This window comes from Miscanthus floridulus, chromosome 14 (genome assembly GCF_019320115.1).
Source record: "Miscanthus floridulus cultivar M001 chromosome 14, ASM1932011v1, whole genome shotgun sequence".
Lineage (NCBI taxonomy): Eukaryota > Viridiplantae > Streptophyta > Magnoliopsida > Poales > Poaceae > Miscanthus > Miscanthus floridulus.
Window position 1 is genome coordinate 18114127 of NC_089593.1, and position 70697 is coordinate 18184823.

General features: G+C 44.0%; 4 protein-coding genes and 2 long non-coding RNA genes across 27 annotated transcripts in view; 3 read left to right on the forward strand and 3 right to left on the reverse strand.

The window, feature by feature from the left end:
- The window catches only part of LOC136505663 (uncharacterized), a 9300-nt gene extending 3844 nt beyond the window's left edge, over positions 1-5456 (reverse strand). Inside the window, exons 1-2 of the long non-coding RNA XR_010771276.1 lie at positions 5086-5456; positions 4008-4067 (exon numbers count right to left, since the gene is read on the reverse strand). This is a non-coding gene — a long non-coding RNA (uncharacterized lncRNA). The remainder of the gene's footprint in view (positions 1-4007; positions 4068-5085) is intronic.
- A 4955-nt stretch (positions 5457-10411) lies between these two features.
- Positions 10412-26365, forward strand: LOC136504809 (probable DNA primase large subunit). Of its 16 annotated transcripts, none has more exons than XM_066499822.1 (22): positions 10412-10717; positions 11511-11580; positions 11742-11928; positions 12035-12096; positions 12596-12889; positions 12982-13041; positions 13143-13220; positions 13798-13881; positions 14320-14368; positions 14451-14498; positions 14603-14692; positions 14769-14828; positions 14918-14977; positions 15211-15285; positions 15358-15443; positions 19734-19827; positions 21383-21449; positions 21538-21721; positions 22081-22350; positions 23316-25312; positions 25418-25503; positions 26245-26365. In XM_066499822.1, the coding sequence occupies exons 11-17, from the start codon at positions 14672-14674 to the stop codon at positions 21440-21442; spliced, it is 456 nt and encodes a 151-aa protein (XP_066355919.1). In that variant the 5' UTR covers positions 10412-10717; positions 11511-11580; positions 11742-11928; positions 12035-12096; positions 12596-12889; positions 12982-13041; positions 13143-13220; positions 13798-13881; positions 14320-14368; positions 14451-14498; positions 14603-14671; the 3' UTR covers positions 21443-21449; positions 21538-21721; positions 22081-22350; positions 23316-25312; positions 25418-25503; positions 26245-26365. The 16 variants fall into 16 exon arrangements, with proteins under 16 accessions (XP_066355919.1, XP_066355913.1, XP_066355917.1 ...); XM_066499816.1 differs by having other exon boundaries at positions 13166-13220; XM_066499820.1 differs by lacking the exon at positions 13798-13881 and having other exon boundaries at positions 13166-13220; positions 23316-24387; positions 25169-25312.
- A 3544-nt stretch (positions 26366-29909) lies between these two features.
- LOC136502691 (alpha-1,3-mannosyl-glycoprotein 2-beta-N-acetylglucosaminyltransferase-like) lies at positions 29910-35690 on the forward strand. Its single transcript, XM_066497932.1, has 18 exons — positions 29910-30597; positions 30730-30810; positions 30954-31004; positions 31164-31251; positions 31692-31754; positions 32310-32421; positions 32661-32706; positions 32786-32848; positions 33465-33531; positions 33610-33678; positions 33763-33832; positions 33934-33995; positions 34081-34170; positions 34258-34352; positions 34576-34638; positions 34728-34766; positions 34839-35009; positions 35172-35690. The coding sequence occupies exons 2-18, from the start codon at positions 30742-30744 to the stop codon at positions 35280-35282; spliced, it is 1329 nt and encodes a 442-aa protein (XP_066354029.1). The 5' UTR covers positions 29910-30597; positions 30730-30741; the 3' UTR covers positions 35283-35690.
- A 787-nt stretch (positions 35691-36477) lies between these two features.
- On the reverse strand, positions 36478-42717 carry LOC136502690 (transcription factor E2FA-like). Of its 7 annotated transcripts, none has more exons than XM_066497926.1 (14): positions 42383-42717; positions 40983-41175; positions 40838-40894; positions 40647-40732; positions 40477-40565; positions 40349-40403; positions 40153-40205; positions 40026-40076; positions 39887-39935; positions 39682-39747; positions 39518-39594; positions 39191-39410; positions 37054-37123; positions 36478-36945 (listed from the first exon to the last, which is right to left on the reverse strand). In XM_066497926.1, exons 1-14 carry the CDS (start codon positions 42539-42541, stop codon positions 36827-36829), a joined length of 1344 nt encoding a protein of 447 aa, XP_066354023.1. In that variant the 5' UTR covers positions 42542-42717; the 3' UTR covers positions 36478-36826. The 7 variants fall into 7 exon arrangements, with proteins under 7 accessions (XP_066354023.1, XP_066354024.1, XP_066354022.1 ...); XM_066497927.1 differs by having other exon boundaries at positions 36478-36948; positions 41055-41175; positions 42383-42716; XM_066497925.1 differs by having other exon boundaries at positions 36478-36948; positions 42383-42716.
- LOC136502692 (uncharacterized) lies at positions 37148-38829 on the forward strand. The gene is made up of 3 exons (XR_010770664.1): positions 37148-37497; positions 38069-38161; positions 38287-38829. It is a non-coding gene; the product is annotated as an uncharacterized lncRNA (long non-coding RNA).
- A 15012-nt stretch (positions 42718-57729) lies between the features above and the next one.
- LOC136503124 (uncharacterized) lies at positions 57730-58161 on the reverse strand. Its single transcript, XM_066498302.1, has one exon. It carries the CDS (start codon positions 58159-58161, stop codon positions 57730-57732), a length of 432 nt encoding a protein of 143 aa, XP_066354399.1.
- Between the last annotated feature and the right edge of the window lie 12536 nt (positions 58162-70697).

Here is a 70697-nt window from a genome sequence, read left to right on the forward strand (position 1 = left end):
ACCTGCTGGTCTAGAATATCCTCTGGTGGATCTGAATTCTTCACCTGGTCAAGGTGAGTTTGCTCCTGGTAATATTATTCTCTTTTTCTGAAAAACCATGATCTATGATGTTGTTCATTTGAGGAAACGAACCTTAATTATTTCTGTGTAGGAAGGGTAGGTTATAGCACTGTCTGAAGTATCCCACTAGGGTGATTGTGGTGCTTGCTGGTCTTTTGCCACTACAGCAGCAGTGGAAGGGATAAACTTCATACACACAAATCAACTGGTGAAACTGTCTGAACAACAGTTGATCAATTGTTGTGACCTGACCTGCCAGGGCTGTGATGGTGGTTCCCCATATAAAGCATTCAAATACATCATAGCTAATGGAGGACAAGTTCCGTATGCGAGCTACCCTTACCAGGGGTGTCAAAATCAAGTCATCATACCTACAAAGGTATACCCAAAGATCTCACATTATTCTCTGGATACCGTAGTTCCTCATTAACTAACTAATGATCACCGGTTCTTGTTTTTGTGTTACAGGTTTATGACGAGTCACAATTGATAACTTCTGCTGGGCTCGAAATGTTGATGAGAGGGTTCTAAAGATGGTGGTTGCTGCTCAGCCAGTGGTGGTTGCTGTTGGTGATGATGAATTTTTCATGGATTACACAGAGGTAAATTAGCAAATTGTGTTTTATTACTATTATGTGTTGCTTAACATTTAATGCTCTTCTGATACCATTTAATTATAGTCCATACACCATCTCCATGGTGGTTTTGCACACATAGCTCAACTGACGTGGATATATATATATATATATAAATTTCCATATTTGCGTGCCAACGTTAAGGCCTTATTTAAATCCAGGCTGTAAAGTTTGGGGATGTCACATCAGGTGTCATATGGGGCGTCGCATAGGGTGTTTGGATAGTAATAAAAAAACAAATTATAGAATCCGTCAATAAACCACGAGACGAATTTATTAAGCCTAATTAATCCATCATTAACACGTGTTATTGTAGCACCACATTGTCAAATCATGGACTAATTAGGCTTAAAAGATTCGTCTCGCAAATTAGTCGCAAATTGTGCAATTAGTTATTTTTTTTAGTCTATATTTAATACTTCATACATGTGTCCAAACATTCGATGAGATAGGGTATAAACTTTTGGGGAGGAACTAAACAAGGGATAAAATGAAGCAGTTTAATGAGTCGAGTTAAAATATTGCAAACTCGAATCAATAGCCTGTGCAAAACTAAAAACTTATACTACCTTCCTTATATTGTCAAACCTCTACTAGTCCTTCAAGTGTGTTTATCCTCTCGAAAACTAACTATAACCCTACGCTATTATATTATAATGTTAGGGATTTTCAGAACCGGAGGGCTTGTTTGGATGCATCAAAATCTACATCAATCCATGTGTATTGGAGTGGATTGATTTGAAAATTAGTCCATTGTTACCCCAATTCATATATATTGGAGTGGATTTGTGGTACCCAAACAATCCCTGATGGGTCAGTATTGATAAGAGCATCTCCAGCAGTCCCCCAATTCCCATCCCCAATGAGAAAAAACTGTATTTTGAGGGATTTGAGAGCTCCAGCAGATCCCCATTCTAACATCAATCAACAACAACAACAACAACAAAGCCTTTAAGTCCCAAACAAGTTGGGGTAGGCTAGAGTTGAAACCCAGCAGAAATCCCCATTCTAACCTCAATGAGAAAAAAATTTCTCAGTCCCTCAAAATCCATCCTCCAACCCCTCAAAGATGAGGGAAACCTCCCTCCCCCAATACCTAAGACTTTTGGTGCGAGCTCCAACTGCCGGCGCAGGAAAGGGACGACGATGACAAGATGGTGGCCGCGGGCGCCATCGCCGGGGGCGGGGAAGAAGCCTGAACGCAGGCCGCCACGACCGCGTCTGTGCCCGCTCGAGGACACCCGCCTGCTCCAGCTCGAGGATGAATCTTGGCGCCGATCTGCGCGGGCGGCGCTCCAACTCGGAGCTGGCGCACGGCGGGGCCGGCATCAGGGCGGAGCATCGCGCTCGATCCTGGGGCGGAGGACGACGCCGATTGTTGTGCTCGCAAAGCTCATTCACGGCCGGGAAGGAGCACCATGGCCGAGGAGCCGAGGACGGAGGGGATGGAGGAGAGGCATGGTTAGGTCCTAGGGGCGGAGGGGGCCGAGGAGCTCCATGGATGCGGGCGGAGGGGATCTGAAGAGCGCCATGCCTCGCGAGATACGAGATCGACGGGACGGGGAAGAAACACCCTGTGGGAGAGAAGGAAAGATAAAAGAAAATAAAAAATTATAATCTGACAAGTAGGCCCCACGTTTTGGGGGAGATTATTGGGTTTCTGCAGCATCTCTCCCAATAATCAAAAAGTGATATTAGGCTATCCCAGATCACTATACTGGAGAAGTTGTATTAGGGACTGCCGGAGATACTCGCAGCTTTGATTTTATCCCCGTGTTGCCAGTGTTTCCTAAACGGCACCGTCTCCGTCCCAAAATATAAGTAGTTGACTTTTGACACAAGTTTGACCATTTATCTTATTAAAAAAATAATGGATGAGTAAATGCTAAATAGTTGGCGGGGAGTAAATGCTAAGCAAGTGGCAAGGCCTCATGTGGCGTTCAGATGGTGTACACGAATTACTATCGTTTGGTGCATCTTCATATCCGAGATCTATGCTGGCCTAAAGTTTGTATGATAAAACAAAAGCCTTCAAATATTCTTATTTTTACTCTATAATAAAACAAAAAGGATCAACTAATAATTACTTCCCTCCGTTTGTGTTTACTTGTCAGCAACCTTTTACTGTAGCAAATTTGATCATCTGTTTTTCTTCTAAAAAAATCTTAGATACTTCAATGTATATAACACTAATGAAGTATGTTCAATAAAGAATCATATATGTGAAAACTTGATGTATCTAAAAATCTTTTGCAAGAAAAAAACGTATGGTCAAAATTGCTACAGTAAAAATTCGGTCACAAGTAAACGAAAACGGAGGTAGTATCATATATGTGTATGCAGCCCTAGCTCCATAGATTTTTGCCGCTACAAATACCTAATAATACCTAACTCCAAGAAATATATGGAGTATCTAGAAGAGCAGGGCTCTTCCAAGCAGGGCCTATATTATCTGGCCCTATTTAGCACTGACTCGTGCCCTGAGATTCACTTTCATATCAGAATTTTTGTTTGCTAAAATCAAGAACCTTATGACTATATTTGCTTTCTAAAACTGAAAGAAAACAGTTCAACCAAACAACTCAAAGTGCGCACAAAGCTTAGTTCATATTTTTTTTAGCTAGAGATATCCAGCCCAGGTAAATCCTATAGCTGCTCGAGAACACATCTAGTGCTCCAAGCAGACAAGGTGCTCCCGAGTACAACATACGACGTCAAATGTACAATAAAAATTCTAACAAAAATATGGATGGATAGGTCATATAATCATCTATGTGCATGCAAAATTTTGAGCCTAAACAAAAATTTGTGCAATGAGAAACAAAAAAGAGAAATCAGCACATAAATAGTGCGGGTTGTGGATACTAAATGAACAGTGATACCCGCGACTATTCATACCTGATTTCTCTTTTTTGTTACTCCTTCCACAAATGTTTGTTTGAGCTCAAATTTTACATGCATATAGATGATTGCATAATCTATCCATATATATTTTTTCGAAATTTTTCATGCACATTTAATAGGCCTTTTTATGCATGGGAGCATTGGACCACCTAAATGACTTGGAGCACAGGATATATTCTCGAAAATGACTTGGAGCACAGGATATGTTCTCTGCTCGAGAATACCAAACATGGCCAGTGATTAAAAAAAAAGCAATGACATGTTTATATGTCCAAAAATAACTATAATTACTGGGTATATAATATACTACATCCATTTCTTAATATATGACGTTGGTTAGTTCATCGTATATTAAAGCATGGAGGGAGTATTTTCTAGTAAGAATGAAAATGAGAGGGTGGTGCGCACCTTTTTTAACCGGATGTGAATCATTTCTTCCCTAGAGTTTGAAACCTTGAATTATGTTACCTATATAAGAAAATTCGAAATAACAAATGTTAGTCCAATACTTCAGCTAGTAACTAGGAATCCCAAGGTCAAAGGCTCCTATCGCCAAAACGGCTATTGGGACCGAGTTACACGCCATGTAATTAATGTAAACCGCAAAATACTCTTTTTGACCGTGTGAATGCATGAGCTGAGCATGTAATCCGTAATTATTTAACCCACAAACTGCACAATGATGGTGTAGGCATACGCCATCTCCCATACTAGCATCGCGGAATAAGCTAAGGCATCTTGTCCTACAAGAAGGCCAATCTACTCCTTTAGAAGGCTGAAATTTCAGAGGATTGATGCAGGAATAAGTTCAATTTTATAGGATTTTCATAGAAAACATAAAACAAAAAAAAACATTCCAAAAGAGGCCTCAATTTGTCATATCACCGTTGTTTGGCAACACTCAAATAAGTCCTTTTCCAACGGCTAACTTACCCAACTGCTATTTCCTCCTTGCATGGGAAAATGTGAATGTTCAAAATTTTCCTGCAATCCAAACAGCAAACTTCAAGTATTCCTCTGTTTTAGATTCCTGCGGTTTTTCGCTTTATACTACATCCTATTCCTGTGTTTTTTCTATTCCTCTGTTTTCCATTCCTACGTTCCAAACAGGCCCTAAGTAATAAACCTCGCATATGTCACATGACCTCCAAATACGAGGTGGATAAGATATCGAATTGAGATTTCCCTTTTGCTCCATCCTAAAAAATAACCATTCATAACAAAAGGCTAACCGTGAACCTCACCTCTAATACAATACTATATGAACTGTTGTTGTTCTGAGATTCATCCACACACACAGTCATGCCATGCACTATTAAATAAATCTTCAAAAATACTGTAACGTTGGATTCAGCAGCAATGGATTACCTACCCTACTTAATAATAATAAATACGTACTGCAGTAGTGGAATATCGCAGTACAAGGATTATCTAGCTAGTAGAGTTAAATCGTCTGGCCAGATGGATGAGGAAAATACAAGATTACCTTTGTCGGTGGTGCCGGAGACGTCGGAGGCGGGCGGTGACGGTGCGTCGGTGTGGGAAGACATGGCTCTACCAAGGGGCGGGGCATCGACGGCGGAACCACCGCGGAGGAAGGACAGGCGGTGGCTCCGGGGCAGATCTGAGGGGGCTGCACCGCCTGAGCCCAAGCGAGCCACCGGCGCCGCAACATGGCGGGCGGCGCGAGCAAAGCCACGGGAGACCCGCAGGAGGGACGCCATCGACGGGGGTCGGATTGGAGGAGGATGGATTGTTTTCTTTTCTCCCGAGAGAAGAGGATTGTTAACCCTTGTTATATAGGATCCCGGTTAGGGTTTCGGGAGCTGCACAACTCCAGAAGAGTCTGGTTAGGAGTTCACGGCCCATCCGGACATTATTGACTACAGGTAGGATTACACTAGTTTAAAGGGCCTGTCGGCACTGTACAGCACGCACAAACGAACAGGCCCTAAGTTGGGTGACAGCTAGGCCCTAGTGACAGCACAACCACAACGGAGGCCAAGCGAGACCCAAACAAGGAGGCTGTTCGGCTGGCCAACCCACTCATCAAAGCACGGTTTACATGATCAGTGTATTTTTCTCTCACAACGATCAGCCGGAACAATATTTTGATTTATTTTTCAGTCCTGCCGAATAGGCTCAAGATGTCCCAAGGCTGACATGTAATAACAATTTTTGATCCGATCGAAGTCTATCTCCAACAACATTACCCAAAATACAAGATTTATTTCACGCTTGGTAGCGCTATAGCTAAAGGGTTCCGTATCTATTTTTGGTCTTTTTCAACGACAGAACCCAAAAGAGAACCCTTTCTGCAAATGAGTCTTCAGGAGAGAGGATACTCATATTTAGGTTGTGCCTTTGCTGTAACCCAAAATGGGTCTCACATATAGGTGCTCTGATGGAGTCTGATACAGTACCATTCGAGACCTATTTTTGGTATAGATGTCCATATAGGACATCCATTGAAGACAGTCTAACAAAGGATAGTACCTAGGAGGTACTGGAGCTCATCCAGGCAGCTGCGAATCAGCCACCAGCACCCCCCAGTCGACCTCCAGAGAGCAGATGGACAGCGCCACGGCGTCCCTCTCCGTGGTGGCGGTAGCAGCTGCTGCTCCGCACGTCAGGCGGCATGGTGCCAGCGCCGGCGGCGTTATATGCCAACTTGAGTCGGGATCGACCTGTAAGTCGCCGGATCGATCTCCACCCCGCCGGAATCGAGCTGCTCGCCTGTGGTTCTTGGCTCGCCTCGTTGCTCCAATCTCGTCGCTACAGTGCTATCTCTTTCGTAATTCACCCTCCCCACTGGGATAGATTGGGTAGGATGAGAGGCCATCCTATCCCAAACCCAAACCTCCACTGTATCCCAAACCAGTGAACCAAACGTAGATTATGCTACTGTTAGGTTATGATACGCCTATCCCACACCTGTATCCCATGAACCAAACGCCACCGGATCGTTTTCTTTTGGGGCTATTGCGTTTCTACCCTTACTTTGAACCCCAATTATGATTTTACCCTCGTTTTTCGTCATGTTGCATTTTTACCCTCGCTTTGTAAAAACGAACACTCAGTCTACCCCTACTCTGTTAACATCAGCTAACGGGGTTAAATGGGCTTGCCAAGGACAACTTTGCCCTTGCAAAAATACCCTTACTTTTCTGAGTTCATTTTGATTTTACCCCTGTTTTCTTAAAAAAAATGGCAGCATCATTGTACAACTTGTTACATATAATTGCACATAACAGGCAAATATATATGGGGCCCAATATATATATAATATCACATCACAAGTATGTGTAGCAAAAGCGCAGCAACCATCATCCAACATAAACATCCATCATCCAACGTACACAGCCAACAATCCATCATCAACATATAAGTCCAACAAAAGCAGTAGCTAATAGTGAGATATTACATGTTCATTGTCATAATCACACAATTCCTAACAATGCAGCCAACCTCCGTCCTCTTCCTCTTCCTTGTGTTCTAGCCCCTTCTGCTCCTTTAGTTTCATGTGCTTCACTTGCACTTGCACTTCCTCTTCCCCTTCCCCTTCCCCTTCCACTTGCACTTCCACTTGCATTTGCACTTCACATGAATGGAGAAAAATGGTTCAGTAAACAAGTTGACTGAATAATCTAGAGTAAAGGGAAAAAAATCAGCATGACTCACATTGATGCTTGTGAAGATGACTCATTTAGAGAAGATGAGCGGTTCCTCTTTTGACTAGTAGTTGGACCTCCTTGGCAATACTTGGGTATATGGCCGAGTTCTTCACATTCAGAACATGGTTTCCTTTTCTTACTAGTGCTGGTCTCATCAAAAGACTTGATCCTAGAATTTCTTGGTCTTCCTGGTTTCCTTCTCAGTTTAGGCTTCTTGATTTTATAGTCCAAATCAACATGTGGCCAATTATCCTGGGTACACATCATCTACAACCTTCTCAATTCCTTTGCCTACATCTGTACTAATAACCAAGCCTGGAGGAGTACCAATAGCCTTCTTCAAGTTATTCACAAACCAAGTCTAACTTTCCTTAGACTAAGTCTCAATCACACCATAAGCTACTTGAAATATGTTGTTTTGACCATCCACTGCAACAGCTGCTGCTAGCTGACCCCTACCCATTCCAGTCAAGTGTGTGGCATCCATGGCAATGTAAGGCCTACATCCTTGCAAGAACCCATCAATGCATCAGGATTAAACTCAGGATCAGAGCAATCATCACAAGAATCACAAGATGCAGCCAAGTCACTATGCATGTCAACAACTTGAGTTATATACTAAGGATCAGAGCAATCATCACAAGATGCAGCCAAGACATTAATTTGGGCATTAATGTGCACCAATCTCTTGTCTTTATTGAGATCAAACCATTAAAGCAACTGTTCATTAGTTTTAATCTCAATACCCTCGAATGGACGCCATAGAGTTATATACTATTTTGAACCCCACAGGTAATGCTCAGCTATGAAATTAACTAGTTGCAGAACATTGAAGCTATGCATGTCAACAACTTGAGTAGGCAAGATTCTACCCTGTCGCCATGTTTTTGGTCCCCCATCAGGCAAACTGAAAAATGACAGAACCCTAACTATCAGATTCAAATTCATGTGATTTTGCCTACAAATCAGAGCAATTGAAACCAAATTAGTGCAATTGCCTGAAGAACGAGATTAATTCGATCCACAATTGGCCAATACACATTCACAGAGGAGGAAAATTTGTACCTAGACACCAACTCCGTGGCTCTCGACACGCCATCCTCTGGCTCCATGGCCGCCGACCGACTTGCAGCGCCCTTGCCGAGCGCCCCTGCCGTGTTGCGTAGCCAAACCCTAGGCGGCTACCCAGGGAAACCCTAGGCAACGCCCAGGCCGGCCGGGCCAGCCGCGTGTCGCCCAGCCGCCCCTCCACGTCGCACGGCTGCCCCGCCGGCCGCGCCGCCCAGACGCCCCTCCCGGCCACTCCTCCGTCGCCCAGTAGTCGCGTGGCCGCCCGCGCTGCCTGAGCGCGCGAGCCGCGCCGCCCAGCACTCGCCTGGCCGCACTCAGCACTCGCCTGGCCGTGCTGCGAGGGGCCCCTCCACACCGCCCAGCCGCGGCGCCGGCCGCGCTGACCAGCCGCCGGAGCCGCGTCGTTCAGCTGCCGGAGCCGCGCCTGCCGACCGCCCGAGCGCTGCGCCCGCGATAGAAGGCCGAGACCGCATCGGGATGGATATGAGAGTCACGGGTGAGTGGAAGGTTATTTTTGTCCTAGATACTTCTAAGCCTGTCTTTTCCTTTTTTTTATTTTTTTTTACATAAACATCTAACAGAGTTATAAAGAGGGGTAGACTGAGTGTTCGTTTTTACAAAGCGAGGGTAAAAATGCAACATGACAAAAAGCGAGGGTAAAATCATAATTGGGGTTCAAAGTAAAGGTAGAAACGCAATAGCCCCTTTTCTTTTCTCCCGAGAGAAGAGGATGGATCTGGACGGCGGCCACCGGACACGCTGTTACCCTTGTTATATAGGATCCTGGTTCTTCGTCCACGCACTAGTAGAGAAACGACTTTTGATCCACTTCGAAATTTGGCTTTAGTCCCGGTATTTTTCGTGCCCGGGACTAGAGAAACCTTTAGTACCGGTTGATAGCTCTAACCGGGACTAAAGGTCCTGCCCAACGGCTACTGTGGCAGTCTTTTGTTGCAGGGGACCTTTAGTCCCGGTTGGATCTACCAACCGGGACTAAATGTTAACTTTTACTCCCGGCTGGTCCCTCCAACCGGGAGTAAAAGTCTACTCCCGGTTAGGCTCCGTCCGAAATTAGAAATGAACCTTTAGTCCCGGTTGCTGTCTCCAACCAGGACTAAAGGTCTCCAACCGAATACGGGAGCGACATTTTGTTCAACCGGGACTAGTACGTAGAGTAGCTGCTACATTAGCTAGCTAGTACATTAGCTAGCTGTTCACCGTCAGGACATGTCAGTACCTGTCTCTCTACTAGCTAGCTGCTACGTACGTAGGAAATCAATTAGTCCCGGCTGATCCCGGCTGACCATCGAGGACTGCTAGCTAGCTGCTACACTAGTACGTAGGAAATCAATTAGTCCCGGCTGGTATTACGAGCTGGGACTAAAGATATACTTTTAGTCCCGGCTGGTATTACCAGCCGGAACTAAAGGTCTTTTAGTCCCGGGTGTTTATAGGAGCTTCGATGGGCCGGCCCAGTACGCAATATACTGGAATTGCTGGCCAGTCCCACCTATTAGCACCACCTCGCTTGTTCAGAAAAGTGAAAGCTAACTTAAAAGCTCAGCTCTCGAACCATGCAGCACGAACTTGAACAGGATCTGCTCTATGGGATTGTACCGCTGATCCTTGACTAAAGGTCCTTCGTACTATAGTTTATACAAAATGTTGAACATTATAAACATACGTATATTCTAGCAGCGTAGAATGCGTATTCAAAAACCAAAACGAATCATCAATTAAAAAAAGAAAAAAAAAGAAAATAGAAATAGAAACAAAAAAAAGAAAACCTTTAGTTTCGGTAAAAAACCTGGTAGCAGCGTGAAAATAGAAATAGAAACAAAAAAAAGAAAAAAAAACCTTTAATCCCAGTTGGTATTATCAACCGGGACTAAAGGGTTTAGCCCCGGTTGGTATTATCAACCGGGACTAAAGATCCCGGGCGCGAAACCGGGACTAAAGGAGGGGCCCCGAATTCGTGCTCCCGGTTTCAAAACCGGGACTAAAGGGGTTGCGAACCGAGAGTAAAAGTAGTTTCTCTACTGGTGACGACTGCCCCCCGCGGGCAACTTTCTCCCCGCGGCTCCATTAGCAGGCCTACCTACGGCCCAGCCCCAGCGGCATCGAGGCGGGAAAACGAGGTGCTTTTCCCGCCAAGGCGCCCCCAATCTCTTCACTCCCGCCGCCGCCCGCCCGCCCGCCCGCCGGACGTCCGCCCCCGCCACCCCCGCTGCCTGTCCGCCGGAAGCCCGCCGCCTCCACCCCGGCGCAAGGGCCAGACGCCCGCCGCCGCGCGCCACCTCGGCGTCCCGGCGCCTGGGCTGGACGGCCTCCACCCCGACAGAAGCCGCCCCGCCCGAATCTGAAGGAGTGAAGGTAAACTACTTTACCTGTCAAAAAAAAACAGATGCAAATAAAGGCAATGGATGTCTTGGTGGATACACTCGCTATTTTCCATCTCTCCCGCCATGAACTAACTACTATATATGCTCTAGTTTTCATATTGTTCCTGCGTTCGTCCTCTTTTTTTTGGGGAAAAATTGTTTTCAGCCTCAAACTTGCTAGCACCTAGCAGGATCTTTTTTTGTATGCTTTGGGCAAGCCAAAAGATCATTGCATCACATTTTCATCATGGTTTTACAGACTGGCAAAAGAAAAGATGTGTATTTCGTTTTACGTTGCTAGTTAGTAGGATTTACTGATATCTATCTGCAGGGGCAGAGGTATGCCCTTTTCGGTGTCAGCCGACTCCGATGGATTTTAACAAAATCAGTGAAAATATCTGTTTTGCATTATTCATAACACCAATAGGTAGCTCCTTGAGGCTTATATTTTGCACACCCTCTGTCTCAGTTGAGAAGTTACAAATGGCTAAGTAGTCATCATGGTACAATAGGTCAGGTATGGCTCCAATAGGTAGTGTCTGCTGCTTCAAGTGTGATAGGTTTTAGCTAAGTTATCAGTTGATAGGTTGTGGAATCTATAGCTAGCAGGCAGTTTGCAGTGTCGCAGGCAAGCAGGGGAATTAAGTTGGCTCGGCTTTAAGTTTGGCTTGTCTTGTAATGATTTTTAATGGCATAGGATATATTAGCTCAAGTATTAGCTTCTGTTTGACATGGACATCAGGAAAATACATGTGAATCTCATGTAGAAATATATGCCATTGCAGATTACCCACCTGCAGACCTTGTTCGAATCATCCCGTACGAACAAACATCATTGAGTGAAGCATCCAAGAGGTAAGCATCAAGCTGATCGTTAAAATGTAGCTTTGTCGCTATTTACTTTTAGCGACTCCTTTTGTAGCAACAGCAGGGCTCTGTCGCTATAATGATTTAGCGACCGACTGTCGGTCGCTGTACAGGTCTTTTAGCGACTCCAATGCAGTTGGTGTTTTAAGGTTGTAGTGTAGTGGAGGATCCGCTGACCGCGCAGCATCCGACGCCGCATGGAGATCGTGCTCTCCCTCGGACAGGTTGCCGCCGCAGCTGCCGCAGGCGCGGGGGCCCTGCCGACCTACAAGGCGGCGCCGCAGCTCGAGGTGCGGCTGGAGGAGTTCGAGCTCTTCGCCATCGACCGCCTCCGAGGTGCAGCTTCTTTCTGGCGAGAAAAATGCTTCCCAATCCCGTGTGGCTTCCTTTCGTTACTTCCTCAGATCTTGCTAACGCGTTTCGTTGCGCTGGTGATGAGCAGTTCTCAAGGGGATTTCAGATGGACTCTCGCGTGGGAAGAGGCTGGAGGAGATGGAGAAACTGGTGACCGATTCTCGCCTTTGCTGTTCATTGTTTTTGTGGGTGGGGTGGGGGGGGGGGGGGGGGGGGAGGAATTGTAGGAGGGAACTATATTTGGAGCATATTTCTGGTGAAAATTTGGGTTTTGCCAGCAGGAGTAGGCAAAGGTTTCTGTGGTTGCAGTCTTGTGTATGTGTAGGATCGACCTCTTCGTATGAGTTGGATTTCGCTAGAGAATATGAAGAGTGGCTAACTTAGGCCCTTTTGGATGTTACTGTGGTACTACTATCCGAATTTTCAAAAAAAAAATTTGATTATCGACTTATCGTTCATGCTTATGGGCTTAGCTATGGTCTAATTTTTGTAGCTAGAATTGTTGCTTTCTCCTCAGAATCATATTGAAGTAAGAATGTAAGATAACATGGAAGGTTTTGGAACCCTAGTTATGGACTTAGCATCGCACTCTGGCATTGGTCTAAATTTTGTTTTAAATAGAAATGCCTTATTCTGTTCTGCATTTCAGGCAGTGAATTGTGGAAGACACACATGAGGCACCAGGATCCAGCAGAGACTTTGAACAAGGATATAATATCGCACTTTGTGCTCCGCCTAGTCTACTGCAGAACATAAGCTTAATATTCATATGTTTATATTCGCTACATATATTAACTATGGTGGTTCACTTGTGGTTCTTTTGACCAACTCACTGGAAAGCTGTATTTGATACAACACACAGGGAGGAATTGCGAAAGTGGTTTCTCTCCATGGAGACTACACTTTTCGGTATCGCTTTCGGCTTGAGAGTCTTGAATCACAGGTGACTTCCTATCCATTTACCATAGAACTGACAAAGGAAAATAATATGCATTTATGCTTTAACTGTTGCTTGTTGCACATCATCTATTTCAGAGGATGCTTATGACTGAGTTTCAACTGCCATACAAAGCACTGCCACACTCAGAGTTTGAGGTATAGACTTTGGCCTCTAATAGAACTGCTGAGGATTTGGATCTTCATGCTTAACACTGTACAATTGCAGTGTTTGGCTTTTTCCTGTTTGCTTCGCGAAGTGATTTTTGTTTTCATGTTTTAGGCTGTGAAAGACAAGTTGAGCCAAGTTGCATGTTCCATTGGTCAATCCACAAATGGTATGCATCATTTGATATTGCCACTATCTTTCACTCAATTTATTGCAGAATGCTGTTCCAACTGGTTGTTAGTATCAGTTACAGAATAGGTTGCTTCTCTATGATTTGTATTTTTGTGCATCATGTAAGCAGTTATTGTAAGTTATCTTTTATTTTTGCTATGTCGTTTCGCTTAAGTCAGCTGGATAGCTCAAAACTTTGTAATTAAAGCAGGCTGTGTGCAATTGAAGAAGCCGGAAATTCCTCGATTTCTAAAAAACATCTAAGCAGTTAACATACTGAAACAGCAGATTTACCATTGTGACTGAACTTCAGGTTAAAGGAAATGTATTGCAATTTGCAATGTATAGAACAACCATTTGAAACTTTTACTGTGTTAAACCTTGTCATCAACTTTCTTCTGTTGTTTTTGCTTTCATTATCTGCTTTCGTCTTCTTTTACCCAAAGCTAAATTCATTCTCTACCTTTCCATTTTTGGCAGTTGAGCATGTTTTAGCTCTTTAGCCTTTTTCCATTTAAATCTTTTCTTCTGTGCAAAAATTAATTCCAAGTAAATCATATTGTAATCCAATTAAGGTACCTTTCGAAGAAGTTCCTGATCTTGTTGCCAGCCGCCGGGTATTTCTTTCAAAAGGCTATGCTTATGTGGCGATGAGCCAGGTTTGCTGTTAACATGAGAATAAAAATTTCAATTGTTGTCTTGGTTGGTGGCCTTTATGAACATAGATATATAATTCTGTAGTTGGTTTCGCTAGTGGTTACTCAATTCCGCTGCAATATCTCAAAGGCACTTGCTTTAACAAACAGGTACATGGTACACTAGTTTTACTTTGTTCAGTACCTATGGAACATGTTTTTGTAAGCCTTCTTATTTAATTCTCTGTAGGAAATCTCTTGTGGCTTTAGATATAGTACCTATGCTATCTTTTGTTTGGAAATAATCAAAAAATTTATCACATACTTGCAGAAAGATCATACTTTGAAAGTTTCCAGTTCTTTCTTTCTATGACATTTATGAGCAGCAGTTGGCATTAAGCTCTAAACTGAGTGCTCACTGGTCATATTAAGCTAAGATATGTGTAATTGTTTAATGTACAGAAAATGGACAGTAACCATTAAAGAACAAGAAAAAGACAGGTTGACTCCTGTGAGTACCAGAGTACCGCTTCCCCACCTTTCTTTCAGAACCTTTTTTATATCCTCTGTGATGCCTAATTTTATTATGACAGATTGTCGAAGCATTAAGCAATGCGTATTTTGGACCTGATTACTCTCAGGTATGCTGTCTCACCTATGCAGTTATGCTTGACTTTCCTGAGATTGAACTATGTTTTCCTCTAGTGCTGTTGCCAGCTGAATTGGTTGACTTGTTTTCACACAGCCAAAGGATGCTGTTGACATATCTCTAAAGGATATTGACCAACTGGCTAAAAGTTCTTTCCCTCTTTGTATGCGGCATATGCTAGATAAGGTTAGGTACCTTAAATGTTCCTGTAGATATACATACCTTGCAACCAGGTGTCTCAGTGTTTTCATTTATTTTGCAGTTGAGAGAAAACCACCATCTGAAGCATGGGGGTAGAATGCAGTTTGGTCTTTTTCTTAAGGTAATAGTTGAATGAATTAGAGAAAAAGTTTGATATATAGGTACCTAAAGTTATGTTACATTAATTTACTTCTGGAAATTATGATCCAGGGTGCTGGACTAAAGTTGGAAGATGCTCTTGCATTTTGGAAGGCGGAATTTTCTCAAAAGGTACATATATTTTTTGACATGTACTGTGTCATGCAAACATTTAACAGAAGCACGTTACAACATCATTGCCTCTATATATTAGCAGTGCACACTGAGCTAATATGATCAAAGATATGCAAAATTAAGCAGTTCTTTTTTCTCAAGGAAATTAAACAGTAAATTTTCCCTGAGTTGAACACGCAAGTAATCATAATTTCTGTTGCCTCACTTATGTTGTATCTTCTTTGGATAAGATTGGTCCTGAGCGGTTCGACAAGGAATATGCCTATACCATCAGACATAATTATGGAAAAGAAGGAAAACGGACAGTAAGTCTCTCCTCCATGTGTAACTTGAAATTGCACCAGAATTATTACTTACTCTCACACATGCTGCTCCAGGATTACACTCCATATTCATGTCAAAAGATCATTTCTGCAACACCTGGTGTTGGAGATCACCATGGATGCCCATTTCGACATTTCGGGTACAATTTCACCCTTAGTCTTCTATAGACGATTACTATGTGCTTATTATTTAGATAGGTGGATTTAACATACGACGCTCCAGCACCCGCGCCGCTCTGCCGCCGCCGGCCCGTGCTAGCGCCCACACCGCGCCGCTCGCACGTGCTGCCTGTGCGCTGCCCGCGGCGTGCCGACGCGTGCTGCCTGCACGCCGCCTGCGGGCCACCCCGCGTCGTCTCCATCCACCCTGCCGCTAAGGAAGCCGACGTCCCCAAGATTTGCCGCCGGAGGTATATAGGAACGTGGATCCGCAGCCGGAGGAGCCCGCGGCGGAGGCCTAGGTGGAGGATCTAGCGACCATGGAGCCGGAATAGCCTGCAACAGCGTCAACTGACACCAGCTGCTGCCTCCGCTTCTCCGCCTCCTCTGTCGCGCCACCCACTCCCTCGGCGGGGTTCACCTGGGCCGACGCCCTCCGCGTCGCCGGGGACAACGGGCGCGACGACGAGCCTGACCTAGCCATGATGTGAGCTCCTGTTTCATGGACATTGGTCGCGGGCGCTGCTCGCCGGCCGGCCGCGGGGAAGCTCCACACTGGGGAAACTCGTCGCCGCTTGAAAGCTGGCTGCGGGGGAGGAGCTGCATCAAGTAGTCGTCCGCCTGCCTCGCCGCCGACGCTAGTCCCAACCCTGGCAAGGCCGTTGCCAAGCCGATGTCGGCCATGGCCACCAAGCTTCCCACGAAGCCCACGAACGAAGATCAAGACCGCGCTGCTCAAGCCTCCATCCCCGTCATGCTCGACCCACCATCGCTCCGGCCTCACGCGTCATCGCCGTCACCTGAAGCCTCCGCCTCCACATTCCGCTTCGGATCGATGCCCCCTGCTGTGGATCCACCTTCCCCCAACAACATCCACCACTCGGAGCCCGGTTCCATCAACCATTTGGAGCTCGATTCCGACGATGAGGATGTGGATGAGGTCCTGTTGGTGGACTCGCCACCACTGCTTCCTCGTCCTGGTGGATCCTGGGCGCATTCATCGTCGCCGCCTCTCGACGCACCAATGCTGGAACAGTCACCTCCCAACAGTTGCAACTTCGACCACCGGCGCTCCATCCCCAACTTGTCGACGACTGATCTACACAGCTCCGTGGACACTCCTCCGCCGCCGCCGCCACTCAATCAACGTCGGCCACAGCCTGACGACGACCTAGTAATGCCTCCAACCCCGAGTCAGAGCCCAAGACAAGCCTTACCTACGCTGATATCGTGAAGCTTTCTTCGTCGGGCAAAAATCATCACCAGCAGCCGCAGGGCCACAAGCTTAAATCAATTATCATAGATCCTGCTCGTCGTGAAGTTCCTCCCCGTCGTGCAGGTCTTCGAGTTGGCTTCGCTGACAAGCCTTCGTACTCTGCTTCTTCAAGCATCAAGTCATCTAGGAACGCCTGGTGGAGAAAGGTTGAGTATCCACGGGAGGAGCTGCGCCACTCACCAACCCATCCAAGTTGCAAAGATGGGAGACTCGTCTCTCTCCCCGCATTCGGAAGATCATTGAAGGCCGCTGCTTCATTTGCCTTGCATGGGCTGCCGCTTGCCGAGAGCCCATCACCTGCTTCCAGTGCCGCCGCTCGGGCCATCGTGAGCGGGATTGTCGTCAACGTCACCAACATCCCCGTCAATCGGCCATGCCTTGTCATCCACCTCTGCCGCAAGGTCTTCCACGGGAGGAACAATCATCAGGTCACCAGAATAATTGTCGCACCGAGCGTCTGCACCTAAGGAGCGCTGATCCTACAGTTTAGCATTTCTTTACCGAACATGCTAATTATCTTTAGCACAAAATCAAGAAGATGCTTGACACAGGGATACAAAGCTTGCTTAGTGAATTATCCCTGCTGCTCAGTGCACAGCTGCAAAAGTTGCAAGAGTCCAGCGAAAAATGGATGAAGCTCGCGGAGAATCTTGTGCTTCAGATACATGCCATGGCAGAAAAGCTGAAGATACCTTCGGCATTGAATCAAGACTGGTCAGGCGTGAACCAAGCGACAATAACTTAACCGAGCCAGGAACCAAAGAGCTGGGGAGACCAACTTCACAGGACCAAGGAGATTACCCCTAGTGGTTCTCCAGGGAAAGTGGCGACAACATTCAACAAGATCAATTCTTCTTCGTCCAACAAATCAACAATACCGGAGGTTACAATCCAGGATGTCGAAGATGCCCTTCTTCAAATAAGATTGCTGCAGCTAAGGAACCCCCATTACATTCCATCTCATGTTGCTCGCCTACTCATGATGTCGGTGGGGAATCTGACTCACTTCTACTCTCCCCAGTCTCAACAAATGTTGAGCCCTCTTGTCCTGTGGAGATCGACACAAATGTTGAGCCCTCTTGTCCTGTGGAGATTGATGCATCAGCCCCTGTGCTAACATGCCATCATCTCGAGGATACAGAACTGGCAAAGGCGACCTTAGAGGGGGCGACGAGGCTCAGGTTGAGGAGGTGTCGTTTTCGCCCGGGTTGCGTGTACACCAGGCATTCGTGCTGCGGATCTGAACGCCCCCGTCGTGGCTTTGGGGCTGCCGCTGGGGCCGAGCCTTGCATGGACATTGGAGGACAGGAACACACTTCGCCACCTTTGCCAGAGGATGCTGGCCAGTCTGCACGTAAGGTAGCGCTGGCAAACTTCATCCAGTCAATAACCAAGCCTGTCCAACAACCCCTGCTTCCTCCACAACATGGGCTAGTGAAGCCACGGAGGGAAAAGAAGAGGCCGAGCAAGCCGTCCCGGTGCAGTGCGCGTCTAGCAGCCATTGCTTGGCCGCGTGGTGATGCGCAGAGCAAAGCAAGGCGAGTGCTCATGAAGCGGTTGGGCGTCACACAGGAAGAAAGCGAAACTATAGAGATGACCTTGCAGCGCTACCTCAACCTCTTCAAAGGTCTGATGTCCGACCTTATCATCAAGGTGCTGGTGGCACTCAGTGGCCTCGACGGACCAGCCATGTCGAGGCAAATCGTGACATAATTCTTCCTTGCACTGTTTGCGCTGCTCGAGGATTCGTTCACGCCAGGCCATGCCAAGCTGTTATAGAGGGGAGTAAATGATGGCGCAAGGTGAGACTCGGTACATGATTGTGTCGGAGATACCGGAAGCACCATTTTCTGCTTGCAGGAAACCAAGGCTTCATGGGAGGATGTCTAGGCGTTTGGCTGCGGTTCACCATGGGAAGCCGGAGCTGCTTTTTGCTGCTTGTGATCAGCTCGGCAATGAGGACACATGGTGGGCGTCGTTTGGTTTGGTGTGTTACCTCTGTGTGTTAGTCGTCAGGGCTATTGTGTTCTGGTGTTGTGGGTATTTCCTGTGTTCTAATCTGTGCCTCTGTAAGGTTTTTAGGCCTAGTTTCCCTTATAAACTAGGCCAATTCTATTCTTCTTAATTAAAAGGCAGAGCTCCTGCCATTACTTTCAAAAAAAAATATTTAGATAGGTGCTCTGAACTTTCTGTTAGCAGTATCAGTTTGTATTTCAGATCTTCCCTTCTCACTAGATTACTCCTGAACTTTGAGGTGGAAGTAAGATTACATTTGGAAACCAGAAAAACTGAATGGAGCAAGGGGCCTCCAACTTCCAGTTTTTCTGATTAAAAAAAATGACATCCAACAAAAACAAAGCTTAATGTACCATAAAGAAGCCATAGGTAATTATGAACGAGAAGTTAATATTTTGTTTACTCATTAAGTACCCAGGTTGAACCAAATAGTTAATGTACCATAGAGAGGCAGAGGAAGACCGAAGTTGACTTGGGTAGAGGCAATAAAAGGAGACTTGAAAGGATGGAATATACCCAAAGACTTAGCCTTAGATAGGAGTGCTTGGAAAACAGCTATTCACGTGCCTGAACCTTGATTGCTTCTGCTGGGTTTCAACTCTAGCCTACCTCAACTTGTTTGGGACTTAAAAGGCTTTGTCGTTGTCGTTGTCGTTGTATTAAGTACCCAGATTGAACCAAATAGTACAATACTAAACTACCAAGCGGAGCAATGACACATGTTGCCCTAGTTCATGCCAATATGATTTTATCTAGTCTCATCCATACTTTTCTATTGTATAATAATAATTTCTTACTCGATTATGGTCACAGCAGCTTCTGTTAAAAAAAAAACTCGACCTGCAGGGGCACACAGCAGCTTCTGTTGTGATGTCACTTGGCATGTCAGTTTGTGATGTTTCAAGATAAACATGATTCTACCTTGCTTTGCACCTGATGTTTGCTCCATGCATTTGCTTCTGCTTTACTGTATCTGCAGCGAAGAAAATTTGCGGGCAGCACTCAACAAAATGGGCGTTGGTGGGCATGCATTGGAAGAGATAATGGATAAAGTGAAGAACTGGCATTACCAGGTGCTGTACTTCATTGCCATTGGCTTAACCAAGCAATATGATATCCCTGAACTGACTGGTTTATGTGGCATAATTAGAGATATGAAGGCACGCACTCTAAGCGGCCTCCCAAGGTGTCCACGTATGTTCCATTTAGTTGGTGCGTTAGATAGAAATTCCACGACTTAGATGAAGCGCGTCACAACCAGCCTTCCTCCGTGCATTCGACAGTGGATAGATGAAGCAAGTGGACGCATTCAATGAATTAGATGAAAATTTGAATGACCATACATGCAAGGACAATATAAACTGTAGGTGTACTTTGCATGCAAAAAGTTATTACGGTAGGGGGATTTACATCACTGTGCTTTCACGTGTCCTTTACATAAAAAAGTAACTATGACATGAGACATTAATGAATTTACTATCAATAGATACTAGGCAGTAAATTTTCATGCATGCACGAGTGCCTCCCTAAGCTATTCAGAAATTCACTCAGTAAATTTGAAAGCACTGGACATCTTCACCTACGTAGGGTGGGTCGAAAGCAGGTAGACACATTTAATGCCTCCCCTCCATGCTACCATCAGATAAAAACAAGTCGGGCAGGTGGACACATTTAATGTCTCTCCTTACCATCAGATAAAAACAATTCACCGACCATGCAAGAACATTTATATTTACACATGCATCCATGCATCTAAGAGACGGCTTGGGTTGCGTGCACGTTGCTCCCGAGGTGGTCGGTGGTTCGGGTTGGTCGCCATTAATACGGCTACCATACTTGCATCTGCACCTATGCATGCAGAGGCGCTCGTTCCTCCTTCAACTCTTGCCTGTATAAGCATGTGACATCCATTGTAGATGTACGGCCGCATGGGTACTGTTATCCTGTTCATTTTTGGCGTTTCCTCCCCTGCTGCCGCGTCCTTATCCTCTCGGCGAATTTAAAAAAAAATGTCCCTCTCTCGACCCTTCTTCTTGCCCTCCTGATCCTTCTTCTCCTTCCGTCAGACCAGGGAAAAAAAAGTCTCTCCTCACCTTCCCTGCCGTAGCTCATGGTCCGCCCTCCCCTCCCCACGTCGCCCTCCCTCCTGTGCCGCCGCTCACGCTCTGCAGCCCGCTCCCAGATCGACGTAGCGGCGCGGCCAGCCCCGGCGTACCAGCCTGGGCGCGGGCACCCCACGTCTGCGGCGCAGCCGCACGAGCACGCGCCGGCGGTGGCCACCTCCTGCCATGCCGTGGTGCAGGCGAGGCCCACATGTTGCCGCGGACGCGGCACGGCGCAACCACATGGCCAATACCCGGCGTTGGCTGCCTCCCACCTTCGCCTCTCTCCTTCCCTCTCCTCACGCGCGTGGATGCTCGTGCTGATCTACGCCACCTCTTCGACCTGCCCTACGGATGGCCGGCCTCACCCCGACCGCCGTGCTCTAGGGCTGTCTGCCCTCGCGAACGCCGCCAACGCGATAGTCCCTACCACTGTCTTCTTGGTCCGATCTGATATTTTCTTGGTCTATTCAACATACCCATCTTTCGATCTCATCAGACTGTGTACTGTATTTTTTGGTGCCAGGTGCAAGTCAACAGCTCATTTGGTTGTAGCATGTCAGTGAAATTGGCTATATTTGTATAAGCTACAGGTACAAACATATATACATTATTGTATCACACTATCCTAATTATTTACTTATTTTCAGAACGTCATTTGGCTATTACTATTTGTTCTAGGAGAAACGACTCAGCCTGCTGTGATGCCAACACACAAATACAATTTCTCCTGATGTTTAGAATTATGTTCATGCTGATTTTGAGGTTGATCTATTACGGGGATTCTTACACCTTCCGTTAAAAATCCATCTACACAGTAAACGATTAAGTAAAAGCGTCATGTCTGAACACCACAAGGTAGCAGGTACACCACACCCATTTCCACTACATGGTTCAGTAAAGACACTTCTTTGCTTTCTTCCTACAAATTATAATTTTCACTATCCTTTTTCAATTTTCTTCATATGCTTACATAAATGATTAGTGGTATAAGTACCTGTGCTACAATCCACATTGATATGCAATATGTACGGTTTATAGGTTTGCTTAGAAGGTCAAATGTATGAACATTCTAGGTTCATCACACCTCGACTCATATGGTTTACCGCCTTACATATAGTACTTTTTTTGCAATGATCCTCTTCTACCATTGAGTTCTCTGTTGTTCTACTCAATCTGTTTATGCACCCCAAGCTGAAATAGCACTCTTCTTAACTATGCAAGGTGCTTCCATCAATGAGCGACCACCCCAATCGGAAATACACGTGTGACTCTGAGCAGGAGAGCTTCCCTTTAGGCTTCCATCTTCCATCGCGCCGAAAAATTAGGCGTGGCCTTATGTTCATGACTGACTGCGAATCCACATCATTACATGCGGTTCTTCTTCCTAATGATATATAGTACTAAATCAGTTATATGCTCATTGAAAATAACCCACCTGGACATGAATATTTTCAGGACATCTCAACCCGGCGATGTTAATGCTACTCCAAGGTATTCATGCTACATACGCTTTGCCTCACTTGACATTTCTTGCATAATATTCTTCCTAATATATTTACTATCATATAATCAGGTATATCAACTTAACTGTACCCAAATAATAGCATTAGTACCATATATTCTAAGTTTATCAAATGGTTGAAACAGACCATGTATGTTTAGTTGTTTACCATATATAGCATTAATAGCAACAACAAGACTGTACATCCATGTTTTATATCAGTGCACCAATGGTTGAAACTAATTACCAAAGGATCAGTTAAACAGAACAGCTATTAGTCATCTTTGCACACCAGTCATTGAACTTAAAATTCCATAACACTACTATGGCTGAATACATGGACACCAGATTAAGGCCAGTTCCTGGTAATCCTAGGATGAACAAATGCGACCTTAATGAAAGCAATAAAGTTCATAATTCAGCAATGGTTTGCACTTCTCGCTTTTACCATCCAATGGACTTATTTTACCGTGCCCACATTGAGTTACTGAAAATCATAATAATTACAGATGTATCATGGATTTTTTTCCACGGTTACTGCCATACAGACTAAAGCATGACACCTCTTCGTAACCACCATTTTTACTAAACTGCACACATGAATCTTCACGTCATACTTTTAATTTGCTACTTTGCCTGATACTCTCTACGACTCAGCTACTTATATTGGACATTCCTTTCGGCACAATCTATAGCAAAGTTTTAACCTCTTCACAAAAATTATCAATTTTACATATTCATCACATGCCGTATTATACACTTGGCATAAGAGGTTGGAACTTACACCACAGGCAGACCATATTCCATAGACCATGTTTTCTGCAGTTACACTACATATAGTACCATGCATTTATTTTACCAGTGGGACATATAGATAGCTTAGTGCAATTTTTTTCTAAAAAAGATTAACTACATTGACTGCAAATCATTTTTTCCCATATTCCATGGTGGACAGCATCCTACCAGATTAACAAGGAGTTTCCCAACTTTCTCCAGCATCGCAGTTCAACAAAATAGTTCGATTAATTATGGCCTTCATACGAAAAGGTTTGCTAGCACTAAACATCCTGTGGTTCTCCCTGTAGGATTATACCATTATGCGGATTAGAGCAGGTGCCTCCAGCCCATTTGCTTTTGTTCACACATTTCTTAACGCTCCCCAGACCCCGCACAGAGCGGGAACTCTCTGCAGTGGGTAGGCCATTTTTTCCCTGTTTGGTATTGAGTTACTGACTTGCTGCTGGTATTTTCTAGCTTCTTTCATATATTTGCTGACTAGATTTGATAAGGCGTGATCGTCTTTACTTTAGGATACTGGGCTTATATATGTTCATGGTTGCCCACTGACGCATGCCTTCTTATGTTCGTGGCCTCCATTTCAATCAATTTTACTCTTTATTTCCAGTTGATCAAGAAAAAATGGTACTGAAACCAGTTTCATTTTTTGTGGCTCGCTTTCGGTCTCCACACGTTGATATAAATAATTTTGATTTGCTCCCTTTTTCCATACTGGTTGGTTGCTTAAAACCCATGAGTACAACTGTACAAGGATCGCTTTGGCAGGTAGGTAACCTCAAATTTCTAGAGATCAATTAGTGAATACTCGAAAATTTATTGATGTTTGTTTTTTGGCTTCTTCATGTTCTCTTTACAACAATCGTTTAATTTGTTTGCCTTATTTATTCTTTGCAGATTTCTAGGTGATTTCTTTTTTTTATAATTATTTTTAGTTCTAGCGAAGCCCATGTAATATTTTAGTTCACCATTTCCTTTATTCTTACGATCTATTGCCCAAACACTTTGCAATTAGTTATCCTAATCTAATTCTACAGAAACACGATGGGACAATTAGCTCCTAGATGATATCTCAAATTTTCCATTCCTCACTATATAATTGTATTTGATTTTATGTATATGCCATCGTGGACTAATCTTTCTGAGTTTATGCTTTGAGACTGTTCCTGTATAAAATGGAAGTGTTGTGGCCTCCGCTATGAGTGAAGCGTGAAGAAGAATCAGTACATCAGGTTGCAACACATTGTCTCTCTCAAAACTCACTAAAGTTCCAATGTTGTCTATATGTTTAGAACATGTACACTTTTAGGTTACTATTATATTTATATATGTTAATCAACAAATACGATAAATATAGGAGTATATACAAATAACATATGATGTTTGACTTCTCAGTCTCCTGTTTCTGGATCTGTTGGTCATACGTCATGTTTTGGATAATCATTATCTTGTTGCTTCTCTATTGCCCTCGTCTATCCCGACTTCTGGAGTAAGCCTTGGTTGTACTAGGTTGCTCTTAACCATGTAACTTTAAATCCCGGTGTAATTTAGTGTTCGACGTCGTGTAATCTTTCGTGTAATTCCAGATTTACGAAATGTGTTGTAGTTTCACCTAAGGGGAGTGGATCCTAATTCACTTTTTTGTAAACCCTCACGTTAGGAGACGTACTTGTGTTGTAGTTTTTACTCTTTCCACCTATAATGTAATCCTAGCCAATGTTGTACTTTGAATCTAAGTGTGTTAGTTGCTTGAGCCCAACTCCATCAAATGTTTCTTTCCACTAACATGTTATTGATTTGCTGGCCTAGAATAAGCACCATGTAATGACAATCAACCTCTATGTTCGTTTAAAATATTGTAATGAAAGAACCCATGTTATCTTTCCTTCTTATATTTTTTTCATTTAATGTACCAAATAGACCAATCTTTCGTAGCAACGTGATGAGAAAACATATTAGACATATGAGACATATTTTTCAAGATTTTTCCTATACAAAGCACATCACCCGCAGCGAAGCGCGGGCAACAGTGGCTAGTGAAATATACAGCTAGCTTGCACATTAACCTTTGAGACCACACACGGTGTCTCCTGTGATTCTGGAATCAACCATCCAAATCAATATTTCAGTGAAGGCCAGAAAGTTCTGCGAGCCAAAGTGAGTTCAGTAGTTTATTATACACTTGACTTTTTTTCTTATGCTCTGCTGGTTTTATCAACATGAGTTAATGTTCCAATTTAACATGTGTGGCTCAATGCACAGAACCAAACAACGGAGAGCCAATCACAATCAGCAACCTAAACTGTGTCGCAACTGGAGAAACTATCCATTTTCAAAAAACTTACCAGGTCTTGACACCACCCAGTTTTTGCTCTACATTTTCTCTATGTTACCCACAACTTGTTCATGACTTGATGCATTTCTGATGTGCAATGATGAATAGAAGACATGCTGCGCTCCATTTTCTGTTTATGGCATATGTGATTATACCTCTGCTGAATTCTCTTTTGACTGCCAACATCTTGCGAGTTACACTGGTTAGACCGTTCAAGTCCTGGGGTCAAAGAACCCTGTCAGCAGTCCGTGTTCAAAGCCTAGCATTCTTCTTAATGCTATGTTGGGGGCATCTTTTCCCCTTATCTGGTTTCTTTTAATTCCCTTCTCACTTCCAGCAGTTCTATTAGATATTTTCTTTCCCTTATTTTATTGGAACCATGTCACATCCATTCGACAAAATTCAGTTTCTGAATGATTGAAACTGCCCCAGAATAGTGTTTACTCATTTTATGTGTGATATTTTCGTTTTGCCCCATCCAAGGTTGCCCTTTATTACTGAATTTGCGTATATTAAATGCATACAGTCTGAACTTTAAGGGGACTTTTATTAAATGTGTGCGACCTTGTGCCCCTGTCAGTTTTTAACTGATTTGCTGGTTAAACCAGTGTAATTTCTGTACATCCATTTTTTTGTAATCAAACATGTGATTTGGTGTAGCACGGGAGATTCATCACCTTAATTTTCATTCATAAACTTCCAGATTTTGTACACTAGATACTATAAGCCCACTAATAATCTTTTGGTCAAACAGCAGGTAAGCACTGAAGCAAAATTCATCCTTGATGCCAATTATGTTATCGTTACTGGTTGTTGACCATTGGTGCTTACCTGGAATACTGTTGCTCCCTGGTGTTTCCAAATTCCAGCTGCTGGCTTGGCCTAAAAAGAAAACCTCCAGGCTCCAGCTGCTAGCTGCCATGCCCTACAAATGATGGCACCACACTCTACACTGGATGTAGAAGTGTTACCTAGTGCTGCGAACAGCAGCAGGTCAAGGCGTCTGTATGTACATGTAATTCTGGAAAGAACCCAGAGTGAATATTCTGAATTTAATGTAGGATCATCTGTGCTATGCTGTTATGTTATTGTCAAACTCTTTGAGTAGAAGAGAATTCTTTACTTTTGATTCTGCCCATGTATTATTTTTTTAATTGACTACAAAAGTTTTGCTGTAATTTTATTAGAAAAAAGAGAGGTTGGTCTGGTTTTTAAGAGAAAACTGGACGTAAAAATCTTACAATGACGAGATGAAAGACTACTCAACAAACAACTAAAAACAACTCAACACGGGTTAGCAATCAACTAGATATGACATCTAAAAACTCTTCAGAAGACACTTGCATCATCGGCAAAACCACTGTAGATCTACCAAAACAACATAGATGACTGCTATTAGGAGTCCTGGGTCTGCTGGATAGTCCGCCAGCTCATGCGGATCGTCTCTTAGTGCCACATTGAGTCATCAACACTCTACACTACTTTGTCCTTGACCTAATGGACCGTACACTTGTTCACAAGGACCGTCCATGAGAACACTCAAAGACACCCTCCTGTCTTGGCTTGGTGGACCGTCTGCACTCATCGACAGACCACCCGTCTAAGGGCAACTTGAGTTTGTAAACACCTAAGTAATTGACACATGGACCCTAGTCAATGCCTCTACATGACTTCCCTAAGTCCAAATGTAGGTTTTAGTTGGAACCATACCCTAGTAATATGGAACCTTCTCACCCTACACATTGTGAAAAGTCTCACCTAGGAGCACGTATCTATATCGGCCCTTTCTCCTAATGATCCAACTTAGGATGTGATCCAACTTATCTAAGTTAATCATGCACACCTGACTCTAAGGCGTATGCATTTCCAACCCCCTAACATCTATTGCCCTCCATCATATCGCCCTCTCAACCTATGCAGGATTTACTATTGACTACCATAGGGAGAGATGTGAAATGTTCACCTCCTTTTGTGCTTCACGGGGACCTTACAAAATCCAAAATGGATCCTGATGCACACAAGAGAAACTAAATACAAAAGAAAAGAAGAATAAAAAAATCTCCAAGTTCCAACTCAAATCATCCTTTATGGCTTACTTCATAATGTCAACTCCAAATGCACTGTCTTGGTTCCAATTTGGGTGATAGAAGAAGTGGTATGTCATTGAAGATAGGTCAACCCAGTCCAGTTCCACCTATGGTTGTGCCATGCAAGCAGCCCTACAAATTCCCTCGCATCACTAGGATATCACTACCAAGTGGAGTCATCAACTTGACATGGTTTCCCCATGATGCACGGGAACTGTCACAAATGTGGAAGCCCTAGATCTAGATGTGATAGGGACCTCATGACACAAACATATCAAACGAAGAATACTTCGCTAGAAGCGGGAATGGGGATGACTTTGGCCAAAGGAGACTTCGTGGAAGACTTTGTCAGCCTGGGACATGAAGCTTTCGAGCGTCAAGTAAAGTCTTGGGCGTAGTCTCAATTGATTGGAGAGACCATTCTAGAATGAAGTCCCATGTTGGCAACAACATGTGGAGGCTTCATGAAAAAACTAATATGCCCTGTAATATTCTAGAAATTTGTACAAAAACCTTGTAAGGGGGAGGGGTAAAAAGGTAAAAAGTTATTGCCTAATATAAATATCACACCCCTGCACTGTACAGGGCGAGTGATAATGAAATAGAGACGGCATGATACCATTTTCATGCTTAGTTATCTCTTCTATTTTTAATTTGTTGAGTTTTCATAACTCAAAAATCATCAATGTGGCATGCTTTCTCCGTGATGCAGCTGAATAGATCCATCTGAGAACCGTCTTAACGGATGCGAAAGCCCCATATCTAGATGTGATAGAGTTATGATAATGAAATGGAGCCACGATGCCATTTTAAAATCTTCGTTATCATTCCATTTATGTTGAGTTTTCATAACTCAACAGTCATCAGTGTGGCATGCTTTTCCATGATGCAGCTAAACGCATCATAGGACCGTCCTAATATAACATAAAAACATGAAACTCTAGATCTAAATATGGAGTTAATCTAGGTGTTACTGACCTAGAGTTAAGAGTTGCCGCCATCCTGCACAAAAAGTTGCTATGAGCCTTGTAAAGGGGAAAATGACGTCAACCTCGAAAAAGAAGGGGAGGAGGAAAGAAAGAAACTCCTCGTCCCCACCACCCTCACCAGTCACCACTCATAACTGTCAAGCAGACCTGAAACTATAATGCTAGTCTCACCGTTGAGTTTCACGGCGTGGTTACAAGGCATGTTAGCTTTTCTGTTGGTAGCCGTAACAAATCCAAATGAAACTTCATGAAATTCTTTCTCTCTTTATAATTAACCTACCTAGTCATCAAAATCCGATGATGTGTCACAGTATTAAATACAAATAAAACAAATGAAATCTCCACTGAATCTGGCCTAATTTTTGCTCTAGATAGAAATCAAGAGTTGCCATATATAAAACATATAGGCCCCGTTCGTTTCGCTGAAAAAACAAGACAAAACACTGTTTCGGCTGATTTGTTGTGAGAGAAAAACACTGTCCCGGCTGAAAAAAGAAGCTGAAAAGTACAGATTATAAGAGAAGCGAACATGGCCATAAGTATATAACGCATCGTACATAGTACATGAAGCGGAGGTGCTAGCATTCGAAAGTCCGGACGGATGCCCGCACAGCCTACCCCCCTCCGCTGATTTTTCCCGCCCCGCACACGCACCCCGCCCCGTCCCAGTGCCCCGCGTGTCTAGAGGACTCGCCTTACACTCGTAGCCTGCCATATCCGTCTTGATTCAAGGCTGTTTGCCCCACCCTGCCCCGAGTGCGCCTTGACCGCGCCTCGTCTACATGACATTGGCGCGTCGCGCGCCCCATCCACCGCCCCCAACTCGCCGCACCCATTCCCAGGTGACCGTGCCGTGCCACCATAACTCCCCGCACCCATTGACTCTCCGAAAAACATAAAATATGTGCAACATGAAATACTTGAATGCAACATACATATGAAATAGATGAAACATCAGAACACATGCAACATCTAAATAAAAACACTTGCAACTTACAACATGAAAACACTTACTGAAATATTTGGAACATATTGTTGCAACATAGGTGTGAAATATATGCAATATCCAGATCAGAACGCTTGCAACATACGTCTAGAATAGATGAAATATTTTGAATGCACCTCTGAAACACTTGAAACATGCCTCTGAAACAGTTGCAACATGCCTCTTGATTCAGTTGCAACATATGCAACATCTCAATCTACTTTTACAAATCCATATGAAATAATTGCAACATACCTCTAAAACGTCTGAAACACTTGAAACATACGCTTGCAACATGCGCTTTCATTGCAACATCTCCTTGCTGAGACCACACATCGCGGCGGCCATGGCGTCGACAGCGGCCACGACCTTCTGGTGGGGAACGACGACGTTGGCAGCACCTCGACGTGCGCGGGGGACGGGGCACGGTGCGCAGCAGTGAGGGCGCGCAGCGAGCTGGAGTGGGTGCGGCGGGGGATGGAGCACGACACAACGATGGAGGGGCACGGCGCGGGATGGATAGTGGCGCTGGATGGGGGAGCCGCGCAGTGCGAGATGGGGTGTATGGCGGGAAAGACGCAACAGCGAGCACACGACGTAACAAGACACGATAGGATTGAGAGATATTTTTGGGAGAGATGGGAAGACTGAGAGAGGAAGCAGGGATATTTAGCCAGTACGTGCAGGCCTAAGCATTACCCTGCAGTGTACTCCGTACATGTACGTCGTACACCCACCGAGAAAGTAACTGCATAACTCATGGATTAGCAAGAACTCTTTTTTTTTTTTTTTTTTGAAACGATTAGTAAACTATTGGTAGCTCGACCCTTGGCCCGCCGCCTGAACTCGTCTCGCCAGCGGCCGATCTCCTCCATCCGCTCGCCGCGCCGCAACCCGGAGAGGAGACTGCGCTCGGTCGAGCACCACCTGGGGCCCAGCGTCCTCGCGACCAGCTCCGGCACGGCGTCCGCCCTCTGCAGCCCCGGTGTCCCCGCGCCGTCGCCGCTCGCCACCTTGGCCGGCGACGAGCACCACCAGGACAACAGGTATTCCCTCCCCTTGTTCTCCCTTCCTGCTGTGCGAAGCCGTGCGCCCAAACCTTAACGAAATTCGTAGGTAAAAACCGTGCGCCCAAACCGTAACATACTATTCGTAATCGGATCTGAATCTAATTACAGGTGCATACGGCGATGGCTCGGAGCCCCTGCGACCTCCGCCTCCTCCTCCTCGCTGCCGCTGCAGCTTTCATCTACATCCAAGTATGGGAGCCTACCTGCCCTTTCTTTCTGTCTCTTTGTCCACTGTCCAATTGAGGTCTCAGTGGTCCGGTCTCCGGATGCTATGAATTCATTCTATTTCCATCTCTATGAGTGAGCTATACTGACACAGTCTCTCCCTTCAGGTGCGTCTCTTTGCTACCCAGTCCCATTATGCAGACCGTCTTGCAGAAGCAGTAAGTAATATTAATTGCCCCTCTTTTCTTTCTATATCCGTTCTTCACCTATGCATTTCCATTGGAAGCCTCCCATCTTTCCGTTGACTCACTGTAGGACTAGGATCGAAGGCACTCCATAACTCAAAATTGTTTACACCTGTAATTTGCACCATACAGGAAAGATCTGAAAATCAGTGCACCAGTCAATTAAAGTCCTTGATCGATCAAGTCAGTATGCAGCAGGAGAAGATTGTAGCATTGGAAGGTACAAACACCTTAAACTTGCACCTCCATGTGATATTTTTTTGGACGTTATAATTACAACTCAAATCAAGCATATCTATGGGGTTGACCAAGTGTAACGCTTGCAAGATAGGAATTGATTATGATAGTTCCTGGTACTGTCTTGGATATTTACTACTCAATTAATGCTTGCTGCAACTTTTAGTTTGCCCTGCTGTGCTCTGTGACAAAACTTACGGCTTTTGCTGATGATAAATTGTTACAATGCTCATCTTCACCAATCACCTCCTGAATAAGCTTGTATATCTCGACACTGCTTTGATCATGGCAGTACAGATATGCTTTTCCCTGCTTTACGAAAAATCCTTCTATTTCTTTTGAGGTGCTGTCTGCTTTTGTGTATTATCTTGACTGACAGATCTAGTGGGTATTTAACATTATAAAGTTTCGGTGATGCAACAGAGATAAAGGTACGGCAAGATGAAGAACGTTCACATCTGAAGATTTTGATAAAGGATCTTGAAAGTATGAACCATCACCTTCTTCTAGCATTTTATTATTCATTTTGTTGGCTACCCTTGTCCTCCTTAGTTAAATTTCTTTGTCCTCCCACTGTTTCAGTTATGATACACAGAGTAAGACTTTTAGGTTGTAGGATACCACGTCAGAACCTTGTCATACTGGAGCATTATGCACATAGTTGATCCTCCATGTATTGTAAACAACTCATAAACAGTCTGACTGTTTTATATCATATTGAAATTATCATTCCTTTTTCAAGAATTCAACTATCATTTTCCATGACTCTATATGTGAGAATATTTTAACCTTTATATACTATGTGTATAAATCTGAGTAAAATGTGTTTAGAAATAGCATTGCAACAAATGGACCATAGTAAAATTTGCTAAATGTTGTCCAAATGCCAAATTAGACATCTTGTACTTAAACCTTGCAGCTGCCATCTGCTTATGGGGTCGAAAATTGTATTTTGACTTAACTTACACTGTTCTTCCTTTTATCTATATTCTACCCTTGTGTACTTTCTAGCCCTTCATTTAACATTTCTTTTAAATGCAGAAAGGAGTGTGCAGAAGCTACTAGACAATAATGTGGTTCCTGTTGCTGCTGTTGTCATAATGGCTTGCAATCGACCGGACTATTTAGAGAGAACAGTTGAATCTATCCTGAAGTATGGTTCACGTCTGAATCATTCATTTTCAAAAGGAAAAAAAAAATCTATTCTAGTATTCTACTCTTGATTTCCTAAAATGTTTCCTAAATTGGAACTATTACCCACCTAGTGTTAATTATTTGTGGTTCTATACAAGATTTAAGTTGCATTCTTCATTGCTACCTGTTAACCCTGTTTAGCTCAATGTAGCTTGGTGCATAGAGCCCCTTTCTAAATGGCTGATGTATGTGTTGCAGGTATCAGACAACAGTTGCTTCAAAGTTTCCGCTTTTTATATCTCAGGTACTGATATACCAATTTCTTTTCTTGGATCCACTAAATGTGTGGGAAGTCCTTTTTTTTTCATTGGTTCTTGTCACAGGATGGAGCAAATGGAGCTGTGAAAAGGAAAGCTTTGGAATATAAACAAATAACATATATGCAGGTGCAGAAATAAATGTTGTGTTGGTTTTTTAGAGCTCTCTTATGCTTATTTAACTGGTACTGTAGAACACAGTCCACTGTGTTCTTTGTATTTTAAGCATTGGACATTGTCACAAAGAGGTGATGTTCATATTAGGAGTAACAGAATCATTTTCATTTCAGCACTAAAGTCCTTTTTTGTATTCCATTAATGCATTCGATATATTACCCCTTGGGCTGTTCAATACAGTTATGTGTTATTCATAACAGTTTACTTGTGGAATTTTACATAGCCCTGATGGAGAAAACCCTTGCATTATTTTGGTCGCATTAGGGTTAACATATCTGTGAGGACCTCAAATAGGATGGTGGCATTGATTCCAGTATGAAATATAGAATAGAGACCAAAAGACCTCGTTTTACTCTGGTGTCTGTTTTCACTGAGCTAAATGAAGGTCGAAACTAACTTGCCTTGTATTGGAAATCAATGATTCAAATTCACATCTTATAGTGAATTTGGATGGCAGTATCTAGTATGTTTCCCCCCCTTCGTTAGTTGAATTGGTTTCCATGCAAAGTAGTAATTGATTCATTTAGCTAAGACTTTCTTTTGTCCTTATGCTTTCTATATGTCGCAGCATGTGGATCTTGAACCTGTGCGAACTGAAAGGCCGGGAGAATTAACAGCATATTACAAGATTGCTAGTAAGTGCTCCTTAACTGATGTATGTGTTCTTAAGGATTTTATGTGGTTCCTAAATCCTAACACTTGCACTTGTTCAGAACATTATAAGTGGGCCTTGGACAACCTATTCATTAAACATAACTTTGCTCGAGTAATCATTCTAGAAGGTCTGACATCTATGATGATCCTTTTCCATTTATTACTACATATTTTCGTTTTCCAACAGGTTGTCATAATTAATTTATTAATAGATGACATGGAGATTGCCCCGGATTTTTTCGACTATTTTGAGGCTGCAGCTAAATTACTTGATAATGACAAGTATGTTACATTATTGTGCTTTCTAATTGCAAATCTGAGGAACTCGATATATAAATTTCTCTACTCACTTTCCTTTTATTCTAATCATTGTGGCACGGAAGGACGATTATGGCTGTTTCTTCTTGGAACGACAATGGTCAAAAGCAGTTTGTTCACGACCCAAGTTTGTACTATGATACTCTTACTTTCAAATTCCTTTCCCTATTTAGAGGGAATACTATTCACTTTGCTATGCTAGCGTTCTGCAGAAGCTCTTTACCGTTCGGATTTCTTTCCTGGGCTTGGATGGATGTTAACAAAGTCCACTTGGATTGAACTGTCACCAAAGTGGCCTAAAGCATATCCTTACTGCTTCCTAAATAATTTTTATTATTAGCTGTGCTATTTCTCCACTTTTTATCTAGTTTTTCCTTGATGAGATTTTACTTATTGGGATGATTGGGTGAGGCTAAAGGAGGTACATGGAAATCGGCAATTCATACGCCCAGAAATTTGTAGAACATACAATTTTGGCAAGCATGTACGTTGACTATTTTCCTCAATTTTCTTAATTAAAATACTAGCAGTTGCTATAGCAATAGGAATAGCAGTCACCTGTACCACATTTCTTCATGCAATAAAGACCAACAGGTAACAGTCAAAAGTGAATCTGCCACGGCAAGTAGCACATTTCTTTGTGCAATAGAAACCAACGAGCCATTTGTGGCTGTCTCACAATTGTTGGCATTATATTTTCTTTGCAGGGATCAAGCTTGGGACAATTCTTTGAGCAATATTTGGAGCCCATTAGGTTAAATGATGTTAATGTATGCAAAACTTTCCATATTTTTCATTTTGTAATCCTGTTACGAGCTACTTGTGTCTGAAATTTACTTGTTCTTATTTGTGGCTGCAGATTGACTGGAATTCTGAGGATCTGAGCTACCTTGGGGAGGTAAGAACTGATAATTGGATTTCGAAGGCTCTCGTTTACATAAGAAGTGCCTAATCATTGTGATACTGTTAGGATAAGTTTTTAACCAAATTTGGAAAAGAGGTAGCTAGTGCCACTCCTCTCCATGGATCGGATGCTGTGTTGAAAGCCCACAATATGGCTGAGGATGTAAGGATCCAATACAACGATCAGGAAGATTTTGAGCGGATAGCTCGTCAATTTGGAATATTCGAAGAATGGAAGGTTTATTCTTGACCCAAATCTAGATAATTTCCTTAATTATGTGAAGCAACAGTTTTTCATATGTTGTAGATGTAGTTCTTTGCTCTGTTATGAATTGCTGATTGGGATTTGAAAAGCAGCAGAGTGTATCATGCTTCTTTATTTTGTTTTTTTTTAATCCAGGATGGCATCCCAAGAACAGCTTACAAAGGAGTAGTGGTCTTCTGGTACAACAGTAGTCAAAGGCGAATATTTCTTGTCAGCCCAGATTCTCTTCGTCAGCTAGAAGTGTAGTGTATCGAGAAGGTAAATTTCACTATGGAGTTGAGGTGAATCCTTGTTTTAGCAAAGGTTGGAACTCCAGGCAAATATCTGGGAATGCTTAATTGATTTCTGTGAGCATGGAGCAATCGGGATGCATGGTGAAGAAAATTTTGAGAAGTGATTGTGTTGAACTGTTGACCCAAGGTGCTGAGTAGTACAAGCATGGGCTTGGTTTATTGGACATTTGCAAGATATAATACAGCATTATTATATTTTTCCCTGCATCCGGAAATGTTTAGTCAGCAAGGGACTTTTTAGCCTGGAGTGTATTTAGGGTTTACACGATGTAGTGGTATACACTCAAAAGAGAATGTAGCAGACTAGCTGACCTGACACTCGATCCTAACGGTAAAAGAAAGGTGTATTTTTATGACCAAATTTTCTTCTTGGGCATCTAGGAATATCAAGATGGATGGAATCTTGGGCATTCGTATTTTGTACTGTTTTGTGGTGACTAGATGTGCGACAAGATTGGAGTATAAGTATCCAATCCATTCCATTGAGTTATTGGGCTGTCTTGTTCTGAATATGCTGTGCAAACTGGAGTGATTGATTCGGTTTTTGTGCAAGCTATTGTCCTAGTAACCTTTTATGGTTTGTGTATACATATAGTTATATATATGCATCATTCTGGAATTCTTTGATGTTTCTCAAGTTTGTGGTTTGTGGAGGATGGGTGGGAGTTTCTTCCATCTAAATGCATGGGATTGATTTCCCTGGTTAAGACGGATTTGAGACGATCACTTCAAAATTCAATCCCCGTTGGTTAATTTCTATGTTTTTTTAACGCCGAGTGTCCAACCAAGGTTGTAGAGTTATTTCTGCATACGCAGGCAAGATTCTCTCCATAGTCTTCTGATGTTCTTGACTCATTTTATTCTCTTTCTCTACGCTGCTTTGAGGCATTTTTCTAAGGATCTATTAGCCGTCAGTGTGACTATGGTGTGTCCCAACTCCAAAGCTTCAAATAGGGTATTTTACGAGCTTCTGAGTCACCACCATGGTCCTGTATAACCCATTGACGCGGCACCGACATGTGAGTATGTGACATGGTGTGGTGCCATCTACGATTGCTCACACAAGTACTACAAGATATTCGACATTGACCGAAAATAATAATAGAAAATATATTCCTAGTATGTGAGCTTCTAAAAAAAATGATGGATCAGTACCACTACCACACAAATAATAAATAATCATGGCTGCTATTTTACAAATGGATTCGATACACTCCTAGTGCTGTGACCTTAAGATACACAGCATGCAACAACTACCAGGCAATGCAGCCTCAGCCTGCATCTGCAATGTTTGAGCATGAACCTGACAAGGCCTGCCTGAGCCATCCACTCTCGGTTATGATCGACATTTCTGGACGATGGCAGGGTCCACACAATTTGTAAGTTACTATTACTGATCTGGCATCTGTACATCACTCACAGCCATCTACTGCTCCAGGTTGACCGGAGCGGCCGCTGAACTATGAAAGGTATTTCACCGCCGTGATTCGGCAGGTTTCAACTTATACAGGAGGGACCATCCACGACGTCGGCTGGTTTATCCTGCTGCTGGGGAGTGCCCACTTCCAGGAAATCCTCTGCGTTGAATTTTTCAATCCTGTCCCACTCCACATCTTCTGCTTTGTTCGGTTAAGGGGTTTACAGGTTTCACATCAAACTATACTATATGAGAAACTTAGTGCAAGTATGAAAGATAAGGGTGACATAGACTGTTAGAAGGATACGTCCTGTCTCCCACATGTTCGTCATGCTAACTCCTGTGTTGTCCGATAAGAGCCAGTAGTCTGTATCAGCCTGACAATATAGAAAGGGGTTAATGCCTTATAAAGTGCTTGTACTACATTAAAATAACTGCAAAATGAAAGCCATTGAATTCAGAAGTGGCACAAAGATAATTTGCAGACTAGTTTCCAAAATGGATGCATAGCCCGTGAATATGGTGATGCTTGATTAAAAAAAAAACTCAATTTGTAACTCTTTACAGATCAATCGTTGAATCATCACAGCAAGTGATATGGAAGTTGATACTCCCTAAAAACAAGTTGCAGTGAAGTGAAGCAAAGTGGTTGATATGTGCCAAATTGGACGAAGCATAGACCGACTAAAGGTGAAGCGGTGAAGCCAAAGGAGAAATTGAGGACAGGTGCAACGAGCCATGCTATGAAATAGTAAGAAAATGATCTTAGACAAAACGATTCTATTTAATACATCTTTTTGGAGGATTTCTAGCAATAATTTATCTGGAAGACTGCCTTTAATATAGATATGATTTGCTGGATATTTGCACCAATAGTGGGCCAAAAGAAAAGCTTGCCTCAAGAGTGATCTACATGTGGAGTTTAGAGTCTTTGAAGTCATTTCAAAAGACGCATAATTAATATTTCATGCAACATATTCGATACTGCTAAATGCATTCCGTTGAAACATGTTTCCTGATCCATATGACAGTTTTTAAATCTATATGCTGAGCTTGGAAATCCCTGGCTTATGGCGCTTTTTTAAGCAATATACCGTGCTCTGGTTTGGTTGTCCAGGCCATTTTGAAGCTTGCAATTATGCCGAAAATTCCTAGGAATTAATTCGAAAATTCTAATATTTGCATGAGTAATACTGACCACGATTATGGATTTGAACTACATTAATTTTGTAGTGTTCTGCTTGCTGGATAAGTTCATTTTGTAGCTAGCTCTATATGTTCTGCCTGCTATTTATTCATTCTTATTCAGTTGAAATTTTCAGAAGTCAGTCATGATGGCATTCAAGGAAAAGAAATAGGAGCTTCTTAATTAGTGCCCTGCATGAGGATCACATACTGAACTATTTTATTAGAAGGTGTGCAAATCCTACATCCTTTGAGTGCGGATTTGATTTTATTCAAATTTAACCATTAAAAAATTCTGAGTTGCAGCATCCAATTTAACTGCTCGTCTCATATGTTTGCCTTGAATGCCTTGCAGTAGTGGCACTCAAGTGATCAGCAGCATCCATCAGAACATGAGGTCGTCGAGGATAAGATGTCACATGTCTGTCGGACACAGCCAATGTCGTCCTCTGTCCACCCTGTTTGCTCCACCATGGCGATGTCATCCCTTGGAGAGTCCCAGTATGTGTGATTTACTTTTAATCATCCCAGCTCAATCATACTTTTGGCATCTATATATTTGAGTTCTTATGACATTTTTATATAGATATCTTCCTTGTACGGACCACTTTTGGAGTGCTGTCCTTTTGAAGAAATGATGCACTTACTTGTAAAACTGTCTAAACGTTTGACGAGCTATTTAAGGCCCTATTCTGGTATGTTTATGCTAGGTAGGAACTGTATATATGCATCGAAGCTAAAACCCTGAGACCTGAGATGATTTGGTCACTTGCTGCTACTCTCTATACCTAGGAACTGCATTTGCGCTTTTCTTGACTACTAATTAGATTTGAAGAGTCACTGAAGAATATTGGGCTTTCAGATGCTTGTCTAGCCACTCTTTCTTCTGAGGGTATGCAAGGAAAATATTTTGGCTATCTCAGCGGGTTAGAAATGTACCAAGAAGTGCAAGTAGCCCTCATGGATAAGTTTAGGTGTAAATATATCATAATATTAGACACGTGCCACACGTGCATGTCCACTATCATCACAAGTGATATGGAAGTTGATACTCCCTAAAAACAAGTTGCAGTGAAGTGAAGCAAAGTAGTTGATATGTGCCAAATTGGACGAAGCTAGACCAACTAAAGGTGAAGCCAAAAGAGAATTTGAGGACAGGTGCAACGAGGCATGCTATGAAATAGTAAGAAAATGATCTTAGACAAAATGATTCTCTTTAATACATCTTTTTGGATAATTATGCATGCAAGTGAACTTACATCAAGCTCCGAAGGGACAATCTTCATCATCCCTGAAATGTCCTGTGAACTGCTAGGTACATCAGAAGGTAGGATAGGCCCTTCTTGAATATTTGATTGCATCCCTGTGACTTTGTTGCAATTCGCAGCCAAAGGCGTCCTAGGATTCTCTATAGGATCCATGCTTATTGTCTGTGTAGGCCTTGGAGGAGTCTCCATGCCACTCATCTCCTCAAATTGACTACGATTAAACAATAAAACAATGTTAGGCAGGTTGGAGATGTACATTCTGAATTTATGTTTTCAGCATAACAATGCCAGGCGTATATGGATACAAGGAGCACATACCTAACTAGGTACACATCTATCGGACCCATGGTACTTCTTAGGACAATCCTATATCTCCTTTGAGGATAACCATTAACCTGCACAGGAAAGTTGCTTCCATTAGCGACAAGCAACATCCCTCCAGGATCCCCAGTATGAAAAACAAGAATGGTTTTGCAACTCACCTCATCAGGGTCTGGGACTTCCAAAGTTGTACCATGCGGTGCTTTTATAGCAATTAGAGTCTGATTCTGAAAGTTGTAAGGTATTATTAGTTAATATTAATAATCGATTCATATATATACGGAGTAGTAATGATTAATAATCGATTCATATATATACAGAGTAGTAATGATTTTCACAGTCACTAGAGTTAGAAAAGAGAAGTACCTGGAAGCATGGCAAAGATTTGATATCATCTTCCGTGACATAAAGCCACCTGCAGGTAGAGAGATTCATTAATAAGGTCTAAAACCTGCACTGCCTTGACATCTGAGGTTGCTCAGGTCTCAATAAAAAAGGTAGTTACTTTTGGTTATTTTCATCTTCAGTTAGCGCTCTTAATCTGTCTCGCATTTCACTGCAAGAAATATTGGAGAAGCATGCTTAGTGAAAGCATAACAATAATATGAGGTTTTTAACAGCTGGAGACTAACCTTATTTGTTCATCCAAATTGCGCTCTCGCAGTGTGAGAGCGTCGATATCTGCCTGTTGATAAAAAAATATAAAGAACAAATATTCATTCCAAGATAAGAACCATTACTTAAGCATTTGCATTCCCAATTCGACAAATTGTGTCACACAAGAATTCAAAAGAACTTAGTCACATAGCGAGAAATGAATAATGGTACCTGTAAGATGGACATATCATCACTACCTTCTCCGGGTCGAGAGTCATCAACTCCTCTACAAAAGGTCACATGAATTAAGTAATGCCCATTAAAGACCAATTACAGATACAGAGAATGAGAATAATTACTTCCAACGGATGTTGTTCTTAAGCTTCTTTTCTATCAGCCCAATCCCTTCGAGAACATTAGTAATGTCATATATGCGCCTTTTCTGTACCTGCAAACCAAGTTCCATATGCATATGTTTAACCAAAGAAAATCGTGATTGGAACAAGATACCAAAAAAGAAAGCACCAACCTCCAGAGTTTCTGCAGCATTATTCAGATCAACAATGCCACCAGGTGCACCTTTTAGCAAGTTCAGGAACTTCTTTGTCAAGAGCCCTAAAAGGCAATAATACCCCGCAATTAAAAGAAAAGGAAAACTGATCAAGATGCCACAGAAATGTGAAAAGCAAAACAGGAAAACCAATAGCTGATTCTTCTCACCGAGGGAGCTATCATAGCGGCAGCCACCAACAGGGGTAGAAGGATTGCCTGGAGAACCTGGGAAAGAGTATTTGCAATTGAATTGAGTACTTTGGTCCCAAATAGGATGATTTACGGTTTACATTACAGGTGTGGCATCACTCACCAAAACTCAAAGGGGTCTGAGGGCAAGATTTCTGGCCCTTCATAGCCTTAGGCTTGGTGGATGGTTTTAAACCTTTCCCTGAAGGGGGTGTAGGAACTGGGCTGCTGCCAGCATTAGCATATCCAGGGCTCATCATCAAGTCATTTGATTCGCCAGCTTCATTTCCTGGTCTGTTATTATGTTTCCGTTTGAACTGCAATAGGAAGGTTCTTGTTAGGAACAAAGCTAAATAAGGAGTTGCGTGCAGATGTAACGCATAACACTTTCAAAAGGCATTGAGATATAATATTTATGAGCAAAGTGTTAATACTACTAAAAAACATGCAATGTCATCCTGATAGTCTCCACATGCAGACAAGTGTACAACGTCATGGGAAAATTGTTAGTACGGCAAAATTGAAAGTAGATTATGCCAGACTGATTAGACAGTGTTCTAAAGTAGCAAGATAGTGGGTTAAAACTTTGTACCATAGCTGCCAAGGTTAGCCTTGGCAGCGACGTGGGTCGCACTCGCTTCCCTCTTAATGAAACGTGCTCAGACACGTCAGTGAAAAAAAAGGTTACAAGATAGCGATTCGTTATTTTGGTGCAAAAGGAGACTGTTCGACAAAAGTTCATAACCGTTATAGATTTTTCAGCAAGTTCAGATGCTGTGCCTGCATGAGGCTTTACGCTTTAGTAAGGAAACATAGTCCACACTCAATTTTCAGCATTGTGGAGCACTAGTTAGTGTTTTCAAGCTACTGCCAACAAAATTCTATTGCCTGGTGCTTTTAAGAAAATGCATCATACAGGATGCAAAGGCTTAACAAGTGTTTATCAAAATCAGGTAATAGTTTGTTTTGCACCTGGGAATCACCCATAAAAAGAAGAAGCTCAGACAAATCAGCACACACTACTGATTCATCAGCACGAGAATCCGTTCATATGTGGATCGCTCCACTGGTTGTTTATTCTAAATGTGGGTACAGACCAGGTAAAAAGGTCATAGTCCATTCCTTCAATCATCCAATTACCAAATTCCAGCAGATTAGTACATTCTCTTACTACATCCTAGCAACATTCACCTAAACCGCAGCAAACTATCCTTAATCACCACCTAAAGTAACGACAAGTTGCAGATACCACGAATCCGTGCAGAATTCGCAGCAGATCGGACCATATGTACCAAAATTAAGCAACACGTCTTTGCTAACACCAAAACGCAGCCATCCCCATCCACCTCAGCTCGCTCGCCACGCATTGCTACAGTCGATTCAGTCCGCCTGATACGCGCGCACTCCCCCAGCTCCCCTGGCCGCCGACGGGAGGGGCCGGGCCAATATAAACCGGCGCGCTAGAATATCGGACCCAAACAACGGGGAATTTCAGCACAACAACTCCCGCTCCCCGGAACTCACTGGCGTCCTGAGGACGACCGCCTCCACCATCTCCTCGGCGGCGGCGGCGGGCGCGCCGAAGTGGTGGTACTCCCCTGGCAGCGGCGCGAACGGCTGGTGGTGCTGCAGCAGCGCCCGCGCCCTGGCCTCGCTGGCCCCGTCGCCGGCGGCCGCCGCCATGGGGATCCGGGCACGCGCGGGGGCGCGGATCGGAGGGCCGGCGCGCGCGCGCGGGCGGGCGACTGTGATCTGGGGAGGAAGGCGGCGGGCGAGGGTTTGCGCCGGTAGGGGATGAGGTGAGGGGAGGGGAGGGAAGAAAACGAGGGAAACGAAGGGGGTGGGAGAAGCGAGGGAAATTGGAGTTTTCAGTGGGTGTTGCGACTTGCCGAGTTTATGGTGTGGATGGTGTGGACGCCGCTGTAGCTCTACTGGAGCCTGCCTGGAGGAAGAGGGGCAAAACTGTAAAACAAAAATGTTTGAGCAATTCTGTTTCCGTGCATTTGTAATTCAAAACTATTCTAAAATCATGGAATTTTGTATAATTGAATATGTATGTAAACAGTAGCAAACAGGAAACGCGTAGTTTAAGATAGCTTCTAAAAGGCTGCTAATGCTCTCTCTCTCTAGTTTAAAATGTGGTTAGCCAAACATTACAAAAATCAGTTACAAATCACTTCACGCTTGTTGCGTTCGGGTAAAAGAAAGACCATAGTAGATTTATTTATTTGAACTATAATTGTAGCTTTGTAAATTTATGCTTTTGTGCTTAAAATTAAAGGACTTACAGGAGTATGATTTCAGGTAGTAAACAAATGCTTATTCAAGCATTTTTGGCAAGTATTCATGATCCTAAATTCATCTTAGATGGGGACTTTAAGAATTATTCTTGTGGCGAGTTTCAAAAACCACAATTCATTTTTGATTGATCCTAAATTAAATTTGTATAGTTTCAACTAAATTTATAGACAAGATTTGCCTTAAAATGCATATAATTACCTGGTAACGTAGATATGGCCCTGTTCGCTTGAACTTATCAGTCATGGTATTGTGTTTTTCTCTCGCAACAAATCAATCGATAGTACTTTTCAGCGAAGCGAACATGACAATATATTTCTTTATAAACTTAGAAATTTATAGATTAATAGCAAAGCCAAAATAATTTCCTTCTACTAGTAAGCACTACAAGACAACGAGTATCACTGTATACTCCTTGACATAAAACCACGTACGGAGTACTCCGCTAGTATATTTGTAGTAAGCCTGAGAAAAAAAAAATCTGCCGATGCTATACTTGGTTGAAATACGGGTGATGCAACGTGACATGACGTGCTCGTCATTTCATCACAGGGAGGAGAAAAGAAAACCATGGGCGCGCAGCAAAAAGCAGCAAAGCGTGAGCGTGACCGACGGGAAACTGTCCAGCTAGCTGTGTGGGGTCGTCCGACCGAATCCTCCCGGGCCCGGGGTGAAGAAGTGCGCGCGCGCTTTTATTTTCCCGCCGCCCGCCTCGTCGCGTCCCCGGCTCCCACCTCCTCCTCCTCCCACGCTGACAGCTGGACCACGCGCCAGCTCGCGCGCGTACCTCACCCCGGGTTTTGGCGGGGAGCTTCCTGATTGGCTCACGCCAGCGCACCATCGCGGTGAACCGCAACCGCTACGCGGGGGAAGGTACCCGGAGTCAGCGGCGGTAGTATGACATGGTGGTCCCGCGTGTCACTGGTCCGCGCGTCAGTGGTAGTACGTAGCACGTGGATGGAGTGTAGGTTGAAGTGACCTTGGCCGCTCCAGAAGAATAATGTCTCGGGGCAAAATTTCAGCTTGAACGTGCTGGGCTGCTTTCTGGCGCGCGGCACCACGAGCATGGGCCGACAAAATCAGCAGCAGACGGAGCCCATCGGAATGTCACATTATAGGCTCTCAACGGGCCTAGCTACAGCTAGCTTGGAGGCCCATACGCTTGGGGCGGGGGCCTATGAGATTTCCGGCTCGGCCATGTGATCTGAGACGGCCCAATCTGCCGCACTGCCGAAATATGGTCCGACCTAAAAATTTCTGAGCAGGAAACATGGACTTTTACGGAGTTCGCCAAACGATATTTGAACGGGTCCGGAATCCAGTGGTCAGTTCCACAACCACCACGACTTTTCTTTGTTTTTGGAAAAAAATTATTTCCGCAACTTTCATTTTTTGAAAGTTATAAAATTATTACACATAAATCAGCGAACGACGTCCCACAGGCCCCATGACTTTTCTTTGGAAAAAAAATTCCACAACTTCTAAATCTTCTGGAAAATCTTAAGATTTAGTATAACTTTGTACTTTTTAACATGTGATTTAAGATTATACCGTCTTATAATTTGAAACGGATGGAGTAATTTTTAAGAAAAGTTGCGCGGGTAACAATCTAGCGATCAATCCCTCACACTGCGGTTTCGGCGGCCGACACACCCTTCGGCCCCCGCGTCGCTCTCCCCCGAGGGCGACTCGGGCGGCGCCGTCGCCCCCACCTACAGGCCCCTCCCTACATCCTCCCTGTCTCGGCCGCCTCCAGAGCTCGCCGCCGGAGCTCCGGTGGAGGGCAAGGACGGGGGTGGCCGGGTGTCTCCCTCCCTCTCCCTCTCCATCCCTCTCCCTCTCCTGGTGATAACCTGCGCCGTCGTCGCGCTTCTCTTGGTGATGGCTGGCGGCCCAGATCCGGCCTCTTTGTGGGTGGATCTAGTCCCCCGCCGGCTAGATCCAGCTCCGGCGGCGTGGGGGTGGTGCTGGCGCGTTTCAGGCTGGTCCGTTGGGTTCCGGCGCGATTCTTCGAGGGGAACCTCGGCCGGCGGCGCTTCTGGCACCAGGGCGGGCGGACCCCTCCCTCCCCTGCCCGGATCTGTCTCCCTGGCCAAGTTCTGTGGTCGCGTCTCTCCCGGGGGGCTCCTCGGCGTGCTCTTCGGGGGAACTCGACTGGCGGCACACCCGGTCTGGGGTGGACGGAGCCAGCACTCTCCGCCTTGGATCTGCGGAGGAGGTGCTCTCCGGCCTTCACCGACGTTGGGGGCGGCGGCCCGCCGCGGCACCCTTCGGGTATGGTGGGGCTGGGAACGGATGTAGTGATGGCAGTCGGCCTTGGCCTCCTTGGTCGGGGCTAGCGTTCCTCTGCTAGATCCGGCGTGCCGATGGCGGAAGTTCGTAATGGGGCTGCTGGAGGCTCTGCGCGGCGGGTTTTGACGCTGGGACCGCTTGGCAGGGGCTGGGACGGTGGTGGGATGGGCGACTGGGGCTTCTTCTGATCCCGGCCCTCTTCTCCCCGCCACCTGCCTTTCCCTTGCCCGAGCTGGTTCCTCAGGTCAGGCTAGCTCTGTGGAACTCCGGCGGCGGCGGATATGGAAGAAGCATGAGGTCGGGGCGAAAGTTTGGACGGCGACATCTGCGGATGCCGTGCCCTCTTTGGAGGCGTCCTTTACGACCTCTCTTCCTACCGCGTTGGATGTCGCAGGTGAAAACCTTCCCTCGTCGGGCTAGCTTGTCGACGCTCCTGGCGTCGTTTCCTTCTTGAAGGCTTTGCTAGGCGATCTAGATCCCGCTGTGAACCTCTTGTCGTCAGTCATGGCGCTTCTCCTACAGTGACAGTGCTCGGTGTTGGTGCTCGGTGCTACCTACGGTTCTCCAAGTTGTCTTTCTCTAGTTGAGGTGTCTTAGTTGGGTGGGTGTTGTTAGTTTGAGTAGATGCGACCAAGCTACAAAGCGTGAGTTGTGACAGTTGTTCAAAAGTTGCTAGGAGGACGAGTGGTAACACTCGCCTGAGTTGTATGGTTTTTGGACCCAGTTTCCGCTTAAAAAACTGGGTGGGCATTTGCCTTTTTTTTTTCTTTCTTCGTCTAATAGAAATCGCGGCAAAGCTTTTGCCGTCCTTTCGAAAAAAAATCCCTCACACTGCGCTGCAAAAGTGGGCCATGCCGAACTGCCGCCCGCACGGCGCAGAGACGACATTGGCCCCGGGCGAACGACCGCAAATCAAGAATTGGGTTCGTTAAATCTTTCGGCTGCCTTATATTTGATTCGAACTGCAGATGCACTCCTGCAAGTTCCTATGAATAAATTACTGTCCCGACGGATGCATTCAGGAATCAAATGTACGGCTACATTTTCATTTGCATTTTTGTTTCTTTGGGGCTAGTTTCAGTTTTCTTTTGAGTTTTGAAACATCTTACGGGGAATATTAGCTCTCTGTTAGCATACATTACGAGAATGGCAATAAATCATGGGCCTGTAAAAAATAAATAAAAGGATGGCATCTTCGGTTTTCCCAGAGAAGCAACTGTGAGGATCCGTTTTGCCCAAAGGAGACGTAGTTTAATGGCATTGTGCAATGTGCTCCCTATCTGAAAAAGTTGTGGCTCAAACAAGCAAAAGAGATTCAAAGGAGTGTACTGCGACCAGCTGCTGCGGCCTGCAGACCGGCTTTCGGCCAGGAAATGCCACACATGAGCTTTTGATGGCCAGTCTTTCTTTACTTTATGAAAAGCTTTTATGCTCTATCAAAGTCACTAAAGCCTAATCCATCGCCAGGAAGAAAAGAATTATAACAGAATATTCTCCTCTGTGTTTTCCACCGTTTTCCCTTCATCTCCATCCAACTTCAGTGTATATCCAACTGTCTTCCCCATTGTTGATTGATTTCGTGTGGACACATATTCTTGGATAAGTTTTATGTTGCGAGTTGCTAAGTATAATTATAGAAAAAGGAAGCTCATTTTGGTCTCTGTAAGAGTTTTGCACACAACCAATTTTTATTATAGTTCTAGCCTCTTGCAATTTTTAGCTCTCAAAAACGAAAACAAACAAAAGGACGATTGACTAAACTATAAGCCCTTTTCAACGATGACCATCCTATAGATACAGCTACAGTACCACCTAATTTAATTTTTGTAACAAAATACAATGCACGTGTCTCATTAGGAAAAAGGTGACCAGTTTTCAAATCCTAGTATGCATGCATGGGGGAGTGTTAGAGTTAAGGTAAATGATGTCATTGGTTGTTGTTTCGAAACAAAGAAATGGCTAAGAAGGGGATGTCTCTTATATTCTCTTTAATGTAGTTGTGTATATGCTGGCCATTTTCGCAGCAAGATGAAAAGAGGATGGCCAAAGGAGTGGTTCCTCACTTAGTTGAAAAATACAACAATATGAAGTCCTTGCTTTGTGCATTCAAGCAATTGTTTGGCTTAAAGAAAACATTCCATAAGAGTGGATTATTTTGTTATGGGAAGGCAAAGGATTTTCAACATTAATACTCACAAATATTTGGATGTTAAATGGGGAGCTACCCTTTGAATATATCGAAGAAACTATGCATCATAGAAGACTTCCAAATAAAGATAGAAAAGTAGTGGAAGAGAGGTTAAAAAAAACAAAGCAACTCGAAAGGAAAAGATGGTGACCACTGGTGGGTCGTTTAGTCCTCATAAAGTATTAACAATTTAGTGATGTATATATTATAATTCTTGAGGTCCCTCGGGGATCCTAAAGAAATTAAACTACAACAAATCCTGGGTTTTAAGCAATGTGGTGATCATAAAAATAAGTATAGGTTAGTCAAACATGATATCATTTGTACATGAAGGATCATGGAGGATTGGGTATACAAAATCTAAATATTTAAAATATCTACTTACTTATTAAGTATCTTTTTAGTTTATTTAACGAGGATGGAGTCTGGCAACAACTTCTTAAGAAGTACTTCAAAAATAAAACTTTTGGTGAGGTACAATGGAAACATAGAGATTCTCACTTTTGATCTTGCCTTACAAAGGCCAAAGAGCGATTTATGAGATTAGGTCCTTTTATTTTGAACAATGAGCCCCAGAAACATTTTTGGCAAGATGTCTGAATTGGACCTTCACCTTTGGAAGATATGTTTCGGGCCATGTTCGCTTTTTTTATAATCCGTACTTTTCAGCTTGTTTTTTCAGCTGGAACAATGTTTTTCTCTCACAACAAATCAGCCGGAACAGTGTTTCGGTTTGCTTTTTCAGCGAAGCGAACGGGCCCATCTCTTAATATAGTATATATGAAAGCCAAATGTGGCGATTGAGCAGGTTATGAGTACTATACCATTGATACCTTTCCAACGAGCTCTAACAGGACATAAATTGATCAGTGGAATGATTAGCTAGCTAAAGTTGCATTTTTGCAACTAAATATATAAACCACACGATTCTAATGGTCTTTGAATAAAACCAGAATGTTTGTTGTTCAGTCAGCTGAATATATAAGTATCTTTCCACCAAGATCCAAAATGGATCGAAATGTTTCTCCTAGACATAGGACTTAGTGGGTATTGAAACTCCCTCTAAAAAAACGAGATCCAATCTAGGAGGAATTTGGTGGTTTTCATTAAGAAGAGAAATAGACAATCAAATTTGAGGTTTGTTACGGTGCTAGGAAAGAATCCGTGGTTCCTCCCTGTGGATTTTTTTCGTTAATTAAAAGTAATTAGGGGTAATTGGGTCATTCCAGTGTATCCTAAGTTGCTCCGACGTCTTCTTTCTTTCTCCCTCTCTCGGACAAACTGAAAGCCGCATGGATATGGGGAAGGGCTCGCCGTCGCCTGAAAGGCTCACCGGTGCCGGCGCCTGACTGTTCGGGGATCACCACCGGTTATCTAGAGGAGCTCGATCGCCACCGACTGTTCGTACGGGCCACCATCTGGGATCACCTCCGGCCACCTTCACGAGCTATGCATCAACCATCTGCTGGGGCTTGGCAGTCTGCAGGTCATCCGCTTCGGTAGCCTGCTGCCTGCCTCCTCCCATCGCCGATCAGCTGCTACTTCCGATCTATCACCTGCCTGCACTTATTTGGCCTCCACGGTTCATACATTTGCGGCCAAGTGTAACAAATCAACAAATTAACAGATCGATTTTTTCCTGAACTTTGTACTCCTTTGTAACCGAGAAAGCAATTGTGTTACCTATGCCCGTGCTCGTCGGGGCCGGCGCCTGTACCCTCCCCTCCCCTTCCTCTTACTCTACCACGCTCAGCTCCTCTCGCATGCCCGCGTCCCATCACCGCTGCCACCACAGCCACAGCCGCGGCCACGCCCTGACCCAACGGTGCCACCATGCCTCTCTAACTGAGCCCTGGCCGGCCTACGGCCAAGCCGACGAGGTAGCGGCAAGCGGCCAACGGCCAGCGTTTGCGTCCGCGCGTAAGCTCGTAGGTGGTGAGCCAATGCAGTCCGATATGGCCGGCGTGTACCGCCGGGAGGACAGTTTTTTCGATCCATGGCCAGCGAATCCATGCAAAAGTACCATTCTACCCTCCACAATGTAATTAGAGCCGGTTTCGAGCCCACTAGATTTTAGTTTCGACCCACAGCTTAAGTTCCTCTGAGTAGGTTTCTCCTATTTGTCAACCATCAGATTTAGCCAAACCGATGGCTCTCATTATTTCCAAGCATTATAAAATTTAGTCAACAGAGAACTTGTTCCTAGTTGGGTGGTTGAATGCACGACCACACCTCTCACCTAGCCAGTTGAGCTAGGCTCACTTTCTTATTGAAACTCCCTCTAAAGATTATTTTTTTTCATATGGTATTTACTAAAAGGCATAGTTCTCAAAGGATAAGGACGACATCTCTGTCGTTCTCGTACATTTTGTTGGATTTTTTGTCACATGCTATTACTTTCTAATTGATTAGAATTAGAATTTAGAAGATGCATTTCGGTTTATCTCAACTTGGGAATTAAAAGCGAGTTTGACTAAAAAAAGGAGGGTTGCGCGGTTTTATACATCACAAACCAATCTTGTGCATGATCACAATCCAGACATGGCTAATATATAAGCCTGTAGAAAAGAGAGAGGGATATACCCGCAGTCATTTCCTCCACAGGTGGGAATGCACGCTGAGGAGACGTGCATGAGAGTGAGATCCATCTAGCCCCCAACTTTGATGAGAGAAGAAGGAAAGCAAAAGGGCCAAAGCTTGGCGCTCTTTCCTTTCCTCGAAGCCTGGCGAGAGGTGTATAAACTGTAGGCCCTGTCCGAACGCGGGACCTATGAAAATAAACTAATTTTTATAAAATTTTTGCACAATTCCTGCACAACAAGCAAACCGATCCTTATTTATTTTGCACTCAATCTCTTGGTTAACTTGTGAAACTACTACCTCGGTCATAAAGTTTGCCCAAATTTATAAAATAGTTTATGATATTAAGTAGGTACACTATTAAAATATATTTAACAAAGATTTTGATGATATTTATTTGGTATGATAGTAGCTAGCTAGGCGCCATACAGGTGGCCACGCATCCATGCATTGTCCTTGCTAAGCAGTTGACATGGTGCAGCAAACGGGTGTCTAGCCGGACTGGTTAGGTGACTCTAGTATGTAGCACTCTCTTCAGGTTCTTAGTTAGATTTCTCGTGGGAACGAAGGTTAGGATTAAGGTTACAAAATCCCTTCATCTATTCCACGCCAAAGCATAAGTCTAAGAAACGGTCCATGTTCTCAAATGGTCAACGGTGCCGCTCCGTATGGTGAGGCGGGGTTCGGAGATATCTTTCGTGTGCATGAGATTACCTTCTATGTTAAACAGAATGCATGGGACTGGTTTTACTCTCTACGGGTCGAGTTTTTTCTTTTTCCTTTTTGGTAAGCTTGCAGTTGACATGCATGCATGTTAGCTTTGCATACATCCTCGATCGCTACCTTCTATTAATTCTTGAACAGAATGTCCGAGTGCTATCTTACTCCCGTAATCAAGTTTCTTTTTCCAAGTTTGCAGTTGACATGCATGCATGTTAGCTTCGCATACACCCTCGGTCCAAAATGTAATTTTGGTTTTAGAACTACGTTGGTGAAATATACTAGTAATATTTATATATTTAAATAAGTTTACTAGAACATATTTTTATAATCAGTTTAATAATAATTATTCAGTGTTATGATATATTCAGTCAAATTTAAGATTGACTAACTTAAAAGAGATTATAATTGTATTTTCTTTAGATAGCCAGAGGGAGTATGAGCTAACAGACTAGCGTAGGTCCTGTTTAGATGGACCAGCACTAGTGATTAGTTGACTAGTAGTTAGCTAGCTAAAGTTTAGCCTAGTCATGTTTTGATCCTCAACTAATTGTTAGTCCCAAATAGCTGTGTTCTATGGACTAGTGAGTTAAGAACTAATTAGGGCTTGCTAAACTTTAGCCTACCCATTAGTCCTCCTGTTTGAATCCTCAACGACTAAAAAGTATAGCAACTAGTTTTAGCCAAGAAATCCAAAGGCCTTACGAATCACCGATGGCTTAGCTTTCACATGAATATATTATATATGTTTTTCGCAAAAAAAAAAATGTATTTGGTGTGCTTATCTTATCTCTCATACGACAATGAGATTTTGTCGATTGTGTTCCCTGCTTTGGTACTGTTCGTTTCTCTTATAATCCATCTTTTTTAGCTTGTTTTTTCAGCCGGAACCGTGTTTTTCTCCCACAACAAATCAGCCGGAACAGTGTTTTGGTTTGTTTTTTCAGCGAAGCGAAAGGAGCCTTTATCGCCCTTTCTGTATGCATGTCACAGTAACAGATGTCTTTACTCTGGAGCACCTCTTAAGATATCATCGGGTATGTTTAATTAGTTGCATGATGCGGTGATGACATCCACCGACTGATCCTCAGTCTATGGTGCTTTACGACTCTCTGTCAGCGTGCAATAAGACTAAGGGGCTATATTACGCTAAAAATGAAAAGAAAAAGGTACTATGTTATATAGGCTACATTTGAAATGGAGATTATGCCTTCGATCAATCTTAGACGAACGAGAATATAAAAAAACGGAATATTTAAGAAACAAAAAACACGATTCAATGACGTTCTTGACATCTCGCAAAGTTTTTGGACTTTTTTTTAACGTTGTTGATCTTCTACGTGCAAAGACGAGAACGGCATTGAAGTGCTTTAAGTAGCACCGATATTTCAGCTCACTACAAAAATGCACATTGACTCGTGAAAACTTATTTCATTGGAAGTCTTTTTGCTAAGGATAACAGGGAAAAAGGTGACCTATCTTTGCCAAAGAGAGAGCACTCATCGTGGGTTTGTGTACATAAAGGCGGCGACACTTTGGAAAGGTCTGGGACAGGCAATGTTTCAAGGAGTCACCATTATCTCCAAATAGTCCAAATCACAGCCATAAAATAATGTCATTTTATATATGATTTTTTTTTGAAAACGTGGCATAGCCCATATTTCATTAAGCAAAAGAGAGTTACACGACACAACTACGAGAGATCTCTCGTAGCACAGATTACAAATCACCAAGCCATTGATAAGTGCCCTTGAACAAAGCAAATGAACAAAAGAAAGAGAAAGAAAGAAACACTGACTGCCCTCAACACTATAATCCAACCGAACTGAACCTGCAAAAGAAGATACATCAAAGTAATGGTTGCCTACAAATAGGACAAAGCCACGGCCAAAGCATTCACTAGAGAAGACAAATGAGCATCCAGCAATCGGCGGCAAAGCATCCGCCAGCGATGACCAAGCCAAGCAGGGGTCCAGCATGCTCTCTGTAGCAAAGCATCTATTAGAGAGGGGACCAAAGAAACAACGGTGACAAAGCATGCATCCGCCAGGGAATCCAACAACGACCAGACTAACGACAGAGTATCCACTACGAAAGCCAAACGATGGCAACAAGGTCAAACACTGCAGGACAAACCATTGCGAGGAAGGACATGATTGTCAGGATACTGCAGATTGGGCCAAACAAAGGACAAGTGGGCTGGGCTGATCCTGTATCGGCCCACGGCAGCCAGCCACGAGAGGCGTAGCATCATCACACAAAGACAGAAGCTATAGCAATGGAAGGGGTGTCGAACACCAGAGCCACGAAATCGGCGACGGCGAGCTCTGCTGGAGTCGAGGTGAGCGTATGCTCGAGGCTAGCTTAGGCTAGATTTCTATCCTTTATCCTTCTTCCTTCCCACTTGTATTGTATCTAGAACTTTCTAGAAGATTGTATGCTTTCCTATGTGTCCAATTGTTGAATCGATCTAGTGGGTTGCTGACAATGATGCACACAGAGACGCAATGAGAAACTCCACCATGAACCAATGGCACGATAGAACCACAGACAATATTCTTTAATGACGCCTTTAGGAAGGGGAGTGACGCCCAAGGAGTTCACCGTGGACACCATCGCCGCTGACCTTAGGGGTTTCTAAGGTGGGGCTTACACCCAGAATCTAGCGTCATCGACACAGACCGGGGCATTAGGTTCTTCAACGACGCCTCCAAGGAGGTATCACTACTACACTCAGACCTTTCACAGCCACGTCGTAACCCCCATCGCAGCTACATTTCAGCCTCAGAAGTAAGCTATCGGCAGTGATGGTCATAGCCCTCACCGTCGGCATTTGAGACCAACTGCGGTGTACACTACACTGCCATATTGGCTTATGATCCATCTGTGATAAGGTCCTTACTTCCGTCACATTGGAGAATGACCCGTTTGTGTGGGTATACACTAACACCACCGCATTGACAAATGATCCACCTGTGTGGAGGCTATCATCACCATCGTGTGGGCACGTCAACTGCCTGTGTAGTGGTCATGGCACCATCGCCTTGTACTTTGACCCGATTGTCTATGGTGTAGGTTCGCTATCGCTTCAACGTCCGAGACGTCTGTAGAGGTAAACATCACCGTCGCTTCAGCATATGAACCATTAGTACAAAGGTCATGGTCACCGTCGCCTTGCACCATGATCTGCTTTGATGATCGTTTAGTCAGTGTTGGGTTACTAAATGATTCGGCGGTGATACACTTGTATCCCTGCCGTATAATACGTATAGCGATGGTGTTGGACATTTGCACCACTAACGGCGATGGTGATAACAAAACAATAAACAACCCTTAATAGCTTACTGAACACAAAGCATACAGATATAATCATTGCATCTATAAACCATGTTCTTACAATAACAATGGATGCTTACCATAATATCTTTCTCAACTTATGTCCTAACATAAGTGGTACACAGATTGCAAACTAAAGGTACTGATCTCTACAAACTTACATAAACCGTAGCTATGCTCCTCCCATATGACACTCTTGCTTGCTAGGCAAAAATGAATATAATTAGTGCATCCTTCGAATTGGTAGCCAATGCACCATGGAACCCCTCTTCTTTCTCCCTTAGCCAATGCATGAAAATTATTCAAAAGCACTCAGACTCAACCTGCACAAAGCAACATAATTAATGATATTGAACACACCATTCTTTTAGTTACCAAACCCAAATTGGCCTATATATAGAATCAAAACAACTACCTACCTGAACAAACAAAATACAACAAATGCACCTTTACCGCTCTGCTAATGACTGCATGAACAAGGGAACATAAGGAAAATAGTGAGGTCCATTGATACATAGACTCTAGGTAGGTCTAGGACAACAGATGACCAGTGTAGGGAGGACATGAACTTTTCTGTGGTTCATGTCATATGCAAGCAGTGTTCTATCCTCCTCAACAAGGAAAATCAAATTCTATTTAAGGTGAACTGCAATCACTGTGTACTCTGTATCACAAACCTCATAACCAAATTCAATATTAATCTGTCCAAATATCTCCAGCGTGGTCATCATATGCTTCAATGTCCATCTATTACTACCATAGTCTTCAAGGATCCAGATTGAAAGCTGAGTCATAGTGTAAATATCAGTAGTACATAAACACAACTGACCCTAGGCTTCATGGATGGAGATTGCATCACCATGTGGCTTCTGTATTTTTGTCCATGTCTTTCCGTCCATATCAACAACAACGATCTAGGAGAACTCGAGCTAGTGCATAAAACCATTAAGAAACACACTTCTCGCATATGTGGATACTATAATACCATCATCCCATTCAGACTCTTTAAAGATCCAAGCTGCACTCTTAGATGAGTAGATGCTCACACCTACGGACTCACCCTCCCTCATCTTCCCATATTCAAACACATGGAAGTGCGAGAAGACTATCGGATCGAACCCCAAGTGAGCCTCTGAAGGGTCGAGATGGCGACTAGAGAGGGGGTGAATAGTCCTTTTTTAAAACTTAATCACGTTGGCTAACCGAAACAAGTGCGGAATTAAAACTATCGGTCTAGCCAAGACTACACCCCTCTATCTATGTTCACTAGCACCTTGCAAAGATACTAATCAAGCAACAAAGGTGCTGGGCTAGCTAGAGCTCTCCTAACCAATTCTAGAAGCAAGGTCACACAAACCTATGCCACTAGTACTTTAAGCTACAAGGGAGCTCCTACACATGCTAGTAAGGAAAAGCACAAAGCCAACTAAGCTCACTAGCAATGCTCAATAACAAGGCAACCAATGCCAAATTAGAGAGCGCAATTACTTAGCTACACAAACTAAGTAATGTGACTAACAAGGTTACATAAACCAAATTAGCCAAGCAAGGAAGCTACTTCTATGCTACACAAGCATGAAGGTAACTAGCAAGCTATACAAGCTAACTAATTACAAAAGCAACAACACAAGCTTAATGTATGTGAAAGTAAACGTAAGCTTGTGTAACGGGGATGCAAACCAACGGGAAGAACAAGGTTGACGCGATGATTTTTCTCCCGAGGTTCACGTGTTTGCCAACACGCTAGTCCCCGTTGTGTTGACCGCTCACTTGGTGGTTTGGCGGCTAATTGGCATCACCCGCCAAGCCCGCACGTCGGGCGCCACAAGAACCTACCCCGAAAGTGAGGGTAGCTCAATGACACGCTTTACTAAAGTTGCTCTTCGCGGCTCCCATAGGGCGAGCATAATGCCCCTCACAAAGCACTTCTCCGGAGCGCCGCACAAGCTTCTTGCGGGCTTCAACGGAGACCACCACCAAGCCGTCTAGGAGGTGGCAACCTCCAAGAGTAACAAGCACCACCGGTTTGCAACTCAATCACCTAGTGCCACTCGATGCAACCTCACGATGCAATCGCACTAGAATCGCTTACTCACGCAATCGGATGATCACTATCAAGTATGTGTGAGATAGAGGGCTCCTAAGCACTCTCAAGCATGGACACAAAGTCCCCCAAGGTGCTCAGCATCAGCCATGGCCGAAGGCCACTTCTATTTATAGCCCCAAGGGCTAAACTAGCCGTTACCCCTTCACCGGGCAATTGTCGGGTCGACCGGATGCTCTGGTCGTGTTGACCGGACGTTGGACCTCAGTGTCTGGTCGCCCGATGACAGCCACGTGTCACCTACGTTCAATGGCATTCTTCCAATCTCAACAGTCATCTTTTGACCGGACGCAGTAGCTTCAACTGACCGGACATTGGACCCTTAGCGTCTGGTCGTTTACAGTAAGGTACCGACCTTGACCGAACATGTCCGGTCGCACGTGATCGGACGCAGCCTAGCATCCGGTCATACTCTAGCTCCTACATCACCATGCATCAGCCTGACCGGACGCGCCCTGCCAGCGTTCGGTCACTTCCAGTGCCAGCGTCCGATGCACTCTGCGAGACCCTGTCTTTTCTGTGTTGGGCGTTGGTGGCACCGTCGAACTGTCCGCACTCTATGGGCGGACACTCTGCCGGTGGAGTTTCTTCACCAAGTTGATCCACATCAACTCCAACTCCATCTCCTTTGTAAATGTGCCAACACTACCAAGTGTACACCACCGTGTGTATGTGTGTTAGCATTTCACAATCATTTCCCAAAGGATGTTAGCCACTCAACTTGCCACGCCACTCGATCCTAGCGACGATGCAAAGTTAGATCACTCGAGTGGCACTAGATGACCGATATGCAAATAAGTTTGCCCCTCTTGATAGTACGGCCATCTATCCTAAACCCAGTCACAAACTTCTCTACACACCTATGACCGGTGAAATGAAATGCCCTAGGTTATACCTTTGCCTTGCGCATTTCATTCCATCTCCTCCAATGTTGATGCAACACATGCACCAACATGATCAACAATGATATGATCCACTTCATATCATCATGTGATCATATTAGTTCATCGATCTTGACTTCACTTGCCCTTCACCATTGCCATCGTCCATCAGCGCCAAGTCTTGCTCAAGCTTCACCGCCATGCGGTCCATCACTCCAAAGCCTTTGACTTGCCCTTCACGCTTGCAACCAGTCCATCAAGCCAAGTCTTGTCTTGATCTTCTCCACCTTGATCACATGACTCAATGTCATGTCTCATGTGCATTTAAGCTCCTTCATCATTACATGTGTGAGCTTTGCAACATCTCCAAGCCATTTTCACCTTCATGGCATATGTTGCTCACACACATGTACCTGTGGACTAATCACCTATGTATCTCACATAAACACAATTAGTCCACCTAGGTTGTCACTCAATTACCAAAACCAAACAAAGACCTTTCAGCCTTGCCACAAGAACGGAGGTTATTCGGCAGTAGCAACCTTTTGTTTGTCGCCAGATTGCAGACAACATAGCAACACCCAAAACACCAGCAGAGGATGAGGCCGCTGCAGCAATCTAAGATGACGACATCATGAATGGGGAAGGGCAAGAAGGACAAGGAGGGGTGTTCATCGGTGATGCTGGTGAAGTGGCATTTGCCTTTCCAGGTGCGATAGAAGAATCCAGCAATAATCTGGGGCAGCTCCTTTCGGTACTCGACGTCTGAGATGAGGTGGTTCCTGGAGCGGTAGGCACACTTGCAGCTACACAAGGAGCGGATGGTGAGGCGGCGGAGGATGAGGACCAAGACATGGTCTGTGAGGATGTCCACTCCCTTTATCTTGTTGGGGACCTCGTACATCTTGACAAGGATCTACTGGAGTGTGTAGGGTCGAGATGGCGGACTAGAGGGGGGTAAATAGTCCTTTCTAAAAATAAATGTGTCGGCTAACCGAGATAAATGCGGAATTAAAACTAACGGTCTAGCCAAGACTATAACTCTCTATCTAAGTTCACAAGCACCTTATAAAGATCCTAATTAGGCATCAAAGGTGTCGGGCTAGTTAGAGCTTACCTAACCAATTCTAGGAGTAAGGTCACACAAACCTATGCCGCTAGTACTCAAGCAACCGGAGAGCTCCTACACATGCTAGTAAGCAAAAGCACAAAGCCACCTAAGCTCACTAGCAATGCTCAATAATAAGGCTACACAAGCCAAATTATAGAGCGCAAAACACTTAGCTACACAAACTAAGCAATGTGACTAACAAGGTCACTCAAACCGAATTAGTCACGCAAGGGAGCTACTTCTATGCTACATAGACAAGAAGGTAATTAGCAAGCTACACAAGCTAACTAATTACAAGAGCAACTACACAAGCACAATGAATGTGAAAGTAATTAGAAGCTTGTGTAAGCAAATTGCAAACCAACGGGAACATAAGGATGACATGGTGATTTTATCCTGAGGTTCACGTGCTTGCCAACATGCTAGTCTCCGTTGAGACAAGCTCCAAGGTTGCCACCAGTCCTCTTACTAGTGGTGACCCATAAGTCACACTCTCCCACGTGGAGTGCTTACCACAAGCTCTAGCACTTGATCTGGCTGAACCACTTGTCATCCTTCGCGTCTCGCTCTACTAGAGTTGCTCTTCGCGGCTCCCGTGGGATAAGCACAATCCCCCTCACAATCACTTCTTCGGAGCACCACACAATCTTCTTTGCATGCTTCGATAAAGACCACCACCAAGCCATCTAGGAGATGGCAACCTCCAAGAGTAACAAGCACCACGTGCTTGCAACTCAATCACCTAGTGCCACTCGATGCAATCTCATGATGTAATCGCACTAGAATCGCTCACTCACTCGATCGGATGATCACTATCAAGCACAAGTGAGTTAGAGGGCTCCCAAGCACTCTCCAAGCATGGACACTTAGTCCTATGGGTGCTCAACCAGCCAAATGCCTGAGCTCTACCTCTATTTATAGCCCCCAAGCCAAATAGAGCTGTTGGAGCAAAGATCCCTTTTCTGCGAGGGCACTGGACACGGCGGTGGTGGCACCGCCCTAGGGGTGGCGGTGCCCCTTCAATAGTCACATAATGGCTAGGTTGACTGGTCATGGGTACTGGACAGGGGGTGGTGGTGCCACCCCAGCCAACACCTCGAAAACCCTTCTCTCTGGAAAAATAAGGTGGTGCACCACTGTCACCATGGCAGTGACCCCCTCACCTCAGCACTGAACTCACCACCCTTGAGAAAAAAGTGGTGGTGCCACCGAACAACACTTGGTGGTGCATCGCCCTGCACATGGCGGTGTACACCGTCACTTCCGGTGATAGCCTTTCTGTTGCTCAAAACCAAGTCTAGGTGGGCACCGCCCTAGGTTGTCGGTGGTGAGTGGCGGTGATGGGGAATAGTAGCACTAAGGAGGAGGCAGACATGGTGGGGAAGCTGTCTTTGTAAGCTAAAGTAGGAGGCACGGGAATGCAAATTTGAGCGAAACTTTGTAAATACACGCAGGAGACTTAGGCGGTCTTGGAAATTGACGATAGCGGTGCCATCCTAACCGTCTGGAAGCGGCGGTGAAGGCTACCAGCGGTGGTGGTTGCGTGTTATGAATATCACCTAACGACGGACGTGACATACGGTCATGAAATCTAAGGTGCTCGGGGGCTACCATCACACTACCGGTCATAGAAGACCGCTTCCCCATCACACAAAATAAACATCACAGCAAAGATATGCAAGATCGCAAAAATACATAAGTTAAGAACATTTCATATTTCATGTAAATAAAACATACGTATTCTACGCTAAAAATTCAGTACATAAAATAAAAATCCTACTACAAGACTAGCTTCAGTGGGATGCGAATGACCCTCCGTGGGGCCTTCTGCCCGGCTTGTAGTAGGGGCTCTTTCCCTTGCGGCGCTCAGTCCACCGTGTTAATTAAAATATAGTTAGTTTCAATTGGTGACATGAACTACGTAGTAACTTAAAAATTGAAAGAAGGTTGATCATAAAAAACATCATCACGTAGAGTTATTATTTCTTTAGTACCTTCTACTTGCGCGCTTCCTTGTCGGCTCTATTGGCCATGTGGTGCTTCTCCCTACGAGCCTTCACCGCCTGATTGTTGCCGTAGTCCCCAACTCCACCAAGCTCGCGGTCATGGGCCATGGCATCGTTGCTCAGGATATACTTGGACAAAGCACTATGCTCTGGCCTAGAGATCCCCTCACCTCTGCGAGACTTCCCATTGGCGTGCTGCACCAATTCATGAAGACTACATGATGGCACTTTCTTGCCACGGCAAAAAGGACACACAAAGGTGCCCTCGCCATGACCACGAAACCTGATGCCTCCATTGGAGAGGCTGAGTAGGATCTCGCTGTCCTTCTCTTTGAATTCAGCATCGTCTGAATATGAGTTTTTGCTCTCGGAGTCACTATGGCCTGCCATGCTTGCAGAGGAAGTGGAAGAAAGAAAGCGAAAGATCAACTGCAAAATTTTGCAAGTTTAGAGTGGAGAAAGCAACACACTGCACCCCCTTATTATACGAAGCAATAGCGATGATTTGCATGGCAATGTCGACTTCTCTTGGCGCATATTTCCCGTCGCCTCGCCTCGTAGTGTACCCAACACGTCCATTCAATGGCGACCATTCCTATGGCAGTATTGAGTTCCCAAGGCGCGTATTTCACATCGCTTGGCTTGACAGCGTACCCAAAGTGAACATTAGAAAAGCAACCGCCACAATGGTCATCAATTAGGAGTGCGATTCACATGTAAGAACACGCCGTACCTATTGACATTCCTTAGCATCGCTACTAAGAACAGAGTTGATTCTAGTCCCAGGCAACGGCGCCAGAAATGCTTGTTGACATTCCTTAGTGTCGCTACTAAGAATGGAGTTGATTCTAGTCCTCAGCATCGGCGCCAGAAATGCTTATTGGTATTTATTAACTTGTCACTTGTTTAGTAGCCACCTATTAGAAACCTATATCTCCTAACATTACTTTACTAGGTTGTCATCCCTAGTGATGATGCTAGAGATGCTTGTTGGTACTATATAGCATTACTACTAGAATAATACTAAGTAGTTCTTTATTAATTTATGTGACTAGGAAGAATATATAAATATATGAATGAAAAGGAATATGCAAGCACACAGATAATTATACCATTGTAGCACTTCACCCGGAAGTATTCTAGGTATCATTATTTATATTTTACCATAGGGAAGGTCTAGCATGGACATATATTGATAACTTATACTATTGATGGAGAAATAAACCATAACCAATATTCTAGTCATAACAGGGGTAAGTCATAGGATAAGATATATATATGATACATATTGATCATCAATAATGATAAATCACTCAGAGTACTCCTTTCTATGGCATTAGCATGGTTAGGTAGAATCTTAGAGGAATAATTCCTAAGTCATTATTAATTACTAATCAAAGCATACATTAATTAGTGCAATTACACCTAGTAGTCATGGCTAAGGCTATCTTTATATCTACACATAAGGGATATTACTAAGGAAGACTAAGAATAGAGCTTGTTCTTCCTTCGTAATCGGACCCTACTTGCACCTATATTCAGGGAGTGGACTACAAAGGACTCAATATGAGTGTCACATCCGCGATCTACCACATGACCTAGAATATAGGGTGTATCCACAGGTAAACAACGTATAAGCACCACGCTTACACAATGTTGACCACCCACCCTATGTACTTTAGAGTGAGCGCTGTATGAACTTATGCATAAACATAATGATAAACCAGCTATACTACGTATATAATAAAAGTAAACGTTGAACATTATAACAAAGAACATGAATAAAATGAATACTAATATTGTCATAATAATTGTAACTAGTATATAAAAATAATAGAGGTACAAAAAAGAGGGGGTACAAAGACTATACCAAACCACGCTCTTGATAAGATCGGGAATCCAAGCGAAGCCTGCTAGCCTCCCTCTAGACCTAGCCTAACTAGCTATGCCCTAGAATATAGTGGAGCTCTAAGGATGATTAGGGTTTCTGTCTTCTTAAATGACTTAATGACTAGGGTTATCTACCTGGGGGTGGCAGAGGCTGGTATATATATAGCCCAGAGCATCCAACGTGAGCCCTTGGATCAAACCGACTTAAAGGATGGTGTAGATGCAACCTAGCAGGTAGTGGAGAACCAACATTCAAAGGAGGGGCTGACATGTGGGCCAAGGGGGTTGGGTGGCCTATAGATGGGGCCAGCCAGCCTCACTTGGTAGCCTCTGCCTCTCTACCTTGGCGCGAAGTCCTCTTGAGTCTTCTAGAGTCTTCTGGTGTCCGTTTTGCTGCAGATAAGCACGATTAATTCTAACATGTAGGTCCACCTTGATAGTTTTCTGAATAAACCCTACACAAAATATAGATTCACTGAAACTCATGGAATTTGTTAGTTTAAACCCCTAGACCTTCATTGGTGATTATATTTATGCCCTTATCTATGTTATATTGATGGTTTATAATGGTTGTTAACTACCATCAATAGTACCCAACAATGGTGTTGTGGGCTACGCCATCGAGATCGCGTCCAATGTCCGAGATCAAGTGGCATAGTGCACTATGTGGCTAGATGATACTCTTTAAATAACTGAGAAACAAGTTCATCGCAATAACTCCACCTCAATCAAATTGCCCCCCAAAAGCTCTTCCTCAATCAACGTATGTCGCGCCGTCCACATGTCATACCTCCATCCACGCCGGCAATTATGGCGGTGAGGTGGCACACCATGTCACAGACAATGCTCCCTTTCGAGGTGCAAATTGAGATCGCCAACCACCTTGCTGCAATCTCGGAGTAGCCCATGGACGACCTCTACACCCTACGGGCAACGTGCTCATTCATGTGCGGCATTTGCGGTGACCCCATCATCGATCGACACGTGGTAGTGGATCGGTGTAGACGTAGGGCGTGGTCGTCGAACGACCTCGTCAACTACTTCGCCCTCCTTGCTAGGCTAACCCAAGTCAACAACCCAGAGGCTTGCTTGATCACCGAGATACAAACCGTATTTGCGGAAAACCACAGTCCTCGGCCATGCCTAGACTATCTCACCCATGCCACCGATGGTGGGCACAATGTGGTGGCCTATCTGGTCACCATATTCCTCTATAGGCACAATGGTGATGCTGACGAAGACAACACTATGAGGGGGTACATAAGATGGGTCAATGGTGAGGAAGAATCGTGGTAGGCAGTGGTGGACCAATGAGTAGGTGGCTAAGCAACAAGGGGTGTCGACTGTGCCGCAAGGTGGTTGCAAAAGTGATCCACGAAACGATGTGGTGGTGCAACAAGTGACCGCCTCCGCTGTTGGCATAGGTACACGACGATCTTCCATGCATAGGTGACGACTGTGGTGTTCCAAAAGGATGGGAAGAAATGACTCTGTTTTGCAGCGAGGACTGTAGGCTTTGCTATGAAATTATTTTGTTTGAAAAGGCAATTGGAATAGGAAACTAATTCACTCTTTACATGCGGGAGTGAATTAGTTAGGTTTTGAAACGGCGAGTGAATAGGAAACTACTCCATAATTCAATATAAGTGTTCTAGTATAGTACTCTTCGCGCTACTAACGCTGAATCACCGTATGAAACGATGACGGGAGCTGTCACACCACCGAGAATTGATGTCTAATTTTAGATTCATCGCATAACAGAGTTCATCCAATCAAGTCTCACGTTATATATGTTTTTGTGAGGAATTAAATTAAAAGCCATGTAGAAGATAGTACATGTGACCACGTCCCTCTATTAAAAGCCAAGCAGATGAGCCATTGGTGTTGAAATGTTATTGTAACACCACTGCAACACATGTGTGCACCAAATAAATAATTCAATTTGCAAACAAAATAATGAAGGCACACTAATTTGGCTCAAATAATGATTACATCCATCATTGTCCATAGATAAGCAAACGACATTGGTCCATTTAAAATGCATGACAGAGAGATACATCAAATGCAGCTTTATTTACAGCTCTGCTAATGAATCCAAGAACAAGGGAACATAAGGAAGATAGTATGGTCTATAGATGAACTCTTTTTTAATGCTACAAATACCATACCGAAAGACCCGGGTAGGGATGGCATGAACTTTTATGCGGTCCATGTCATATGCGATGATTGTTCTATTCTCCCCAGCAAAGAAAATCAAATTCCATTCTGGGTGAACTGTAATCACTATATAGTCATCAACACAATCTATGAAATCAAATTTAATATTAATCCTTCCAAACAGGATTCATGTGCTGACCGGATGCTTCAATGTCCAATTATTAGTACCATAGTCTTCAAGGATCCAGATTGAAAGCTTGGAATCATTGGAACCACCAATAGTACATACATACAAGTGACCCTGAGCTTGATGCATGGAGTGTTGAAGACCACTAGGCCTATTAATTTTCCTCCATGTGTTTCCCTCCATATCCACAGCAAGTATCTTAGAGTACCCCTCGAAGTCCCCCATAATGCGCAGATAACCATTGAGAAACATACTTGGTGATCTTGAAAATGTCACATTAGTCTCCTTACCCCATTCAGATTCCTTATAGATCCATGCTGTAGTTTTAGATGAGTAGATCTCCACACCTGCGCACAAACCGTCAACATCCACATATTCAATCACATGGAAGTGCGAGGAGGCTATCGAATCGAACCCCAAGTGAGCCTCACCAATAGAATGGCTAACATCATGGGTGCTAGGCGGCAGTATATTAAACTTCTGGCTTATTGGATTACAGATGGCATAGCGGTATCCAGCAGCCCTAAGGCACCAGCATAGGATGAAGCCGTTGTAGCAATCTAAGACAGCTACATTGTCATTGAGGAAGGGCAAGAAGGACAAGTCGGGGGGCATTCACTAGTGATGCTGGTGAAGTGTTGCTTGCTGTTCTTGATGTCATAGAAGAAGTTGGCCATAGTTTGGGGTAGCACCTGACGGTTGTCAGAGATGAGATGCTTCTAGGAGCGACAAACACATTTGTAGGAGCACAAGGAGCGGGACGGGAGGTGGTGGAGAATGTCGAGAAGGAGATCATCTGTGAGGCTGGCCACCGCGTTCCTCTAGTTGGGGACTGCCTCCATTTCAAAGAGCCTGTGACAAAGATCCATTCCTTACTAATGAGATCTAAAGAGGAAAAATAATTCAACAAAGATCCATTAGTGAAGTGTGAAAGCATACCCTTGGCTTTGGATCTGGCGGCGGTGCGGCACGAGTAATGCAATGGTTCACACAAATTGTGAGAGGAACAATGCACCAGCCATACAGGAGGTGGTGGTGGGAGAGAGGAATAATGCGCCAACCTTAAAGATGGAGAAGTGGAAGTAATGGTGATGTAACTGTGTTATGGGTAATTGAAAAATGGGGAAATCACTAACGCTGAATTTATTACCACCGGTACACCAAAAGATCATGTAGGGCCAGCGGCCATAACACCTATCCCAGTCAGCTTGGCTTTTCATGCAACGGAGAAAATACGAATGCCGCATCTATTGTTGACCGGTGGGTGGTAGAAGTTTTAACAGCCGATTTTCTTCCCTATGAGGCCTCCCTATTGGTCCAACCAATGGTGGAAGTATGACACCATCGCTTCTATCGTTACGGCAGTGAAGTGACAACAGTGAAATATCAATATGTAGTAGTGTATGTGGCGCCCATGGCGTCATCATCGTCAACCTAGCCAAAAACCAGGCTGAGCTTTCACCCAGAACCCCATGCATCCAACCACAAGGCCGTCGGACGAGCGTGAACAGAGCTAGACACCCAACTCCCACACCTGGGAACACCTTAGAGAACTGTGGTAGCCGTGCCCTGAGCTATGTGATAGCTCCCCACCAGGTGACATCATCCCCAACTTGCCCATCATTGCCACCGTCGGTGCGCCCGCATAGGTTAGCTCCACGGAGTTAGACACCCGCATGCATGAAGAAGCTTGAGCCAACGAGTGATAGCTGAATCTGGCCCCAAATGATCAAAGAGGCAGTGGAACCATCGGATCTCAAGAGGGAGGCTAGATCTGGCGCCATAAGGGGTGCTACCTAGGCCACACCAAGCTGGGGGGCCTACTCATGGACCACGACGCCACCGGTTTCGGGAAGTCCTTGCGGGAGTAGGCATGCTAGCATGTTGGTCGAGGTTGAGGTACAAAAGAGAGGGGGTACAAACATTATAATAAACCACACTCTTGACATGATCAGGAATCAAAGCAAGATCTGCTTGCCTCCCTCCAGACCTAGCCTAACTAGCTATACCCTAGAATATGGTGGAGCTCTAAGGATGATTAGGGTTTCTGTCTTCTGTTGAATGGAATTCCTGAGGAAGGGGGGTAGGGGCTGGTATATATAGGCCAGAGCATTAATCCTGAGCCCTCAGATCAAACTGACTTGAATAAACGGCATAGATGCAATCTAGGAGGCGGTGGAGAACCAACAAAGCAACGGGGGTCTAACATGTGGGCCCTAGGGGCCAGCCAGCTACAGGTGGGGCCAACCAGTCCTCTTGAGTCTTCTAGAACCTTCTAGGATTGTTTTCGCTGTGGATAAGTGCCATTAAGTCTGACATCTAGGTCCACCTTGATGGTTTTCTGGATAACCCCTGTAGAAAATACAGATTCAATAAACTCATGAAATTTGTTAGTTTAAACCCCTAGAGCTTCGTTGGTGATTATATTTATGCCCTTATGCATGTTATATTGATAGTTTATAATTGTTGTTAACTACCATCAACAACCTTCAATTCTTCTTCTTTTTCTTAGACGAGTACTCCACTAACTGCGTGGTCGAAGGCTACGATGTATAGCAGTAGTGGTGCCTCCGAATCTGGCACTATGACCAAGAGCTTGGTGGCCATGTAACTTTTGAGCTGCTTGAAGGCTTTCGACTACTCTGGCCCCCATTCCACCTTGTCTCTGCCTCTTAGAGCCTTGAAGAATGGGAGACTGCGCTCTGCCAACTTTGAGATGAATCTATTTAGCGCTGTTATCCTTCCTGTGAGCTTCTAAACATCTTTTTCGGTTGATGGTTCCACCATTGAGATTATGACCTTTGTCTTTTCTAGATTTGCTCTTATGCCTTTAGGTCCTATAATATACCCGAGCATTTTGCCTCGGCTTACGCCAAAGACACACTTTTCTGGATTCAGTTTGAGGCCCGCTGCCCTAAGGTTGGCAAAGGTTTCCTTTAGATCTGCAAAGTGATCTTCCTCATTCTTGCTCATTACTACAATGCCATCAACATAGGCTATGATGTTTTTTGCAACTAAGGACCGAGAACTGCCTTGGTCATTCTAGCGAAGGTTGAACCCACGTTCTTGAGCCCTTTAGGCATTCTTACGTAACAATATGTTCCAAAAGGAGTAGTGAAGCTTGTATTTTCCTCATCTTTCTTATTGAGTCAGATCTAGTGATATCCTGATAAACAGTTGTTGACGGTCACTGACATCAATTATAAATCTTCAACATAACCTGTATTTATATTTAATTCCATCACCAAACATAGGTATAGGGGTTGAAACTAATAAATTTTATGAGTTTCGGTGAATTTGTATTTTCTGCAGGGTTTATCCAGAAAACCGTCAAGGTGGACCTAGATATCAGATTTAATCACGCTTATCCATAGTGAAACAGACTCCAAATTACTCTAGAAGACTCGAGAGGACTCCACAATGAAGCAGAGGGGTAGAGGCTGCCAAGTGGGGCCAGCGAGCCCCCCTACAGGCTGCCTAACCCCCTAGGCCCACATGTCAGCCCCTCCTTTGAATGTCGGTTCTCCACCGCCTCCTAGGTTGTATCTACGCCGTCCTTTAAGTCGGTTTGATCCAAGGGCTCACGTTGGATACTCCGGGCTATATATACCAGCCCCTGCCACCCTCCTTGTTGCCATTATGAAACCCTAATTCATATTCTCCTCATCAGGATCAAAGCTAGCTATCAAGAGAAGATTAGTACTATATAGGATTTATACTTATAATTAGAAATAGTGAGATAGAGAGTGAGGGAAGAGTTTGGAGGAGATGCCGTCCTATCGGTGCTCTCTCTATGTCTTGTACCTTGGCAGAATCAAGTTCTACTTGAGCTTGCTTCTGAGATTTCTCTGGTAATCAACTTCTTATTCAAGTAAGTATTTTGTTTATATTGTTCATCAGGATCACGACTCTCTTTTGAGTGCTTTATTCTCTTCCTAGGGGGAGTAGAGTGTTAATTGTAAGTGTAAGCGTGGTGCTTAGACTTAGGTTAATCGTGGATGCACCCTACATTCCAGATTGGTGGTAGATCACGGTTGTGACATCAGTACTATATAGCCTCGTACTATATTGCATCATTGATCTTTTGTCGTCCACCTCCCGTTTGTAGGGCAAGTAGGACGCGGTTACTACGGGAAGCATCCTCTGCTGGTGTCTTTTCTTAAGTAATGTCCCTAGTTGAATAGTAAAAGGCATAGGTTACCCAAGATTAGAATTAGAGAACCTCAGTTATCCTCTCTACGCTCCTATTTATCTTTAGCCTTGTTGCTACTCCTAGTTAAGTTAAACCTTAACCTAGTCGCTACCCCTTGTTAAGTTAGACTGTAGTTAGTCTCACACGTTTTCCTGTGGACACGATACTTAGAATACTCCTAGGTGAAAGCTACAGTGGTTTTCGTGCGTTTGCGGATTTATCTGTGTGCGTTAAATATATCAACAAGCTTTCTACCGCCGTTGCCAGGGAAATGGTTGCTGAATTAACTTCGAGCCTAGCTTGACATTTTATCTTTTATTCTTTCTTTTTTCTTTTTCTTTTTACTATGGATTGCACTCTTATCTATCAATATACTAAACCCACGAGCGCAAGCCTAAAGCCACTGAAATCTTTAGAGCCAATCTTAGCACCTGGCTATGAGATGTGCCCTTGTTTTATAAAATTGATTCGAGAACAATCCTTCTTGGGAGAAGGCAATGAAAACCCATACTCACACCTATAAGAGTTTGAATAGATCTGTGCATGCTTGCGTATCGCTGGCATGTCTAACAAGACCTTAAGATGGAAGTTATTTCTGTTCTCTTTGACGAAAAGAGCTAAACAATGGTATAGTCAAACCATAGGAAGTATGCAAGGAGATTGGGAAACATTATACTTTAAATTTTGTTTATGTTTCTTTCCCATCTCTAAAGTAGTTAGCCTTGGAAAAGAGGTTCTAAATTTTAGACAACTAAAAGAAGAATCTCTTGGCACATCATGGGAACGTATTAATAGTCTCATCATCACTGGCCTGAACCTTGCTATTTTAGACCCGATGCTCCTTCAATATTTTTATATGGGTCTTAGCAAGGATTCTGCACAAACCCTTGATCAAACCTCTAGAGGAGCTTTTCTTCATTTGTCTACTAGTGAAGCAAGGTCTATGCTTGATAGAATTAGTGGAATGACTCCCTTCACTAGCATTCATAATGAGCTCCTAGAGGAAGAGAAGGAATCATCTCCCGATCAAGAAGAAGAAGTTTTGATAGCCAAATCACAATCACTCCAAACCTAAGATTTAGTTATCAATTCTGAACCATCAATACCCCAAAATTCTCCAAGGGAAGAAGAAATTCAACCTTTTGAGATTTCTTGTGAGGATGATCTTTTTGATGCTGATTTTAGGAAAAGCTTAAATTTTTAGTTCCACAAGAGACCTTCGAGCAAATATAATTCAAATCCTCTCAAGAAGGCTTCTCTTAGAAAGCGTCCTTATTCCCATATAGGACATTGGGAAGAACACAAGGGTGGCATGTCTCATGAAACCATAGAAGGAGAGCCAAGCTATCTAGAAGCCATTCCTATTCTCTCTCCTTCTATGCCCATATTAGATGTCTCATCTGAACACATCTCTAAACCCATTCTTGACCCCAATGATCCCTCTTACGCTCTTTCTTCTAAGACTCATGATGATCCTAGAAATTCACTAAGACACCCAAAGCATAGGAGTCATAAAGGCCACAAGGAAGACCAAGAAGAGCAACAACAGTGGCTGGAGGATATTAAGAACTTATGTGCCGTTGCATTGAATGGATGGACGAGGCTTTAGATAAAATCAACCCGAGAGTCACCAATCCAAGGGAAATCTTAATGACCAATGAATGCCATAGGCATGGAATGATGGAGACAGATATTCATGAAGAAACAACCTTAGAGCAGGAAGATGATGTCGATGAGCATGGAAGTTATTTCATGAGTACCTCATCAAATCCATGCCCACATGAGAAATCTCCTGAAGCAATTGGTCTCTCCAACATTGCCACACATGAGATCTTCAACCCCTCATTCTTCCTGTTCATAAAATTGTTGAAAGGATGGTTGTAGATGCATATGTTTA

Coding starts and splice junctions, on each gene's coding strand:
- LOC136504809 (XM_066499818.1), top strand. CDS start 14,672: ATGCGGCATATGCTAGATAAG. Junction 14,693..14,768: donor TGCGGCATATGCTAGATAAG/GTTAGGTACCTT, acceptor TTTATTTTGCAG/TTGAGAGAAAACCACCATCT. Junction 15,286..15,357: donor GAAAAGAAGGAAAACGGACA/GTAAGTCTCTCC, acceptor ATGCTGCTCCAG/GATTACACTCCATATTCATG.
- LOC136502691 (XM_066497932.1), top strand. CDS start 30,742: ATGGCTCGGAGCCCCTGCGACCTCCGCCTCCTCCTCCTCGCTGCCGCT. Junction 31,005..31,163: donor CAGACCGTCTTGCAGAAGCA/GTAAGTAATATT, acceptor TGCACCATACAG/GAAAGATCTGAAAATCAGTG. Junction 32,849..33,464: donor AACAAATAACATATATGCAG/GTGCAGAAATAA, acceptor TATATGTCGCAG/CATGTGGATCTTGAACCTGT.
- LOC136502690 (XM_066497925.1), bottom strand. CDS start 42,541: ATGGCGGCGGCCGCCGGCGACGGGGCCAGCGAGGCCAGGGCGCGGGCG. Junction 40,895..40,982: donor TCAGACCCCTTTGAGTTTTG/GTGAGTGATGCC, acceptor ACTCTTTCCCAG/GTTCTCCAGGCAATCCTTCT. Junction 40,733..40,837: donor CCGCTATGATAGCTCCCTCG/GTGAGAAGAATC, acceptor ATTGCCTTTTAG/GGCTCTTGACAAAGAAGTTC.
- LOC136503124 (XM_066498302.1), bottom strand. CDS start 58,161: ATGTACGAGGTCCCCAACAAGATAAAGGGAGTGGACATCCTCACAGAC.